A 63845-nucleotide genomic window follows, 5' to 3' on the forward strand; every position below is an offset into this window, starting at 1 on the left:
ATAAAGACATTTTGTCCAAGTCTCTAAATTAGCTATGTGTTTTCTGGAAACATCATTAAGGACCTCTCTGCCAAGTTTTGATGTGTTAAATTTTGGGAATCTGATTTTGTGCGAGTTTAAGTTGCCCTGCTTCTCATTGAATACTCTCATGATATGATTTTCTTTATCCTTAAGCATGATAAAATACTTGTGACACTCGAAAAATTAATTGTATAAATTAAGTAGCCTTCACTGTTTGTTCTAAATTATTTGAAATCGACTAGTTGATTTATTTGAAGTCAAGCCCCCCCTTTTTTTCCCCTAACATGGTTAAATTTTAGAAATCAAATTGTCTATTCTGTTTTGATGTTCATTCTTGTTGTTGTCTAAGTGTTTGACTTCTTAATTGTTTAGTATCCATGTGTTGCTTTCAAGAGGTATGGTAGGATGTATGACTGAATGGTCATTAGCTTTGCTACTAGTATTTTTTTTTATTTTTTTTCATATTAGTGAAATTAGATTTAAATAGTTAGTCTTCAAATTTCCTTTTAGAACTATCAGCTGTTTATTTACTGAGAATACATGTGTATACCATTATTTGTTTATATGCTATGTTATTATGCTCCTTTACAGTGCCATGTGTAAGAATATATTTGTGTTGATAATTAGTATTTTGTCTCTTCTCTTAGGAATAGGTTTAGGCTTTGTGATTAGATTTTGGATATTATGTACCTATTTAAATTGTTGTGATCAAAATGTAAAGTTTAGTATATAATGTCTAATCCATACTTCTTTGAAAGTTTCGTACCTATTCGGAAGTTTATCCGTGATGTTCGGTTTATTATTATAAATAATTTGAGTGTCTATATTTATTATCAAGATGAAAGGATTCATTGTTGCATCCAAATGATTTGTTTAATATTTTTGTGAAGTCTTATCATTTTTCCAAAACATAACAAAAGTTGCCAAAGTTGCGAAATTGGTTTCGAAACCTTAGTTTTCGAAATCGGATCGTAACAGAATGGCGACTCCCCCGGGGATTCATCTAGGTTCTAACCAAAAGGATTTTATTGTTTGGCTAACTATTATTGTATTAACTGTTACTTTATGCAATTATGTGTTTAAATTTTGAATATTAATTGTCATATTGCATTCATGACACTTTCTGATATTTGTATAGTATATTAAAGAACGGTTTCTGCATAATCGCAGCCGGACTTTTTATACTCAACCCTTTTTCGGAATGATCGGCAATTTATTGGTACGTCATGCGTTCAATGGTTGTTGTGAGTTCCAGCCTAAGTTGTCCACTTGGGTTCCCGATCTTTCAAAAGCCACTCTTAGTCAACTAGCGTAGAGCGAAACCAAATCCCGAATTTAGCGCATTTTGAACTAAGTTGACCCAACACCCAAGGCGTGCTGGGCCCATTAGAAGACCACTTTAAGTCTAATTGACCCCCGGTTAATATAAGACGATCATTCAACTATTTGTTAAATTTGAAGGATATGTATGTCGATTTGTGCGTACATGGCCCTTTGGGTTGGGTTTTTATTTACATAGGTAGTTTCTTTATTGAAGTCAAAGGAAGATCATCCTCACCCAGAAGAAATTCAAAAGTACCAAGAAGTTAGAGAATGAAGATTACATATGGAAGCTTAGTTTAGTTTACTATTGTACCCCTGCGTGGGACTGATATTTATTTCCCTATCCTCTAATATGTATCCCCATTTATTTTATTCATAAGGTTTGTATAAAAGATTTTTAGGGCAATAGAACGTTTCACAAATGATATCCACATCCTTCAAACGTTAGGCCCACCTTTGGCTCAAAAAGGTCACATGTATGTTAGGAGGCGTTATATATTGTTTGTGTGTTAAATGTTACAAATTTTGTTTCATTTGTGCTTGCTTGACTTATGTGTTCTATACATATGTTTTGCTTTAAACATGATTGGTCCATTATTCCATTCCAAAGTCTTAGAACATCTTTTAATATATATACTCAATTTTCAAGCTTTCCGAAATATTCTTGACTCCATTATCAAAATACTTTCAAAATCACTAAAGTTCTAGGTTCAATAGAGCTTTACAAATTTATTAGGTCACTACTCAAATTCACGTTGACCTTGTTGTTTCTTGAAAATTATTTTTTACGCTTACCTAGCCGGTATTACTAAATATTCCTTCAGTTTCAAGTCAACTTTAAGACGTCTTTGTTTCTCGAAAGGACTTTTCAATTGAACCTTCCAAAAGGTACATTTGAATCTTTACCCAAATCACATAGTTTGCTTTGGTCAAACTCCTTTCTTTCGTTAAAATTTTAGTTCACAGAACAATCAAGTTTTTCCATTTTGCTCACCCTTTCAGAGTCTTTTGTTCTTCGAATTTTGGACTATTTTGTTTAGAGCAAAACAAACGTTATTTGTTTTATATGTTATTTTGGTTGATTATTATGATTAATGGACTAACTCTCTTATTTTTAAGTTGTTTTTAGAAGAAGAGACTGATTTGTGTTGGTAATCAAACTTGCTCACTTCACCAAAGTACCCGTTGGCAGAACATCCATATTTTACACGGTCTAAGGTCAAGGAAATTTCTACAGACTCTTTATTTCTTACTTGGACTACTAAGCGGACTCGGTCAAAAATGGATCCCACTATCAACACGGTTGCTTCGTCTGAAATGATCCCCACTCCATCTGTCGCGGCCAATCCTAGTGCCTCAGTAACAACAATATCACCCATGGAAGTCATTGCTCGTCTAGAGCGACAAATTGGTGAACTAAATCTCCTAGTAGCTCATTTCCAAGTTGCTTCTCAGAACCTACCACCTGATGCTCGCCAAAAAGGGCCCATGCCACATTCGTTTTCGACTTCGGGTGAGCTCAATCAAGGAGATCATTTTACCACCTTTCAACAAACTCAAAGTGCTTCGCTTACTCATTCGACTCAGGATACTCCTCTTGTGTACACATTTGCTCCCCCAAAAGCTCCAACGATAACACATCATGCTCCGCCAGTGTACACTGATGTCACTGCTCCACCTGTTACCAAGGCTCAAGAGTTTCACCGCCAAGATGTTAATCACTATGTTGAAATTGAAAATAATGCAAAATCAATTGATGCTGAAATGATGAATATGAAGAAAAAAATCTTAGAGGATGCTATGAGAGGTCTCCGTGGGTTCGATAGTAGCTAGAGTGTGAGATATGAAGAGTTGTGCACATTCCCTAAGGTTGAGCTTCCACTCGGTTACAAGATTCCAAAGTTTGAAAAGTTCAGTGGATCAGAAAATCCTTTCTTTCACTTGAAAATTTACTGTGAAAAGTTTATTGGCGTTGGAAACAACGAAGGGATAAGAATCAAGTTTTTCAATCAAAGTCTGACTGGAAAAGCCTTGGAGTAGTACTCAAAGCAAGATGTGACTAAATGGCATACTTGGGATGATCTAGCAAATGCTTTTGTAGATCACTATAAGTTTCATGTTGAAATCGCTCCTGATAGGATCTCTATTACCAAGCTAAAACCAAAGTCGACTGAATGCTTTCGAGAATATGTCAATCGTTGGAGGGAGGAAGCTGCTAGGGTGCACCCATCTATGGAGGAATCAGAAATGATCACCTACTTCATTCAAGCTCAAGACTCAGAATACTATGAGCGTATGGTGACAATGGGTGGAAAGACATTTACAGAAGTTATCAAAACTGGAGAAATGATTGAAGACGGTCTCAAGACTGGCTGAATAACGAGTTACACCTCATCTCAGTTTGCTAACAGGGCCTATCAAACAGGTTCCTTTGGAAGTGGAAAGAAAAATGAGAAAGAGGTTATGCTGTTAACAACTCGATGAGCTACCTCATATAACCGTCAACCATCTCCAGGCTATCCTGGTTCACAATACTATGTTTGCAACAATCAAGCAACATTTCGTCCTCCACGACCAATGCAAAATCATCGAAATGAGGCACCTCGTCCCAATTTTGAGAGAAAGCCTCCCCGAGTCTTCACTCCATTGTGTGAGACACAGACTCAACTTTTTGAGAGATTGAAAGAGGCAGGAATATTGCATCCAGTGGAAGCCAAGACTGTGAATACTGCAGCCGAGTGGTATGACCCAAACAAACGGTGTGCTTATCATTCAGGAGTTGTTGGACATGACACAGAGAAATATATCACCCTCAAACACAAAATTCAAGATCTGATTGACAACGAGGTGGTAAAACTTGCTCAAGCTCCACCGAATGTGAACACTAATCCACTACACAAGCATAAGGAGTAGTTATTGGCATAACCAGTTGAAAGAAGAAGCAAGTTTCCTGAGAGTCGCACTTTTGGCATCTTTTAGTCTTGCATTTGGAGTTTGTTGTTTCATTCCCATGTAATCACATTTTTATCGTTTTGTTTCCTTTGTTATCGTTTGTTGGGATTTTATTTGTAAGCATCTTTCACTTGTAATGAACTACGTATGACCTGAATTCTCAAGAATGAGATACGTAGGCGGCCTATGTCAGCTTCGGTCATCTCTTTATCCCTTTTTAATATTTCCTTGTACTTGAACTACGTTCGACCTGAATTCTCAAGAATGAGATACGTAGGCGGCCTTCGCTGGCTTCGATCACGTTATCAAAGATATTTCAGTTTCTCTTTATGCGTTGGAACTACGTTTGACCTGATTCCTGCTCAACGGGATACGTAGGCGCCACACCGGCTCGGTCATATTCCCCGTAGGATTTCCGTTTTCCTTTATAATGGAAACTGGGGCAGAATTTTGAGAGGATCTCAAAATTCGTTAGAAGCGGAATTTTTCCAACAAGTCAGAATCAAGGATCACTTGAGAGTTACAACTGGGTAGAATTTTTGAGGAGATCCTCAAAAATTCTATCATGCAACAATTCAAGACTTGTAATCTAGAAGGCAAAAGAGCATCAGGATGGCAAGACAAAGCCAACATGAATCAGTCTCTCAAAACTAAGAATTTTTTCTTTGGATGCAGGAACTACAGAGTTACAAGGCATCATTAGACCCACAACGGCCTCATTATAACTCAGATGACTTCTGCTCTTACTCATCTACTAAAATTTTCCTTTCACTCTATTGTGACTTATACATTCTCAATTTTACAGATGGAATAGCTTGACATAATGGCGAAGACCATACGACGTTATTCAGACCAATATAAGCTGAAAAACTTCATCCTTAACTTATCTTTTGTTATATCATTTACTTTGATAATTTTATTTTGTTACTAACTCACGACTGAGTTTTGCAGGTATCATTACCAGAATTGAAGGCAAAATTTCAAAAGATCTTCTGAAATTTTGAATGATCAAATCAAATATTCATCAGAAAAATGACAGGAGCCAACCTTCTTCAAATTTCTTGCCTTTTTGTGGAAAATCTTTCGTTCTCTTTAATTTTCGATAAGCTTCAGGGACGACAAAGTTTTAATGACAACCAGAGATGTTATCGGCTTCACAAACTACAAGGAGCTAATCAAATTGTTACGTTATAACCTTACTCCCTATTTTGAGATTTGTTCTTCATCGTTAAATTATTATTGGAGCGTCACTTTCTTCAATGTGACACGTTAAATTATTATTGGAGCGTCACTTCCTTCAACGTGACATGTTTTATTATTGGAGCGTCACTTCCTTCAACGTGACACGTTAAATTATTATTAGAGCGTCACTTCCTTCAACGTGACATGTTTTATTATTGGAGCGTCACTTCCTTCAACGTGACACGTTAAATTATTATTGGAGCGTCACTTCCTTCAACGTGACATGTTTTATTATTAGAGTGTCACTTCCTTCAACGTGACACGTTAAATTATTATTAGAGCGTCACTTCCTTCAACGTGACACGTTGAATTATTACTATTGGAGAGTCACTTCCTTCAATGTGACACGTTAAATTTTTATTGGAGCGTCACTTCCTTCAACGTGACACATTAAATTATTATTGGAGTGTCACTTCCTTCAACGTGACATGTTATATTATTAGAGTGTCACTTCCTTCAACGTGACACGTTGAATTATTACTATTGGAGAGTCACTTCCTTCAATGTGACACGTTAAATTTTTTATTGGAGAGTCATTTCCTTCAACGTGACACGTTATAATGTTATCAAATTATCACATCGTTCAAATTTTTATTGGAGCATGTCTTCCTTCAACGTGACACGTTAAATATTTTATTAGAGAGTCACTTCCTTCAACGTGACACATTATACAATGTTATCGAATCATCACATCGTTCGAATCGACACGCCATTTTGGATCACCACTTTCTTCAAGAGAAATACACTTGAAATGGGATCGTCATCTCCTTCAGTATGACATGTTAAACCAAGTTTGCACAAATTATATTTGTATTTATATTACATTTTCTACTGATGATTTTCTCCAGATTTTAAAACACACGAAGTGGACTACGCCAAAATAGGATGCAACACAACGTGGAACTTTTCTTAGCAGCGAACTGGGACATAGTCTAAAGAGGAATATCAAACTCCTAGGACGCGAGTTGAGGAACGACTTCCACCACAATCAAACCACATACCTATCTTAAGGCATGAGGGTATTTTCTTGGGCTTAATAGTTTCAGTTTCGCCTTCAGTGAAAATTTCAACTCTCACCGAAGGCAAATTTCCAAATTCTAGTGATAATACACCTAGAGCTTTGGAAGTTATGTCGATGTGAGTTCTTACATATGGGTGTGAAGGGCCCCATATTCATAAGTGAGATGTTTGCAAGCCTCTTTTCCGCGCTCAATTAATTTGTCACTCATCCTAAAGCTAACGGTTATTTCGCATACGAAATTTCCTTTTCAACCGATTGAGTCGAACTACAAACAGTCTGATTACCTAAGTTTAGGGATATGTAGGCGGACTCAATGTTGAGAACTCGACTGTACTCCAACAATTATGTCATTACTCCGTTCTCGAGCTTTTCGGTCTCTCCGTACTTCGACACCAAAATAGCTTTTGTATTCTTTCAAAATTGTGCAATAAATCAAGCGTCTTTCGAACTACTAGTGGCCTGAGTTCTCATGTAACCTGAGATAAATAGGAAACTCAATACCAGAGTCCGGCCATACTTCCTCAGAATCTTTACCATTCATTGTTTCAAAGAGATGAATTAGTGGACGGACAAAATTGGATTCGTCAATTTCATTTGGCTCGGATCTCTTTCATCCATCCCAGTCAAACGAGGGGCAGTTGTTGACACTCAATTTTGCCCCCCCACAATTTAGTTAATTTTCAAGCTTCTTTGATTTCAAACAAATTGAAATAATTATTTACGAATCTTTCGGGACCATTTTCAAGGCAATTGGGTCATTTACCTATAATATATATATATATATATATCTTCATACTTATAATATATGGATTTATGTATTTATTACTTTGAATAAATATTTTTTTTAAAAAAATCGTTTTACTAAAAAATAGAGTTTTAACTAAGTGTACATTTTATTTCCTCAAAGATCAATTAGAGTACATAACTACTCTCTTTATTTCCAAATAATTTTAATTGTTATGATTATTTTACATTGTTAAAGTTGGGAAGCTTAATATTTAACTAAATAATTCAATTTATTTAAGATATATGGTAAAAGGACCAGGTCCTTTAACCAAGGCCTACTTGGATTAAAAGAATGACCTTGTAAATCTTCTTCCTCACCAGCGAAGCCAAACCCAGCAAACCAAGAACGACCCGAACCCCCTTGCCTCCGCTTCAATTTACTCTTCTCCCCTTCAAATCGTACAACACAAGCGTGCTTGGCACGAGACCAAGGACACGCGAAGCTCCTTGGTTTGTTTTCCCAACGGTAATATCTTTCCAATTTCCGATTTTCTTTTTTCTTTTTTCATTTCTTTGATTTCGTTCGAAATCGTACAATTTCGTATAGCTCGCACTTTATCCTTAAAGAATTTCAAAATCTCAGCAGTCCTACATCGAGAATTCATCTATTTTTGGGATTTTTTGGGTTTCTATATAAACCCACTTCATTCACTGTTTAAAGGGGGAATTTTCGGAGACCAAAGAGTACCCTAAAAGGCTTGGGAATTCTTGGTTCCATAGTTTAAAATTTTTAAACATTTTGTGGCTGTTCGAGTGGAAGAGGTGAAGTCGTACGCTCAACTCGTCGTTCTGGTTCGCTGCCCAGAACCAGGTAATTTTCATTCTTTTCTTGGGTAATCTTTAGCTCTGTTTTCTTTCATTTTATCATTCATGTGTGTTGCTTATCTTTGTAATAGTTTAATCACTTTTTATCACCTTAAATGTGAATGTTCCCTCTTTTTTTTTTCTTTTTTTCTTCTTTTGTTTAGTACATTGCAGCTCTTGCCTTACTGTTGTTTTCTTTATTCTCCATTAATGTATGCTGCCTCACTGGGTCATGATTGAAAGTTTAAGTCTCTCTTGAATGTCTTATGGTTTTCTTTTAGTCTTTTAGCTTAAAGTAGATCAGTTTTGAGTAAGTCTTAAGTGCCTAAACCTGTTTACTTTGTAATCTCTTCATGGTTGTTTTCATGTAATTTGGAGTTGTGAATCTAAGTGAGGAAGCGCTGAAATTGCCTCGTCTTTCCATTTGAATTTGTATAATCTATAAAGACATTTTGTCCAAGTCTCTAAATTAGCTATGTGTTTTCTGGAAACATCATTAAGGACCTCTCTGCCAAGTTTTGATGTGTTAAATTTTGGGAATCTGATTTTGTGCGAGTTTAAGTTGCCCTGCTTCTCATTGAATACTCTCATGATATGATTTTCTATATCCTTAAGCATGATAAAATACTTGTGACACTCCAAAAATTAATTGTATAAATTAAGTAGCCTTTACTGTTTGTTCTAAATTATTTGAAATCGACTAGTTGATTTATTTGAAGTCAAGCCCCCCCTTTTTTTTCCCTTACATGGTTAAGTTTTAGAAATCAAATTGTCTATTCTGTTTTGATGTTCATTCTTGTTGTTGTCTAAGTGTTTGACTTCTTAATTGTTTAGTATCCATGTGTTGCTTTCAAGAGGTATGGTAGGATGTATGACTGAATGGTCATTAGCTTTGCTACTAGTATTTTTTTTTATTTTTTTTCATATTAGTGAAATTAGATTTAAATAGTTAGTCTTCAAATTTCCTTTTAGAACTATCAGCTGTTTATTTACTGAGAATACATGTGTATACCATTATTTGTTTATATGCTATGTTATTATGCTCCTTTACAGTGCCATGTGTAAGAATATATTTGAGTTGATAATTAGTATTTTGTCTCTTCTCTTAGGAATAGGTTTAGGCTTTGTGATTAGATTTTGGATATTATGTACCTATTTAAATTGTTGTGATCAAAATGTAAAGTTTAGTATATAATGTCTAATCCATACTTCTTTGAAAGTTTCGTACCTATTCGGAAGTTTACCCGTGAGGTTCGGTTTATTATTATAAATAATTTGAGTGTCTATATTTATTATCAAGATGAAAGGATTCATTGTTGCATCCAAATGATTTGTTTAATATTTTTGTGAAGTCTTATCATGTCAAGTTATTAATTTTATCTCATTTTGCATGAACTCTCTTGTTCGAGTCCAACTGGACCATCTCTTGCATACTCCTCTTCTTGAGTCAACCTCATCCAAGTCGTGAAAGAGAAGCTAGTATTATTGGGTTAAAACCCAAAAGCCAACAGCAACGATAGCTCAAAAAGAGCCAAATTGAAAGTATTTGGGTTCAAATTGACAGAAATGAACATCGACAGGCAGCAGCTTAAGAAAGCTGAAATGAAACATTCTTAGGTTCAAACCCAAATGCATCAGTGGCAGCAACTATCAGCAACAAATTGTGGTGGTCAAATTGGCTAAAAGTTAGGCCTAAGGCCTAGTTTTCTCATTTTGCTTTATTCTCGTACCTCCTAGTTTTAGCTCATCTTATTTCTCTTATTGTATTACTGCGATACTTGACTCTTAATTAACTTAGATGGATCCTTTGGAGGTTTTTAATGGCTTTTATGTGTCGTTACTTGTTTATTCAAGTATTCAAATTTTCAAAATGCAAACTAAGCTTCAAGGTTAACTTGAGAATTATCCATATTCTTTCATAGTTAGTATTTGGCTTTCAAATCCACTCTTAAGTTATAGTGTTGATTTTTCGACTCAAAAACTTGAATTGGATAAAAGGTCAAGTCAAAATTTTATTTTGACGCTATGACATTTGAATTATTTCATTATTTGGGATAATATGAATGTACACTATCCAAAGATTTCTCTATATTTTATTTATTTTATTTTTTAAATAAATAAGATTATTCAAGTAATTTAAGTTTTCTTTAAAAATAGCCAAGCTTTTAAATCCATTGGTCAACCGCGTGTTAGCGGATTCTCTAAGATGCCTAAACCCTTCCTTAGAGAATTATTTGAACCCTTATCCGACTCTGGTTTATTCAAATGTTTTCTTTTAAAAATTATCCTTTTTAATGGTTTTCTTAATTTTTCCTAAAAAATTAAGTGGCGACTTCCAATAACTCATTTTTCCAAAACATAACAAAAGTTGCCAAAGTTGCGAAATTGGTTTCGAAACCTTAGTTTTCGAAATCTGGTCGTAACAGGTGACATGACATCTGTTAGTTTTGAGGGGTAAAAGTGAGCCAATACACTAACGGAAAGGGTATTTTTGACCCCAAAATCAAACGAAGGATACATTTGATCCATTTCCAATTATTCAGGGGCATTTTTGACCCTTTTCCATAAAAATAAAAAGGGATTATATGTTGCCAATTAGTTAAAAGAGAGTACATGCTGTGCCATTTTTTCAATTCGCAGCCACACTTTACATTTGTTCCGCATCCTCATAAGGAAAGTATAAACACCAGAAGTGAGTTTTGAAGAGGAAAAAGTGTCCATGGCTTCTTCCTTGCTTCTCTCTCCTCTTTCTTGCCAGACTCTTGCTAATAATCGCGAACTGGGCTCTCGTATTGTACTCCATAAATCAACTTTCCTTCCCATCCCCAATTTCTTCTTTTCCGTATCTCTTCATCTTCATAGTCGCAGCAGACCGAACGCCGGCGTTCGAGGCTATTCTTACAGGTCTCCAGTAGCCCAGTCTTTAGACCATATACCCACACAGTTCAGACAAGAAAATCTCAAAGATGGACGTAAGTGCCCTTATCCAATTCTCAAAATTCCATTACGCAACCCTAATTTCGCACATCAGTTTGTATTGAAATGAAATGCTTCTGATTATTTACCTGACCCCAACTAGCTTGGGGATTGAGATTTTGTTAATTGAGATTATTTACCTCGGGAACACTTTTTTTTTTTTTTTTTTTGAAGGTTTAGAGTTTATATTTTCCATCTTGTAAATCTTCTTAGGCCTCATTTGTTTTTATCAAGATTAAGAAAATCTCAATATGAATATTTTGAAGTGCATTAAAATTTAAATGTTTTAATCTACAACAATAATATACCAAGTGATATATTTTTTTTTGAGAACGTGGTTTGGTGAGATAGAGTGTATGCTAACCTTACTCCTACCTGTAGAGAGGTCGTTTCCGGAAAACCCTCGGCTCTAGTGAAGAAAAACAAAGTAGTAATGGAAAGGAAGAATGTCAGTGAAGAATAGAAAGGCAACATTTTTGGAAAAGTTTGAGCAGCATAGTAATCACAAAGAAAAAGGGGGAGAGAACTAGAGAATTACTTTATGGGTGTCTTTGGTAGGAAGGAAAATGTGCTCCTACAAAACAAGTGATTTTCTTACTTATTTCTTGTTGTTCGGTTAGTAAGAAGAAAATATTGTTCGAAGAGCATTTGAATATAATTTGGTCAAATACTATGACACCGAACCTGGATCCTCACTATTTAACACGAACTTGGATCCGACCCGAACTGAACCCAACACCGACCCGAAACATGACCCAAGCTTGGGATCCGATCCTAACATCGACCCCGACTTAGAACTTGATCTTTGACCCCACCCTGGCCTAACCTTGCCCCGACAACCAACCCCAACCACGACCTTGACCCCAAATCAAGATCTAAGATTCAACCCCAAGCCAGGACCCGACCTTGACACCAAGTTGGGGTTGGGTAGAGTTTTGAGTTCGGGCTGGGAGTCAAGTCCTAGGTCAAGGTTGGAAGTCGGGTCGGGTGGTAAGGTTGAAAGAGAGTTTTGGAAAATCTTTTCCTTTATGTAGGGAATTCATTTTCCTTAAATTGGAGGAAAATAAGTCCATTTGGAAAACATTCTCTAAACATTTTAAGCGATCCAAACATTTCTGTAAAGTGTTCTCCTTCATATTGAACACGCCCTATGTGTTTTCACGTGGGAAAAGAATGTATGTTTCAGAACTCTATGGTCGTCATTCAAGTGAATGGTATTTGTGGAATGGTCCTTTGCACTCTTACTGCAGTTTCCTTGTTCTTCTCTACTCCAATTTTTCAATTTACTGTGTTCGTTATGTTTATATCTTCTTTTTTACTATTATTTGTGAAGATTCTGCTCTTAATCATGTATACTATCTTTTTGTAGTACTGAACAACTATAAGAATGCCCCTCAGTATCTTTATGGCCTTTCTCCGTCACAGATGGATATGTTCATGACAGAAGATAACCCAGCCCGGCGACAGTCAGGAAGTGTCACTGAAGTAAGTTCTTTTTTATACCATTTCTTAATTGGTTTCCATGTATTTTAATGGCTTTATGATGTCAGGTGTGTTAAATTTGTTTAAATATCCCATTGCCAAGTCTGCCTTCTTACAAAAAAGACATTTAATATATTTTGATTACAGGAGAGTATAGCTTCATCCCATAACTATCTGAAAAATGGTGGAATGTGGAGTATGCCAGGCATGAATAAACGGGGCCCTTCAACATGCAGCATGAGCGTCAGCATGTACGGAGGAGGAGGAGGAGCAAGATCTGATAGACCCCCAACTGCGCCTCCTGATTTGCCATCTTTGCTTTTAGATGCTAGAATTGTCTATCTGGGCATGCCTGTATTAACCTTTTCCTAGATCTTGCCTCCCTTTAAGTGGTTGCATGCATTTTACATATGCACTGTTCTTATTCTAATTCTCATATTGGTTTAGCGTTGGATTGCCACAGATTGTAGAAGCTGTTACAGAGCTTATTGTTGCACAGTTTATGTGGTTGGATTTCGACAATCCAACAAAGCCTGTATACCTATATATAAATTCATCTGGTACCCAGGTAAGACAGTTTGCCTCCAATTTAATTTCTCCGAATAAATTTAGTTTCTGGAACAAGGTAAGATGAGAAGTGTAGAATGATTCATCAAGCTATTCTTTCATTTTGGTAGCGTATATAATTGGAGGATAAGATGAGTTATCAAAGACAGTCATAGGGAGGGTTGGATGATTGATCTTAGGATGACACATGGTGGCAATTGCACGTAGGGATCTGGGAGTCTTATTTGTCTACCAAATGATAATAACCTCACATGCAAATGAATTATGAATAATAACCTTGAAAATGTTTGTATCCATCTGCATTCTTGCATACATTTTATACTCAAAGATGTCCATGCATGATAATATTAATCTCAGAGGAAGATATATGTTGTACGAGTCGTGTCAGTGAAAACTTCAGATATTGATACCATGCATATGTATATGCATTAATACAGTATTCATATACACAAATAATTTATTACTATGTGTAAATGTTGTATGCATCTGCACATTTTGAGACGTGGTTAACATGCAATACGTAATATGTTTTCTTTCTGAAGAAGTTATGTATTGCATAGTCCACATTTCTGTACTAGATATGTACTTGCTGCATCGTATGTCTGCACAAGACGGTACATTCTTCCTGAAGTAAGGATAACATATTTGGTTTTGCTCATTATGATTTATCTGGCTTTCAAATTCCAAACATAAAATGGGATCACTGATTTGCTACTCCAGAGAATTATCTCACACTAGCCAAATGCAATAGAGGATGTGTTCCCTGGGCTGAAGTCATCCAAGAATCATAAAAAATCCATGTCATCCCATTTGTTGACCGAACATACACTTTATACTTAGTTAATATTTCCCTGCTGCTGATGTACTCTTGCTTTTCCCAGAATGAGGAAATGGAGACTGTCGGTTCTGAAACAGAGGCATATGCCATTGCTGACATGATAGGAGTAAGTATCTCTAGACTTTTATGTTTACTTATGTTTGTCGTGATATTGAGTTTAATGTTTGAACTTATGTTTTATGTTTTTCGTGATATTGAGTAAGTATCGCAGTTGAGTTTTAGAACAAATAATGAGAAATTGAACAAAGCCACCCTTAGTCTCCATAACAGTAAAACATCAATGGGTGAACAATTTGATGGATCTTATCTATCTATATGTTTCCCAAGACTGAGATCTTTATTCATCTGACTTATTACTTGTGTGTTTTTAATTGTCACTAGTACTGCAAATCAGATGTATATACAGTAAACTGTGGCATGGCTTTTGGTCAAGCAGCAATGCTTCTGTCACAAGGAAAGAAAGGGTTCCGTGCTATGCAGCCACATTCATCTAGTAAGGCTCAACTTTTCACCCTCAATATCTTGATTCTCAAATTGGCAACTGTATGATCATATGATCTTCTCTGTTTCTAATTCATAATTGGTACCAACGCTAGACGGGAGCCACATATATTTGCTTAAGGGTGTGTATCTATAACAGCACGACGAACTGAATCACTATTTAACTTGACACGTCCATGGTGTGAGGATGGTTTCTAAAAAATTCTTCTCAACTGTACTTTCACACAAGTGCTGTTTATCAAGGGTTTTTGAGCGTAGACAGAAGTTGCTATACTTCACTCACTTTAGGGATAAGACAGAAGTACCCCCTAGACTATGACCGAAATTCCAGAGACACGCCTTAACTAAACTAAGGTCCTATTACCCCATGAACTCATTTTTTTTTGTAATTTTGTACACCTTTTGGCTTACATGGCACACTCCGTGTCTCTGCTCTGTTGAGGCGCGTGGGAGATATTTGGAGGCCACGTAGGCCAAAAAGGTGTCCAAAATTACAACAAAGGAAAATGGGTTTTGTGGGGGGTGGGGGGTTAATAGGGCCTTTAGTTTAGTTAAGGTGTTTCTCTGGAAGTTCGATCATAGTTTAGGGGGTACTTGTGCCTTATCTCTTCATTTTATAATAACTTTCTGTAGTTCATCTATTCTATGCTACTTCCTTCATTTCCTCCATCCTCCTTGTATTTGATTTCCTTTTTTATTTTTGGTTGGTGGGAGGGGTTTAGGTTAGAAGCAGAACAATTATTTTTGGTGACTCATGATAACTATCATCTATGTACATTCAAAGGCCTCCACACTCTCATGCCTGCCAAATTTATTCTAGTATTCAGTTTTTACTGCTTTCGATATTCACACTATTGATGGATTGCAGCCAAATTGTATTTACCTAAGGTCAGCAAATCCAGTGGAGCACCGATAGAGATGTGGATAAAGGTTGTTCTTTCTCTCTAGCTATGTCCATGTGTATATGTGCATCATAAGCACTTACGAAATTGCTCGTTGAAGTATAATTTGCACATATGGATCACATAAGGTTTACAATGTGTATGGTGACATCTGCCTATCCATGTCTGTCATTTGTCACTAAAGTATTCTGCTACTTTGCCTCCACAGGCCAAAGAACTAGAATCAAACTCAGAGTATTACCTTGAACTATTATCACAAGGAACTGGAAAACCAAAGGAAGAAATTAAGAAAGATATCCTACGCCCTAAATATTTCAGGGCACTAGAGGCCATTGACTATGGCCTTGCAGATAAGATTATTAGTTCAAGTGACGATGCATTTGACAAACGGGTAAATTTACTTTGAGATATTTTCCAATTACCATGCTGGCTTTCTTGTTTCATGCTGTTCACATTGATTTTTTGTAATCAGAACTATGAAGAGATGCTCCTTCAATCTAGAGCTATGTCGAGACCAGGTGGACCAGGTGCTCAAGCTGCTCCCTCCGGGTTCAGGTGAATGAAAGAGTGATAATGATCCTGAACTTTCAGAAACAACTGATGTTCCTGTCTAGTTCTGAGGAACAAAGTGGATGGTTACTTGTCTGTGCACCCATGTAATAAAACTGGGTATATGATTTTACGATTATTGTGCACAGGTTTGTGAAAAGTTCTTACAATGCCAATTGTGTGTACCAGTATAGAATCAGATAGTGATAGTGCATGGTATAAATGAATTTAAAGTTGTGTCATTTTTCTTTATCTTGTATCGGATCATTTGTCACTTCATGGTCGATTATCGTATTCGTAGCTTGAAAGTTGCCAATGGTATCTGGTAAGTTTTACCTACTATTGAATTGTAACTTACAAGCTGAGTGTCTTATGGTTTATCTATTGTGGACAAATCATACCAATTTTTGGTCATTGCATAAACCCGACTTTCAAGTTTTTCAAGCATGTACGGTGTAGCATTCTTTAATTTATTTTTTTTAAAAAACGAGGGTAAATACAATCTCTCTAATTCAACCTCAACTATAAGGAGGAAAAATTGCTCACCAATCGTTATCTGCCATGTGTTAAATTCATTTAATTTCATATTTTAATTTATTTTTCTCTACTTATTTCTTTTTAGTTGCATTAAATTACCGTTTTGATTGACTTAAAAAAAATACTAGTTTTTAAGTTCAAAATAAAAAATAAAACTTAAATGACTTTTAAGTTAACAAATAAAAGGGAGACTATTTTCAGTTATTTTTAATCTTGTCAAACATTTCTTAACTTATTTTAAGTCATTTTTTTGACTTATTTTAAGTTATTTTTATATTTATCAAACACTTATAGAAGTCAAAAATTGACTTAAAAATAGATTTGACAAATTTTTAAGCGAATCCAAACATCCTCTTAGATGGTGGCTTATCCATGAAGTAAAAATACCAAATTAAGTACACAAATTATATGAAAGTATAAAACGTTCTATCGAACCATAAACATATGAAAAAGTCAAATAAAATCAACATCAATTACATATACATAGAAAGTCAAATAAAATTCAACATCAATTACATATACATAGAAAATAATTCTAATCATATATAAATAGTGAAACTCGATCTTGTCTGACTCCATCCTTGATTATAACAACAATTTTGTTAAAATAGTTGGCATTTCAATCAGAAATCCAGAGTGGTAACTAATTTGGTTGTATTGTACCGTCGTTAGTATTAATTTTTTGGTTAATCTGTCATTAGTTATTAATTATACAAGGGAGGATAACTCGTTAATACTAATTATTAATTAGAAATCAAGTTAAGTTTGTATATTTCATTAATTAGTACATATAACTAACTTGTTAATACTGATTTTTATCGTATATTTGGTCTCCATTTATTTATTTTTCTGCTCTTTTTGGTTTTATGTACCATCTTAATATATTTTTTCTGAATCAATTATTATTATTTATTTTTTTAATCCACGAAAAAAAATGAGTTAATCTTTTGGAGATAACTTTATAGTTTTGCATCTACAAAAAGTTATAAATGTGAACATTTCTTTTTCTATATTATTGTAACATTTTTTGTTTAATTCTTTTTTAAAATTTTATATTTGTAAAGTTTCACAAGTGGGATATGGGGAAGGATTGAAGGTGAAACATTGAAAACCTTACCTCGTGGAAATAGAGAAACTATTTTTAATATATTTTCGAATTAAAATAAAGTATATCCATGCAGTTTGGAAAGGTGATACCATGTAATTAGTACTTCCTCTGTTTATATTTATTTATCCATGTCTGACTAGACAAATTCTTAAAAAATAATAAATATAAGTATAATTATATTATAGCACTTGTAATTTAAGTCATTAATGTTGGAAGTAATTTGAAGTACTTAATGATAAAGGGCAAAATATGTACTCCCTCCATTTCATACTAATTTAATTTTTAAGACATTTTTTATTTTTCAAATTAACTTAATTGTTCAGTTTTCAAGACTACTTTTAGAGTGTTCTTCCAATTTTACCCTTCATTAGTTAGTATTGGAATTAGTGATTAATTAATATTTAGCTATTTTAATCATACATTTGACAATAATTAATAAGGGTAAAAATGGAAAATTAGGTTCAATTTATGTCTTAAATCTACTTTTCTTAAAGGGTGTGAAACACCTTAAAAATTAAATTAATATGGAATGGAGGGAGTATAAAATAGTAAATTATTTCCTAGTTAGTGAAATCTAGGAACCAGCTTGATTTTGATTTGTCAAAGATTAGTATGACCATGTGTTGACAAACTCAAAAGTTCTTATTCTGGATTCTCTTGATGGTTATTTGAATCTTATATGACATAAATCTTTTTAATCATTTTGGTTCCGTGTCTTACAAAGCTGGAGAATTGCATCTCTATACTCTTTTTAACTCTTCGTATGCATTTAAATTTTTGAATACGTTCTTGTTAAAGACTTTGGAAATCTACTATGAAATGAACTTTTGTATTGCCTTTTCTGGTAAGATTGATGCTTGACAGAACATTATGTATGCTTCTGAATTCTGATGACTTCAAATTATATTTATTATACATGATATGATTGAAGAACATTATGTCAATCAAACTGCGATTTGCCTACTCTCTACTTTCTGTACCACTTGTAAGTGTATACACACACACACTATGATGCGCTGTAAATTTCATTAGCTACTACAAAGCATTGCGAATACATTATCCTCAGATTTCTCATGGTATCAGCTTTTCTTTCGCTATAATTCTTGACTGTTTTAGAAGCCAAATGACATAAGCTTCCAACTCTCTTTCAGCCTCTTCACTTCACCATCTCATTGTTTCAGTCTCCGTTAAACTCAATCCCTCTAGTAACCTGGCTCAAATATTGCAACTAATCCAAGTCACGAGACTTGCCTATCTCGTTCACGATGAAGCAAAACCAGTTGCCACTTCTAACAGTGGCAAATCCAGTTATACAGGTAGTGACAGTGATGATAGGGAGGCCGGTATTAAGCAAAAGCACAAAATAAAAACATTGCCTTTCTCAATTGAATTGAAGCAAAGTATAGAATAAGAACATTGCCTTTCTCAAGAAGAAATATAGGTTTTGTGTGTTACAGGGTAAAATAACAGAACAAAAATTTGCAGGATCTTGCAAGAAAAGCTATCTGAATATGCTCATAATAAAATAAACAATATAACACCATTCAGGCTAAATTTTCTTATTTCTGGCAATTATATATATGTAACAATTTCAATTGCAACAGAACACATCATTAACATTATTACACAATAACAAGTCTAATTAATGGCACATTACGGGGATCACAGAGGAGGGACTAATTTGACAAGTTCAGCCAATTCAGTATATGAAGATATTGAACCTTCCTCCGGTTGGATAGAGGATGCGGAAAATCATTATCTTCTCATTGATCTTCCTGGTATTCATACTTCATTATTTCTTTCGATAAAAATCTGCTTTTCAGTTATCATTTCGATTGTAATTTACAAATTTTCGAGTCAGGGTAATGTGTTTTAACATAAATTTGTTATTCAATCGTTAACATTATTATCTGCAGTGATTGAACTTACCAATTATGAGGTTCATTTATTTTGTTAGAAGGATTCAAAAGGGAGGAGGTGAAGCTTCAAGTTGACACATTTGACAATATAAAGGTAAGTGGAGAAAGGAAGGTAGGCGAATATAAATTTATTCGCTTTCAAAAATCAATGAAAGCACCTGAAAAATCGAAATCTGAGGATACCAGTGCAAGGCTTGAAGACGGGATTTTGTTTGTGATCATCCCAAAAGAATTACCAGAAAACAATGAACGCGACGAGGCAGCAATTGCTAGCTCTGGTCATGAAGAGAATCAACAAGAGGAAATTGAAAGTTCGAAAGGTCATGAAAAAGAAAATGATAAAGAGGGATTGAGTAGGGACGAAGAATTTCATGATGCAAAAATGGCGAAAAAGTGGCACGAGGTTTATCTAGTGGCAGCAGGAAAAGAAATTCTGAAGAACAACAAAACAATTGTAATTACAGCATTGCTAGCATTTTCTTTCGGGGTTTACGTTTCTCAAAAATATCAGTCAACTAAAATCGATTAAGCTTCGTGACTAGTCATTCTCCAATAATCCAATTACTTATGTACAAAACATATTCAACGTGCAATGAACATCAAGTGAACCTACAAATAAGTTTGTTGTTCAAAACTATCATTTAATTTTGCAAAATGATTTCAAAAAATTACATTTCTAAAATGTGGTGCACTTTACAAAAGTAACCAGATATATTGGCATAACAGCTTTATAGGACAAAGCATAAATATCCAAGTCAATTGGAGGTAACTTGGGACTTATTTGATTCTGATTGTAACAAGAGAAAAATACACTAGAATAAGCATAAGTTCAAAGTTGAATTTTATCTTAAAGGGACCTGATTCCTCATGAAATCTATCCATCAATACAGAAAAGGCACAAACTGTTTATACTTATTACTTTATCCCGATTTGTTGAAGGAAAAATTGTTGGGTAAGTAAACAACGTCTCATATTGATAGTTAAAAAAATGATACATAAAAAGTGCGCCTATTGTAGAAAATCGTGCAGACTTTATCTAATATGAATAATATTACACCATGTTAAGAATATCTTTAACTGTTTTAGCACTATCATCGGCTCGTGTGCTAGAACAGTAGGTTGAAGAACCCACAAAGCTATAAAGGGGACAGATTCCCATTTTTGTATAATGTGAACATAATGTAATAATGTGTGTAATCCCCATAAGCATGTTCTTATTTACTACTTTTCAGTTTTCAAGAGACAATTTAGGAGCACTAATTCTGGAAGTTTTGTTGGTTAGTTCCAACATTATGGTGAAATTAGGGCAATTTTCTAAACTTTAGTCTAGTTAAACACAACTATTACAGGTATAATTATTAATACATTAGTATATGGTGGAAACATTACTCATAAAGTGGGATGAAATTCGAAGTTTGAGGATATAATTAGTGGAACTCAAAATTATCTTTTCTAAGCTATAAAGTAGGCCAAGGACAACATAGAGCAACGTCCCTGTTATATTTATTATATATGGCTCATTTAACCATGTAATTTGGATCTAAATTCTGTGTTTGTTTATGACATTTGATCAAAACTTTGACTTCAATTTGAAATATTAATTTCAAATCCTTAATTCACCTAAGAGATAGGATTTTAATTTTCATATTTGTGATTTCATTTTCTTAGAACTCTATTTATAAGTTTGTATTTTGTAAAAAAAAAACCGTAATTTTAAGTTATATAAAAAAGATTCATGCTCGAGCTAAAGAGACTTACAATGTGTAACGATTATATTCTTTTATTAAAGATAAAGGGAAAAAAGTCTGAAATATATCCGAACTTTGATCAAAATTGTTGTAACGATATTAAACTTTGAAAAGGACCTTTTACCCCTGCACTATTTAATAGTGTATTTTAAAGGTATATATGTGTTTACGTGGACATCATAAATATTGCATAATTATAAATAGTAACGTGTCCACGTGGGCATATATATACCTTTAAAATACATTATTAAATAGTTCGGGGGTAAAATGTTCTCCATAAAGTTTGGTATCATAACAACAATTTCGACTAAAATTAGAGTATTTTTCAAACCTTTTTCCCAAAGATAAATAATAATTAGTTACTATTAGTATTGATTTATTGAATCAGTGGGTCTTTGTATAATTAGGTATATTTGAAAGTTTGTAATAATAAAAAATATTTATAAAAGACACATGTGATTTATTAATATTATGACTTAAGATATATATGTTGCTACCTTGTTTCATTTCGTAAGGTTATATAAAGATTGTTTACATAAAAAAGAAAAAAACTTGTGAAATTCGAATTACATGTTCAAGCAAAACTTCAACTGTCGAATTAACTTCAACCCAAATCAATAATTCCAAATTTATGTCCAAACTCCAAAGGTCTACTTGGTATGTTCCATCATAATCACGTTACTGGGGTAACACATTTTTAACTCTTTCATTAGAAAATAATTTTCTTTTTTTTGGTAATGTTCGCGCACATGTCAGTTTATATACAAAATATACATTTCCCTACCTGTTTTATAATCACTTGAATTTTCTACAATTTTAACATAAATTTTTTAATTTTATTAATTTATGAAATATTAAAACTAAATATCCATTAGGATTTAGTCATACACCCCACACCTCTAAAACTTACATATTATGTGTCATACTTAACTAATCTCAATATAACTTATATTCAGATTAAACTTATTCTATCATAATTAATCTCAATATAACTTATAATCAAATCAAACGACCCCAAATAATTAATAGTAAGAAGAATTTGAGAATTTGGGCATGTAATATAAATGAGAATTGAGACAATCTATTTGACAGCTACATTTGTTGACAATAGGTGGTGAAGAAAAAGGGGCCCAGAAGAGAGAAAAAGTGGATTCTTTTTCACTTACCTTTGTTTCAAATTATTTTGGCAAAAAGGAAGGCCGGGCCATCCAATTGTTGGGCAGTGGAATCGTGCGCTATATCAACCATTTTCTTGATTGCATCACTCACCGGTTTAGTCATGGTCAAGCCTTCCACAGTATCATTGGGAGAAAACATGTCTTTGGATTAGTTCAATTGTCAAAGGTTGATGGATTTGTATTGACATAATATGTAAATGTGATCATTAACTTGATTTTATTTGATATTTATGTTCTTTAATATTGGATGTGTACTTAAATTTTTTAAAAATAAAAATATGTATTCTATGTAACGTCCTACGTGACAATTCAGATCTTACATAATGTCCTATATGTATTATTATTATACTACAAAGATGAAAGAACAAATGTATCTGCTTATTCATTTTCATACAAGTTAGTGTTCACTGTACATATCTAAAGCTGGGAGAGTAGATGTCAAATAGGGCCAAGTTAAAAGATACGTTTACATAAGTTCAAGTCATATGTCAGGACAATTTCATCATTTTCGAGTTTAGAATTGCAATTAACTCAAATAGTCGGCTCTAGATGGATATTTTTTTCTAGCTACCACTACAAAAGAATATATACTCTAGAAGGAATCTTAAAAAGTGAAATATTGAATGATAATAAAACATTGGTAAGCAAACCGAGCTAATTAGGTGTTGCTAAGCCCAACACTTTTTGACAACAGAGCCATGACAAACACTATATTGACAGAAACAAGAAGATATTGGAAGAGATATGATATTCATTTTCTTTATCTATTAATGTCAGATGACTTGCATATAAATATTTGAAATGATGCTCATCTGATTGTACCATCACTAAGTATCACTTTCCCCCCGCCTTTTAATCACATATATACCTGTCATGAGTTGCATTAGATTTAGATGATGGCTTATCCCTGAAGTATAAATACCAAATTAAGTCTAGTAGTAAACATACGAAGAAGTCAAATAAAATTTAACATTAATTATATACACATAAAAATTATTTTTAATTATATATAAACAGTATAACTCGATTTTACGTGACTTCACCCTTGATTATAATAACAATTTGCCAAAATAGTTAGTTATCGGTTATAAATAATATACAAGGGAGGATAACTTGAGACAAACTCCATGTCTGCCTCACCTTAGCTCTCCACAAAGCATAAAGCTAATCTCAATTTTAAAAAAAAACTAAACTTAATTAGTTTAATAATCCTTAGTACCTTTTGATATTATTAAAATATATAATTATTGGATGTTTTTCTCATTTAAAAAAACTGAAAAAACTAGGATTATTAATTAATTATTATAATGAAGAACAATAAAGGAGAGAAGCCGAAAAGTGAAAAAATTGAAATAAAGGAAACTTCACGAGAGAGATTGGAATACAATTCTTATCTCTATTTTTTCAACCGTGGAGATCGCATCAACTACGGCATTTGCTGTCACTGTCGTACACCTCCACAAACATTCTTCAAAATTACCATTTTACCATCACCAAACAAGAAAAAGACCAAAAATTGAAAAAACCCAAAACAAAAAACTTGAAAAGAAAAGGGCAAATAACAGACAAAAGAAGCAGAAATTTTTTCAGAAAAAACAAACAAATCTCTTCCGTTTCCTTTTTACTCTCGCGGCCCATGCTCACCGCCATTAATGGCTATTTCTACACTATGAAACAATGAATATGTCATCTGGGCCACCGCCGGAGCAGCAACCGCAACAGCAAGAACCGCCGTCAAGACCACCACAGCTAGTTCGGAAACTTGTGGTGGAAATTCTTGACGCACGGAATCTACTACCAAAGGATGGGCAAGGGAGTTCCAGTCCGTATGTTGTTGTGGATTTTGATGGTCAGAAGAAGCGGACTTCGACTGTGTGTAGAAATCTTAACCCAGAATGGAACGAGGGTCTGGAATTCATCATTTCGGATCCCAGAACGATGGAGTTTGAGGAGCTAGATATTGAGGTTTTCAATGATAAGAAGCTGAGTAATGGGAATGCGAGGAAGAATCATTTTTTAGGGAGAGTGAAGTTGTATGGAAGCCAGTTTGCGAGGAGAGGAGAAGAGGGTTTGATATACTTCCCTTTGGAGAAAAAGAGTGTTTTTAGTTGGATTAGAGGTGAGCTGGGTTTGAAGATTTATTACTATGATGAAATGGTGCAGGAAGAGGAGCCGCCACCGCCGCAGCCGGAGCAACAGCAGCAGCAGCCTCCTCCGCAGGAAGAAATGAAGAAGACCCCTGTTTTCGTTGTCATGGAAGACCCCCGCCAGAGGATGCTAGAAATTCCTATGCCCACGGAGGTTGCTATGGAAGCGCAGGAACAATCTCCACCCATCGTAACGATAGAGGAATCTCCTCCACCGATGAATATGCCGCCGGAACAGCAGCAGCAGTGTAGTCACCGGCATGAGGAGGGTCCACCAATGATGAGTGGTCCACCGATGATGAGTGTTCCTGTTCCACCACCTGAGTACCCACCACAGGAGGTGAAGAGGATGCAGGCAGGGAGAGCTGGAGAAAGAGTGAGAGTTATGAGACGGCCAAACGGAGACTATTCACCTAGGGTGATATCCGGAAAAGTCGGCGGAGAGTCAGAAAGAATTTCGGCGTTCGACCTCGTTGAACCAATGCACTATCTATTTGTTAAAATTGTGAAAGCTAGAGGTCTTGCTCCGAGTGAAAGCCCATTCGTGAAGATCCGTACATCTAACCATTTTCTCCGATCGAAACCCGCCATTATCCGGCCTGGCGAACTGTTGTCGAATCCAGAGTGGCAGCAGGTCTTCTCCCTAGGCCACAACAAGCAAGAGTCTACCAATTCAACACTTGAAATTTCAGTTTGGGATAGCGCGTCGGATCATTTCCTTGGTGGAGTCTGTTTCGACCTCTCCGATGTGCCAGTCAGAGATCCACCGGATAGTCCTCTTGCTCCTCAGTGGTATCATCTCGAAGGTGGCGCCGATGACCAACACAAAGTTTCCGGCGACATTCAACTCTCCGTCTGGATTGGAACTCAAGCAGACGATGCATTTCCTGAATCGTGCAGCTCAGACGCACCGTGCGTGGCTCATACTCGCTCAAAAGTCTATCAATCTCCCAAGCTATGGTATCTTAGAATCACAGTGATTGAAGCTCAGGACCTTCATATAGCTCCAAATCTACCGCCGTTGACGGCACCGGAGGTAAGAGTCAAAGCTCAGCTAGGGTTTCAATCCGTGAGAACTCGGAGAGGGACAATGAATCATCACAGTTCAGTGTTCCACTGGAGCGAAGATTTAATCTTCGTCGCCGGTGAGCCACTTGAAGATAGCCTCATCTTGCTTGTAGAGGACCGTACGACGAAGGATCCAGCCCTTCTAGGGCACATAATAATTCCTGTGAGCTCGATTGAGCAACGGCTCGATGAGCGACTCGTGCCAGCCAAGTGGTTCGGATTGGAAGGTGGACCAGGTGGGGCCTACTGCGGGAGGCTACACTTGAGGATGTGCTTAGAAGGAGGATATCACGTGCTGGATGAAGCAGCTCACGTGTGTAGTGATTTCAGGCCCACGGCTAAGCAGCTATGGAAGCCGGCTGTTGGTATTTTGGAGCTGGGTATTCTTGGAGCTCGCGGGTTGTTACCCTTGAAATCCAAGGGTCCGGGAAAAGGATCCACGGATGCTTACTGTGTTGCCAAATACGGGAAGAAATGGGTCCGGACTCGGACCATAACCGATACCTTTGACCCGCGTTGGAACGAGCAGTACACATGGCAAGTATACGATCCTTGTACAGTTCTTACAATTGGAGTATTCGACAATTGGCGTATGTTTGCTGATAGTGGTGAAGATAAGCCTGATTACCGTATAGGAAAAGTACGTATACGAGTCTCTACATTGGAGAATAACAAAGTGTACACAAATTCCTATCCGTTATTAGTTCTGTTGCGGTCTGGGTTGAAGAAAATGGGCGAAATTGAAGTTGCAATCCGATTTGTTTGTCCATCACTGTTACCAGAAACATGTGCTGTTTATGGGCAGCCAGTATTACCAAAGATGCATTATCTACGCCCACTTGGGGTGGCTCAACAAGAGGCATTGAGAGGAGCAGCTATCAAAATGGTTGCAGCATGGTTAGCTCGATCCGAGCCACCGTTGGGTCCAGAGGTAGTTCGGTATATGTTGGATGCAGATTCTCACACATGGAGCATGAGGAAGAGTAAGGCCAATTGGTTTCGCATAGTAGCCGTGTTAGCTTGGGCTGTTGGATTAGCAAAATGGTTGGATGACATTAGAAGGTGGAGAAACCCAGTAACAACCATACTAGTCCATGTTCTCTACTTGGTGCTAGTTTGGTATCCAGATTTAATCGTCCCCACCGGGTTTCTCTACGTCTTCTTGATCGGTGTATGGTATTATCGGTTCAGGCCTAAAATACCTGCAGGTATGGATACCCGTATCTCCCAATCAGAAACAGTAGACCCGGACGAACTGGACGAGGAATTCGACACAATACCAAGTTCAAAACCACCCGAAATAATTCGGATGCGGTATGACAGGTTGAGAATATTAGCAGCAAGGGTCCAAACAGTTTTAGGTGATTTTGCAACCCAGGGAGAAAGGGTCCAAGCATTGGTAAGCTGGAGGGATCCAAGAGCGACGAAATTGTTCATAATCGTGTGCCTAATTATAACAATAGTGTTATATGCAGTGCCACCAAAAATGGTAGCAGTTGCCCTTGGATTCTACTTCCTGCGCCATCCCATGTTCAGGGACCCAATGCCACCTGCCACTTTGAATTTCTTTAGAAGACTTCCAAGTTTATCTGACCGTTTGATGTAGTAGACACAGTCACTACACTCTGCTGATTAAATAAAAATTAGTCAACAATTCTTTTGAAAAATTGTGAAGAAAAGAGAGCTTGTGTGTGAAAAACTCCCTTTTTTTCCACAATGGTGGGGGGTTTCATTACAAACATGGGAAGAAGTGAAAAGTGTAGGGTGAAGGGGGCAAGTTGGGATGATTGACTTTAACTGTTGGAAAAGTAAAAAAAAAAGGAGAGGAGCCATGGGGGCTAGATTGAAGGGGGTGAGATTTTTGATAGGACAAGATTATTTTTTGATGTAATTTTGTCGTGAAAAGTATTGACATTGGTTTCTATTCCACGAATATAAAAATGGAAGATAATGATATCTTTCTTTTACTGCATTTGCAACATTTAAGACTCAATTCTGTTCCAACTTTGACAAGCGTTTTCTGACTCAACTTTTAATTGATACAAATGAGATATACAGATATATATTATAGACACAACATTTGCTTTCATATAGTTATATGTCATTACTATTTTGTTATCGAGGTAGAGATAAGATCTATGTAAGCTCTATACTCTTCAAACTTCATTATGCTTGAGTATGTTATTGTTGCTTTTATGTCATGATCATTAGGTGCCATTATACACAGTAGTCAAGGCTACTTGATACGTATAAATAAGTCATTTTAGGTGGCATTTGTTTGAAGAATAGGTGAAAGAATGAGAAATACTTTTTAGTTACAAAGACTTGTAAAATTGATTTTTTTAAATTTCTACAAGTGTTTGGGTGAAAAAGAAAAAAAAAACAGAGTTTTGTGGTATACTTCGAGAGTTGAAACCAAAAAGATTTTCCTATCTACCCTATAGAAATCCTTTTGTCTTAATTAATCTTTTATCCAATCAACAATTAACTTTAAATTTGATTTCTACTTTAGTAGTATTAGTCTGAGATATGTTTATTACTATTCTCTCTTTTGTTTCAATTTATGTGACATCATTTGACTTGACACAAAATTCAAGAAAAAAGAAAAAACTTTTAAAATTGGTGGTCTAAAACAAACTTTATATAGTTGTGTAGCTATAAATCATCTTTCTTATTAGGGATAAAAGAATAATTTTAAAGTTAATTTTTTTAATTATTCAAAGATGACATTCTATTTTAGACTGATTAAAAATGAAAATGAAAATGTGCCCCTGACCGAGGGTATCTATCAATTTATCACATGATTCAGAATTATAGCCTACATTAAGCCTACAGGGCGTTCGGATTAAATGTAGCATGATTTGTTGGTTATATGATGAGCCAATCCTGAAAATGCATACACCATTCAATTATGTTACTTCTTTTGTATCCATGCCAGAGAAATTATAGGGCCATGGATGGAGCTTCTCAAATCTTGTTGCCCTATTTATTTTCAACACAAATTGACCATTGTTGAAACTATTTCAGCTCTGATAATTCATCATCAAATAGCACTCGAGTGGTAAATTAAACTAGCAAAGGTAACAAATGCCAGAGTCGGATGATACAGGAAAACATGACGATTCAACGAAAACTAAAAATGAGGAAATTTATGATAAGAAGGAGAAAGAAGATAAGCATTCGGATGAAGATGATAAAGATGAGAAGGAAGATAAAGATAAGAAGAAGAAAAAGAAAGACAAAGACAAGGATGAAAAAGATAACAAGAAGAAGGATAAAAAGGAGAAGAATCCCAATGATGAAAAGGACTTAGAAAAACTCAAACTTATAGTGGAGAAAATTGATGCTAAAATGCAGGATTTGGAAGACCAGAGAGAGGTTATTCTAGAGTTGTTTAATGAAGCTGGGAAGATTGCAGCTAATGCAAATGCGGCTCGCCTTCCATTCGATCCCTTATCGAGCCACTTGACAAAGAAAAAGAAAAAAGCAAAGTGATGCTTCTCTGTTTTTTGTATGTAAATTACACATAGTGTCTATAGAACCCTGCCTAAAGCAGAGCGCATTTTTCAGATAACAAGATTGTAAAGAGGATCAGACAATGAATGAACAAATGATAGGAAAATAAGTATTGTAAATCAGTTGAATTACATTCACATTTTTGTTCTTTCATTGTTTAAGTGCATGACAGTTTGGCACTGATATTTCAAACACGATTGAAGTTTCCGCGGGTGTAGTTTCCATCGAGTCTCCAGTTGTTTCCAGAACTTTGTAACTTGCAGCTCTCGTTTGGCTTGTTTGAAGAACAAATTATCCTAAGTCTGCATTTCGAATGATAATTAAGTATATTATGCATGAGTGATTAACCGTAGAAAGTTGAGTCATCTAGCAATACATCAGTTTGCAAAAAGGGAAAAATGTTCTTCTGTATAACAATGCAACATTACCAAACAAGTGATTGTAGGTACCTATTAATGGATCTGTTAATGGATCTGTTAATCTCTCTTGTACTATATTCTGAAGGGAAGCTTCCTAAGACGTGAAATCTCGATTCATAAGGAAGCTTCATATTTGTCCTGTAATTACCTTGCTTGCAGATATCAACTTCAAGCATCATTTTAAAAAGGAAGGATAAACTAACAGATCAGGACCTCAATCTTGGGGATTAAAAAAAAAAAAGATGAACAAGCAGCCAGGAATATATTCTGATATTGGCAAAAATGCTACAGGTACTTGCTGTCATTTATTTCAGCTGCTAATTCTTCATGTCATGCACATACAAATTCAAAATATTTGCTAATGAAAATTTTAAAAGATGTCCTTCTACTTATGATTTCTGTCGCGCTTCAATGCTGGAGAATCTCTTAATTCGAATGTTTATATGTTACTTGTTTACATTAGATCTTCTGTATGGAGATTATATCAGACAATCACCAATTCACAATCGCGCCAGTTTGCTTGATTGTGGCTTATACTTCAAATGTCAAGGTATTTGTTGTTATTTTTTCCCTTCTTTTTCCTCCTTGTAGTCTGCTTTCTGAAAATTACTGTATGATCATTGTAGTTAATGACATTGTACCTGGATTAAGTACACTAGTGAAGTTGAGTGTACCAGATCAGAGGTCTAATAAGGTTAGAATTTTCTCTTCTTTCTAGATGACAAGTCTATTTTTCCTTTCTTATGCCTATACATGTAATGACTAACAGGTGGAAGTGCAGTACATGAATAATTATTTTGGAGTGGCAACAGGCATTAGTTTGGAAAAAAGCCCACTGTTAAGTCTATCTGGTGTCACAGGAATTGGATTTTTCAGTATTGGAACTGAAATCTCTTTCGATACAGCAACGAAAACACTGGCGGAATGCGGTGGTGGTTTGAGCTTCGATACTGACATTCTCTCTGCTTCACTCACTCTGTAAATCTTCTCTAGTGTGATTCGATATTTCTTCTTTGAATGCCACATTTTTCTCACGCTCAATGTTCTGATGCAAGTAAAATTTGCAGGAGCGATAATGCTGATACTTTGAGAGCTCACTGTTACCGGCCAATTCTACCCTTAACAAGCACTGGGGTTGCAGCTGAGTTAACACATAGATTCGTCAGCAATCAGACGACTCTTGCACTGGGGGCTCAGCATTGCCTGTTTCCTTTCATGCTGATTAAAGCTCGAGTTACAAGTGATGGCAGTTTGGGTGCTCTTGTCCAGAACAATATTTTCTCAGCACTCTCTCTGAGTATTGGAGCAGAGTTGAATGCCATGGATGCAGCGAATACTGCTAAACTGGGGCTTACTCTAGCTTTTAAGCCCTGAGTTGCAACAACAATGGTAGTCTCTCTTAGAGTCGTATTATTCTCGAGTATCTCCTATGACTATTTATGCAAGCTAAGTCCATATCCTAGAATTACTTTGAAGTCCAATGGCGGATCCAGAATTTAATGTTTATTTATGAGTTCCAACAATGACCTCAAAGTTAATGTTACAATAATAATTGGTTTCACAGTCAGTCAAATATTTAGTAGATTGTCCACCTACATTAAACAAGCTTAGCAGACAAATTAACTATGCTGAGTTTATTTAAGAAAAAGTCATCATAATCATCAGTCTGTTGTCGAGCATTCATCCATTTTAAGACCTCCACAATATCGCAACTTTAGACATCACAATTCACACCTGTATATTTCAATCAAAATGCGGGATAAGCAAAATACCTACTTATGTGAGGTTCTTAGAGATAAGCCTTCAAGTACCGTGATATGGAAGCTTTACAAAACAACCTTGCGAAACATAAATTGTGCCAGCATAGCAGATAAAAAATGAGTTACTTCCAAATATATCGGGACATGGTAGTAGCAAAAATACGCAATGCTGTAGAACAATCTTATTGAACTTGAAAATTCTTTACACAATTCTTCTGTAAATATTCAAAACCATAGCAAACCAATTATAAACATAGGTAGTATCGGAATTCACAAATCTCTAACAAAGTTAATTCACCACATATTTCAGATTCTGAAGGAAGAAAGACTAAAACTTGCTTTGATATGAAATCCTTAACATTCATGAGCAATAAAGATTTAATGCCCAACAGAAGCCTGAAGAAGTCCATCACGAATTTGCTGTGCCACATCTTTTACAGCACCAGGCCCATGGGGGATGAAGACAGCAGATGATTTGCTGGAAGCGCCAATTTCTTTCATGGTGTCGAAGTACTGGGTGACGAGGACCATGTCCATAACATCCTTTGCCGTAGTTCCAGGCACATTGACTGAAAATCCTAGCACACTGTCTCTCAGACCATCCACAATTGCTTGACGTTGTCGTGCAATACCTAATCCTGAGAGATACTTAGCCTCGGCCTCTCCTTCAGCCCTCTTAATTTGCAAAATCTTCTCGGCCTCTGCCTTTTCATTAGCAGCCACCCTCAGCCGAGCAGCTGTAGAGTTGAAGATAGTTAGGACATGAAAATACTAAGGAAGACCCAACAAGAGTATCAACATTTTCAATTTGGCAACCAAAAATTCTCATATTTCCACCCTCAAGCCTTTGAGTGCCTGTCTACTCTACAGACCAAAATATTAAGTAGAAAAAAAAAAAGCAGACTGGTCTACAAGGTGCCTGGAAGAAACCGATGTAATTACAATTCCTAAAACTGCAACGTTTTGCATCCACGTTTAAATATCTTTATCCACAAAAAGATCATTATAATGGAAAATCCTTCAACTGGATTGTATATTCCCTTTCTATTAAAACAGTAAGAATGTAAGGCAAGGCTTAATCAGAGTAAAAAAAATTGTTTATACCAGCATTGATTTCATTCATAGCTCTCTTCACATGCTCATCTGGTACTATATCAACGATAAGTGTCTGAACAATTTCATATCCATAAGCTGACATAGCCTGTAAGAGAGCAAGAAACCATTTTTATGGATCAAATTAATGAATAAGATCAATGATTCCAATGAAAAATCATCAAGAATCCACTTACTTTCTCAAGTTCCTCCTCCACAGCCTTAGCAATTTCATTTTTTTGCTCAAAGACATCATCAAGAATGAGTTTCGGAACACTAGCCCTTATGACTGATGAAATAAAGAACAGACAAGTCAAAATCTGTCATATCTTATTAAAAATTGTATCAAATGAGCAATCATTAGTGCAGGAAATAAAGTGAAAATGTAGTTACTGACCATCAAAAACATATGCCTGAATCTGACCCTTAGTGTTACTTAGCTTGTAGAAAGCTTCATTTGCTTTGTCAGCAATGGCACGATACTGAATTGATGCGACAACATTGACAAATACATTATCCTGAATATTATAGCAATCAATGTATTAGCATAACTCATAAATTTGGACAAACTTACACCTACTAAGTTTATGCTATAATTAAATAGTGTATGATGCTACCTCATATATTTCAAGCAAAACTAATTCAGAGACAGGAGTTAAAAAAGTAGACCTTCGTCTTGGTTTCACAGCGCACATCTAGTTGCTGCACCCTGAGGGAGAGATGACCAGCCAACTGGCTTCCGAGGAACCAAGGTACACAGTGGCACCCTGGCTCAAGCACATCCTGATACTTGCCAAACTGTTCCTTAATCGCAACAGTGGATTGATCAACTTGAACACAACAGAACAAATTTCCCATATTCTGAAAGGACAGCATAAAAAACAGATATTAAGAGTGTTTAATCACGAAGATATCCACATATTGATCCAGTAAACCTGCTGAAATAACATCAAAATCAATTGGATCAAGTATACTTGTCTTTATAACACAACCAGCAATATAGGGAAATTTCAGATTCCAGTAGAAAAGTTTAACCTTCCAGAAATTTGTCAGACACAAAATTACACAAAAGAAACACCAGTTTACAGATTCAATTTGAATACCACAAGATCAGTACTTCAGTATATAAAAGGAGTAATTTAGAGGTAATGATTCAGTTTTTCCCTGGCTTTGTCTTCCCTTAGATAAAAGATCAATAGGAGGGCAACCTTTTGAAAAGAAAAAGCGTTTTTTGTCCGGGTACAAACAATCTCTCTAAAGGACGGCCGTTTTTCTCCAGGTACAAGGGTCTATCAGAAACAAACTCTCTAACCCACGAAGGTAGGGTTACGGTAAGGTCTGCATAGTCTGCATACACCCACCCTCCCAGACCCCACTTGTGAGAATGAATATTCAGGGTATTATTGTATAATATGTGGCAGAGGAGGAGGAAGGTTTGTTTGAGAAGTCTAACCTCATAAACTCTTGATAAACCCAACGCAAAATGTCAAAAATATTACTCCTTTATCACTGATATGCCAGCAGAATTGAAGCCACATCCCACAAATCGACATTAAAGTTTAATTTTACCGTCAAATCTCAAAAAAAAAAAAAAAAAAATCAACCTCATCAAAACCCAAGAACCGTCTCTTTCAAACCAAGAAACTCAAAAAAGCCACAACCGTACACAAGTTAAATACCCTTTTCTTTATACAGTTTTTCTCACAAAATGACACACAAAAACGACAGAGAAAAGAAAAGGGGAAACAACAGAAAAACTTAAAAATAACACCAAATCAAGAAAGCCATGAACTACGCATACAAATAAAAAATTGTATTTTTTTTATATATTCATGCAGATGGATAGAGTGGGGTAAAAGGGGAGAAGAGACTTACGAGTTATGAAGCAAAATCAAGAACGGCAGAATAATAAGAATTCACAACTCAGCTTTGGGGTTTTAGCCTGTATATATATACGAAAGAAGATCCCAAGCCAGAAAATGCGTGGAAATTCAGTTATTTCTTTTTTGGGTAAGAATAAGAAAGGGTTTTTTTTTATATAAGTATTCCACTCCAAAGAATTAAGCCAACATTAATTTTATTATTTTTAAGTAAATCCACTGGAGGAGGTGTTTGGGATTAATTTATTATTTATATTAATGATAATGAACTTTTAAAAGAAAAAATAAGTGACTGAGGTATACAATGATCTATTTTCCTTTTTAGTCTGTTTCAAAGAGTAATTTCATTTCCTCTTTTGGTAAGATTTTAATTTCACTTTTTCACGTGACATGTTTAAGATCAAAAAATAAAATAACATTTTAATATAACTTAATTTAGAATGAAGTTTGAAAAATCTTCTTTATTTTCTTAAAACTTCGTCCAAATTAAATAGAACTCTATGAGGCCATGAAAATTATCATTAAAGAGATGAGGGACTGGGTCTTTTTTTTTTTAAAGAGAGAGTAATTCTATTGAGGCCGTGAAAATTATCATTAGCTGTTGAATTATTTGAAATCCGAATGATTATTTTTGTGTGTTTCTTACACTTTAGTCTTTGGTTTTGAGTTTAATTAGGCATAATAAAATATTCTTTCACGGTACCCTTTTATAATTAATATATAAGTATTCCACTCCAAAGAATTAAGCCAACATTAATTTTATTATTTTTAAGTAAATCCACTGGAGGAGGTGTTTAGGATTAATTTATTATTTATATTAATGATAATGAACTTTTAAAAGAAAAAATAAGTGACTGAGGTATACAATGATCTATTTTCCTTTTTAGTCTGTTTCAAAGAGAAATTTCATTTCCTCTTTTGATAAGATTTTAATTTCACTTTTTTATGTGACATGTTTAAGATCAAAAAATAAAATAACATTTTAATATAACTTTAATTTAGAATGAAGTTTGAAAAATCTTCTTTATTTTCTTAAAACTTCGTCCAAATTAAATAGAACTCTATGAGGCCATGAAAATTATCATTAAAGAGATGAGGGACTAGGTCTTTTTGTTTTTTAAAGAGAGAGTAATTCTATTGAGGCCGTGAAAATTATCATTAGTTGTTGAATTATTTGAAATCCGAATGATTATTTTTGTGTGTTTCTTACACTTTAGTCTTTGGTTTTGAGTTTAATTAGGCATAATAAAATATTCTTTCACGGTACCCTTTTATAATTAATCAATAATACGCTTAAGTTATTGATGTGTACAAAATATCTTGATAAAAATATTGTAGTCACTAGTGTGCACTACATAACTCAATCTCCCTTATGGTTAATGGTCACCATTATTATTAGATAAATAGATATTTCTTTTATGAATAGTAAAGTAATAAAGTGAATTTCCTTTTCCTTTTCTCCATTTTTTTTCTTTAATTGGATGAAATATTGTGTAGCACGTCTTAGCTATGGGTCATTCCAGATAAAGACTTTTATTTATGCTACAATTATGCAAAATAATAAAAGTGGTTATCAAACTTGCTATTCTATAGGTCTACATATTAATAGGAAACTGATTGATGCATAAAATGGCATTGACTTTAGATGAACACAAAGACTTCAAAAATTTCCACGATGTATCGTGTATCATACTATACCTTTAAAGTTTTTTTCTATAAAATGGAAAAAATAATTTACGTGTAAACAGAATCAAAATATTAATTGTTTTGCCAATTATATTATAGCTATGAAATTCTTCGTGACTGTCACCATAATATCCACGCAATTACAGCATACATATAACTTAAATCCTATTGCATATGAATGGTATTTTAAAAAATAAATATCCATTTCACTTGTTCAATTTAGAAAATGACTTTAAATCCATTTATTCTTCTTATTAAATGACTTAATAATAATAAAATAAAAAATAGAGCAAAATTATCATTTCATTTATTATTTTTTAAAGAATGTGTTATGATAAGTAAATATGGAGAGAGAAAATAGGGAGTAGTTACTAATCATAGTGCGTACTCTATCCGTCCACTTTTATTTGTCATATGTTTTTCGAAAGTTAATTTAACTAATTTTTAAAGTTAAATTAGATTACATTAATTCGATATTTTAAACAAAAATTTAGATATTAAAAAACTATATGAAAAGTACTATAAATTAAAAAATTTTGTATATCAATATGATGAAAAGATATATCTTAAAATATTAGTCAAAGTTTTTAAGGTTTGACTCTAAATAATGAAACTATGACAATTAAAAGTGGACGGAGATAATTTTGCTTGTCAATAGTGATTTTCGTGATTTGTGCATGTCTGCATGATCAAAACCCAACTAGGCATCTTTGGACATGCGATATGAGCCTAGTATTTCTAATGATATGCGTAAAAAAAAATTCACTAAAGTTGTAGCAAATATTAAATCAGAAGTTACTGATGCAACGGGTTAATTGGGAAAAACCTTAAAAGTTGAATCCAATATAAATATATAATTACTTATTTTGATAACAATAAAATTGCTGATCGGTGAATCCAATGACCTGCCGTAAAAGTAAAACAAACGGATTACCATTATAAAAAATAAAAATAAAATTATCAGCAATAAATATGCACATTAACAAATAGTGCATTAAAACTTTTATCGACACTAATTAATTGACAATAGATCTAATGCCACTATATGCTTTAGAGACATTTATAAAGAGTATTTTAATGTCACAAAAAATATATTTAGAGACAATTAAGTTATTGTCATTAATTAATTACCGCTAAAATTTAGTTTTGATATAACTTAACAATTAAACATTAGGTGATTGTTGATATTAACACTATGTTTGGATCATTGTTATCCATTGTATCATAATGTATTGTATTGTATTGTACTGTATTGTATGGTAGATACAATGTTTGATTAGACTGTATTGTTTGTTGTTGTTTAATAATTTTTTTATTGTTTGGTTTGATTGTATCGTATTGTATTGTAATTTATAAGTTTACTAAAATATCCTTACTTATTCTAGGGTAGGAGGTTCGACTAGAATTAAATAATATAAGGTAAAGAGTAAAATAATATTATGAAATATTATGTAAAGATATAATTGAAAAAAGAAATTAAGTAACAATGAAAACACACCAAATTGGTTGTTTCATAAAATGGGGGTTTTCATTGTTACGTAACAACAGATTTAACAATACAATAAACTATCAAAACAAACATTGTAGGTATAGTAACGATACAATACAATACAATGGGTAACAATGATCCAAACAGAGTGTAATAGATACTCCCTCCATTTCAAATTAATTGAATTGTTGAGATATTTTTCATTTTTCAAATTAACTTAATTGTTCAATTTTAGAGACTACTTTTAGAATGTTCTTCCAATTTTACCCTTCATTAGTTAGTATTGGAATTAGTTATTAATTAATATTTTGTTATTTTAATCATAAATTTGAAATAATTAATAAGGGTAAAAATGAAAAGTTATGCCTAATTTATGTTTTAATCTGCTTTTCTTAAAGGGTGTGAATTCAATTAAATTTGAAATAAAGGTATTATTTAGTTGTATTACCAATGTAGGAGAAATTAATGTAAATATTGGATTGGTATATGTTTGATTTATTCAATTGAATGGTACCTGCCAAATGGAGACCACAAGCTTAGGATGTGACGACAACAATGTTAAATTTCTTCCAAATTGCATCGCAATCGAATATCAACAAAGTCTTAGACGAAATCGAAAGAAACTATGTACAGGTAAATCCCAAAAGCATATTAGTTTTGTCAGACAAGAAAATATATTTTAAAAAAGTGGTCAAAGGATCCACCCTGGTGCTTTATGTCAAATTAATTATGACTAATACAAGTGGAGATTAATCTATTGAAAATTATCTGGTATGAATCATGAATGTGTTTAATAAGATAATCTTAGTATCCTAGTTGACTTGGCCATTTGATATTTTCATTTTTGTGCCAAGAAGAAAGGTTGATATAGGGAGTTGGCATGCCATTATGGCTAAAAATGGAAGACATTAATGGAGGGAAGACAAATTTGAACAACACTTTTGTAACGTCAAAAGACATACATATGGATCGGAAGTATAACATAAAATGCATATAAACAAGTAATTTCCATGAACAGTCACCCATGAGAAATTACTTAGGAACATTACTTTTGTTTATTTTGAGGAAAATAAGAATAGTTAAGTGATAATTGTAATTCTAAACGAAATAAAAGTGAAATTTCAATGTAATTTCTCAAACATGGTAACTGTTTAGGAAAATTACTCATATATAAGTCGGTAGTATAATAGAAGATTATAGTAAATCTTTTTTATAACATAGGGAGATGTGAATCATTCAAAAAAAAAAACTACTACATTAACGTTAGAACCACAATTCATTAACAAACGCTACATGATGAATTTACTCGTAAATCAATTGTAGTGGAAAATTTGAAGGCTAATCGTCACCAATTTATGTCTCCTGATTCTCAAAGGTGAGTTTGAGGAATGTTTAGACCCATAACGATTCCTTGTACATTACTCGTATACGCTTTAGCCTGATCTTCATAACCTGAACGGATATCTATGTCCTCCAATACTATACCCGTACAGGGAATAGACGCGCTGCAACCCAGCTTCACAGCAAATTCCCCTTGGGAGGTTCCATGTACATGTCTAAAAGTAACATTACTAACCTGTACTGCTGAATCCTGCAACAACCATTAAACTAAACGTGTTACAAGTCGATTTTCATCACCAGAAGCAGAACATTGTAAATAAAAGTTACTTACATGTTCTGTACAATGTTCACCATCACAGTAGAATTGATCGATAATAATAGGGTTATATGAATCTTGCGTCCATATTCTCTCGAAAACTATGTTACTGGCATGACCTTTGCCTCCCTGATCAAATATAAACAAAAAATTATCAAATAACAGAGCTTGAAAGTAGCATGTACTCGATTACAGTAAACACTTTACCTGCCACGTCTTTATTCGAGCACCATTTGTAGAATTTACGAACAGGACGTCACTAACAAAAATGTTTTCAACGTTGTCATTAGATCCATGCTTGCCTAGACTTCCAATACTGCATCCAGATCCAGTTTACGTTCAATTACTATTCAATCTTCTCACACAAAAATTAAATTCAAGAGGAGATAAAAACTAACCTTATACCATGCCCTGGTCCGCATATTATGTTGCTGATATTCAAATGGGAACATCCATCAACAATTGAGATACAATCATCTCCTGCATTTTCAGGAAAATTTAACGCGATCTTTACAAAAATCAAAATCACTACTAATAAATATATACATATATGTATGTCCAAAATTACCAGTTCCAATTCGACAATAATCAATGAAAACATCTCTGCTGCCTGAAACATGAATACCGTCAGTATTAGGACTTTCTCCTGGGGAATCAATGGTTATGTTTGTGACTCTGGCAGATTTCGATTTCTCAAAATGAATATGCATGCGAGGGCTATCCATAAAGCTCAGTCCCGTTAGACTAATGTTTTCTGAATGTGAAATTTCTAAAGCCTACAAAAGAATCCTGTTATTAAATGCCAAATATTTGTTATCATAAGTCATTTTTACCAAAAAAAAAGTCATGTTTATGAAAGGTTTCGAGAGCATCACAAACTTACAGTTGGTCTCAGGCGGTCCTGGAAATAGAGGTAATAAAAATGTTAGAAATCTAGAACACAAATAACTTCAAAAGATTTTATTGCATTAACCTAATTAATAAACAAAAATAAAAGTTTACTGAATTGACTTACATTTACATTCCACCATTTGTGTCCACGACCATTAATTGTTCCATTCCCACGTACTGTAAGGCCGTTAGCATGTTTAAAATGGATCCACTTATCACAACGATTGTCGTAACACCTCCATCTTGAAGGTTCTCTTGGTGCAGTTATATTTCCATTTATCTGCAAAATCAGTTAATTAAAAGGTGGGAGGTACTTAAGGCCCGTTTGAACATACTATATAAATTCTTGATTTGAGATCAGAGTTAGTTTTATTTGAACATGCAATTTGAATTTTTTAATTTATATTTTTAGTCGGGATTTCAGAAGCTGGGAAAACTATATAAATTTTCTCAACTCTAATACAATCTAGAATTACCAAATGGACAAACCATAGTTCATAATATGATAAAACATCATATTGATAAATCACATATCTATATGTTTCTTTTATAAATAAAAAGTTTGCTAAGTACAAAATTTCAAATATACATAATTTTATAAAAATCCACTATTATAACTAGTTATTCTTAAACATAACCTTTTCACATCTCTTCAAGTCAAGCAATAGTCTAATTTATTTATTACAAAATTTAAAATGATGAATCTTTTTTTCTCGTTTTTACAAAATATAAAATTATGGATCAAGTTTTACATTTAAAAAAAAAATGAAATCATGATTTGAAATCTCAAATCATGCTTTTTAGAGTATGGAATATGAAATCATGATTTCATATCACATGTCTAAACACCGATTTGAATATACAATATGAAATCATGGTTTAAAACTAAATTGATATGAAGTTGAAGTTTTGTTTGGACATGACATTTGTATTTCTTAAGTTGTATTTGTTCTCATAAATATGAAAACCCCAGAAGTTGTAAAAACAATTCTTATGTAGAGTTTTACCAAATGAACAAATCATAGTTCATAAGCAGAATATCAAAATGGCATTGATACAAATATGTATGTTCCTTTTATAAATAAATGTTTGCATTCACAAACTTTCAAATACACCTATCAACCATAGTAGTAACTAACTACTGGAGTATTACTTAATATAATCTTTTCACATAATACAAACAACTTATTCATGCAGAGCATACATTTTTTCTTTACAAAATATAAACTTATGCATCAAATTTTATATATTTTTTTAAAATTGAAATTATGATCCTACCACGCATGTTCAAAAGCTGAATTGAAATCATGACTTCATAGCAATGTTCAAACACTTAATGAATTACAATTGGCAGTTAATGAAGTACCTCAACAATGACGCCTGATGATACGCAAGGGCCCTCCAATTTTATAGGGTGAAGCAAGAACGTATTTTCAGCAGGAACATACATTGTCGGAGAAGTAAACGATGATGTACATGTTGCTTCCCATGTTTTGATGAAAGCCTATAAAAGAGCACACACAGAAAAAGTCCATAAATACCACCTAATATCTAACATTATGTAATTATTATGGATTGTTTATCTCTAAATTACATTGGTTGCATCGGTTAAGCCATCACCAACTGCACCATAATCAACAACATTAAACACTGGTGCTGAAAATATTAGCGAAGGCAGAAGCAGAGCAACAAAGATTGAGATTAACATCTTCATGGTGACCATCTTATGGAAATTCAGAAAATTAAGGAGTTTTTATAATACAATTTTAGGAATTATAAAGTGTTTTAATCCTACTAAAACTAGTCTAATGTAGTAGTTTAATTCTAACTTGACACAAACTAGGAAGCAATTAAAAATCATGAGTTAATTGAACTAATGTAAAAAAACAAAAAATACCTTAATTTGACCTCAGTTGAACATATGCACTTCAATTGGTCAAATTAAAAGACATGTTAACGTTGAGGAAAATATGAGCAAAACTGAGGGTATATTTGGAATTTGATAATTTTGCAAGGCCACGTCAATGAAGTTTCCCGGTCCTGCAGATAGGATAAGCTGGATTTTGATTGGTGGAATAATTTGGTGCCATAGATTTCTGCGGAGAAGAAAATAATATGGGAAGCAATTAGAGAAGTTATTGAGAGAAGGTGAAACTCTTCTTCAATGGCGGCTACAACAACTTCTTACCTGAGTAACTTGGAGCATGGCTTTAGTACCAAGCCCCGATTTCGCCGCCGCTTATTTCCCTCCAATACCGCCCCGCGAATATTGGCCATGGCTCCTAAAAAGAAGGTATCATACTCTTTCCTTGCAAGCAAATATCATTCTACATCACTATTTTTACTCGCACTTGATATACCCCAAATCATAGATTCTTGACCTAATTATGATTAATTTATATGTATTTCTTTTATCTATTTTAATTATATCCCACGCGATTTGTTATTTTTAAACTACTTTATTTGAATATTTCTCTTTGGCACCGCAAATCGGAAGAACAGTAGAACACAGATACTTTAATTGAATATTTCTCTTTGGCACCACAAATCGGAAGAACAGTAGAACACAGAGGCAGAGCTAATTTATGTTTAACTTAATTAAACATGAACTGATATTAAACTTTTTCTCGGACTTTTGAATTTTGGTAATGATGTCAATTCTTTTGACTCGATATTCTGTGATCTTCCTTTATACACTTCCAACACATGGAGATTAATGGAAAAGTTTGAGTTGAATTCCATCTTCACTCATCAAAAAATACAAAAAATTATCAATCTCTAGCAACATAAATTCTCTTTTTAGATGAGTTGGGACCGTATTTCACACTCACATAAGTTGAGTCATGGAAACAATCATTCTAGCCTCATAGGGGTAAGGTTACATCTTACCCAATCCAGACGGTGTGAGATTAAATTGGCTATGTTGTTGTTATAAGTTGAGTTACAGAGTACCATGATACTACTAACTACTAATAAATCACTAATGCAGGTAAACAAGTTTGATGACAATTGGAAAAAGCAATGGTTCGGGGCGGGACTATTCTACGAGGGCAGCGAACAAGTTGAAGTGGATGTGTTCAAAAAATTGGAGAAGCGAAAAGTTTTGAGCACTGTGGAGAAAGCTGGCCTTCTATCAAAGGCCGAAGAACTAGGATTTACACTGTCATCCATAGAGAAATTAGGGCTATTTTCAAAGGCTGAAGAACTCGGGCTGCTCAGTTTGCTGGAGAAGTCGGCTAGTTTCTCTCCTGCTGCTTTGGCGTCAGCCGCGCTTCCAATTCTAGTGGCAGCTATTTTAACAATCGTGGTCATCCCCGATGATTCCGCGGGTCTTGTGGCGGCTCAGGCCGTTTTGGCCGGAGCATTCGGGTTGACTGCAGTCGGGTTGTTTGTTGGGTCAGTGGTTTTGGATGGGTTGCAGGAGGCTGATTGATCATCGGTTTCATCCAACCTCACTTGAAAAATATCTAATAAGGGGATATTTTTGTAGTTGTCACAGTGAGATTTATATGGTCAATCTCAATTTATTAGTGTAATTATTATTGTTGTACACACTCAACAATTCCTAATGTTATGGTCATGAATTCATTTTATGTAGTTATTGTATGTGAAGCAGTATATATAGTCAAATTACTTTTGAAGATAATGGAGTAGTTACAAAGAAATGATTTTGGCCTGCTATTTTTTATGAAAGTGGAAAACCAAGCCCAAGCTAAGCTACATACAAAATGTAGATTGCAACAATGGCAAAAATAACTTTGGAAAAGTTATTTCAACACGTCTATGATTTTATAATTTTCGTCAAGTATACAAAATATAAAAAGTTTACACACAAAAAAGCTACAGATTAATCAATCTTATTCAAATCCTTCTAGCGACTGCAGACAATGGCCGCAAATGATGGAAAATCCAGAAATTCAACATAATTATTGTGAGCAACATCAAGTGATAGATTTATTAGCCAAGGATAATAAATAGGCCAGGATCCACAGGATGCAGTATAATATTCGGAATCATTTTGATACCGGTGATGCAAAGTTAGCAGAAGTCACAAAATTAAGCAAGAGTAAAAAAAAAAAAAGGAAAATGATTGGAGATGCGGGGTATCGATCCCCGTACCTCTCGCATGCTAAGCGAGCGCTCTACCATCTGAGCTACATCCCCTTGTTGTTACTAAGCCTAATAAAATAGTAATATTCATCAATTCCTGTGACTGAATTGCTAATTCCATTGCCTCTAATTCTCATCGTGAAAGTTGTCCGAATTCAGAACACAACTACACAAGGACGGAGTTCTATATGAAGCAGCATCAATTTGACGGCCTCGAAAGTAGTGCAGCGCAAGGACCGCCAGGTGAACCAAGCAAGGACGAAAAAGATGGAGATTTCCTACTACAGTTGTTAATGAACATTTAATTTGGTTAGGTTATATGCAAATAGCTTATCGTTCTAGTTCTCAATACTCTGATCGACTGCCAATTTTGTTGAAGTACTTCTCACTGTTGTTCTTAGCATTAGTAGCTTAATCTTGAATGCATGACATCTTCCCTTTACTACATTGCCAAATGACCTTTACATCAGTAGCTTACTACTAGTTCAGATGTAATTATATGATAAATTGATAATTACACTGTGTATGAAGAAAAGTACATGCGCTAGATGTCATGGAGCAAATAGAAAATATAGTGTAATAGCCTGCATTTTCTATTAGTAATAATACAAAGTACATAATTGGTATTTATAAAGCTACCAAAACACCTAAGGATAACGAGTGCTCCGGATTTTAGAAACTTCAAATATTGATAATTTAGGTAGATGACCAACAATGTATGCTAGCTACTCAGATCCCTGCCTCTTACTTCTTTTTGTTTTTAGCATTTGAACATCACATATATGAGCAGCTATAATTAGGCTTCTGATGGTGTGTTATCAAGTTGGTCTCTCTCGTCATCAGGCTTTGTTGATCTGTATTTGTAGCGAGTGGCCCATAGGAGATAATGGAAGAAATTTAATCCACTTAATATGCACATTAGCCAATAGAACCTTTCAAGGTGATAATGATTTAAATTACTCCCGTAGAGCCATGGTGTTTGCTGAAACCTGCCAGTTATATGGTTTACTATTGATACAATCACCGAGCTAAGGTAATAACCCATGGCTAGTGATGCCCAAGAGAGTGCTGTTGTCAATGACCTCATGCTTAAAGGGGCCTCTGTGAAGAAGAATTCCATTAGGCCAGCTAAGCTGAAGAGATCAGCTGATCCCAGGAACAGATATTGCAATGCTACCCAAAGAAATGTGATAGGCAGTGGTTCAGTTGAATTCATTAATCCTGATTGTTCGGCAACTCTCTTCCGCTTCATCTCCACCAGAGCTGCAACAGCCATGGCTACAACTGATAGGAATAGCCCGGTTCCGATCCGTTGTAGATGAGTAATGCCCATTTCACTCTTAGTCACTGCCCTGGCAAAGGGGATTATAATATGGTTATATACCGGTGCCAGTATCATGGTGAATATGACTGGAAATATTGGAAGAGAAGCTGGTGGAACTTTTAGAGGACCAATATATGTGTTCATAGTGGCTGCTTGTTGTACAGAAAATGTGGAAAGCTGAGCAAGGCAACAGTTAAGCATAACGGTTGACATAAATATTGGCACGACCTGGACGACTATTTTCACGTCTTGTACTTGTTTGACTGTGCAGTGGAGTGATGGGTAGGCAGTGTTCTCCACTGTTGCTTTACCAATGAATTTGAGGTCCTTCATTTCAGTTTGAATTTCTGTGTTTCGTTCTCCATGTCCTTCTTCCTCACTAATCTCAGTTGTGTTTTGGGGGGTTTCCCTCGTGTCTAACACATTACCAATAGAATTCTTAGGGAAGAGAGAGTTGGAAAATGCTGCCACAAGAACCTGTTCAAATAATTCAATGTGAATTACTCTACCTTAATTTAGTATGTATGTACAGGATACCTACTAATAATAGAACCATACCTTAAAAATGGTTGTCATTGGGCTTCCTGTGGGAACTTTGATCCTGTAAGTCCTAGATCCGAGGAGGAAAATGACGATTGAGCTCAATATTGCTACGGTTGAGATACCGAAGCCCCACTGCCAGCCTTTATTATCTTCTATCCACACTACTAATGTCACTGCAATCAGTGCTCCACAAGCAAGACAAAAGATGTAATAATTGAAAAAGCTAGATCTGTGCTTCCTTCCTTGTGGCGTATTCTCATCGAATTGCTCCGCTCCATGTGACGGAAGTGAACCTTTTATCCCTCCAACACCCAAGGCCACCAGGTAGAGGCCAGAAAATAACATTGCTATGTGGCCACCACCTACTTCTTTGCATGGGGCGTTTCTGTTTACTGATGCACAGATGGGCTGCCTCAGGGAAGGTATGCAAGCTTGCAATGTCAGCATCAATAGTCCCTGTTCCAGTATTTTGATTAGTAACAGTTCATGCGACATGCCATCCTACTTACTGTATGTCTCATGCTATAATCTTCTGAAGGCTAAGTGTCCCGTATTTGTTTCCCAGTCTAACCAAGTGCTAAAGAAGCAGAATGTTCATCATTGTATTAGGAAACTTAGGCACTTCCTTTTGAGATCCTTAAAGTGGTTCCTGAAAAATTAGTAAGCCCATGCACAGTATTTTTTCCGCGACAGGAAAAAATGGATGACTCTGAATAAAAGCCTTGATCACTTGATAATTTTACCTGGTGAAGTCTGATGAAGGGGCTGTGGTCAGGTGGTTAATACCTGTCTTCATTTACTTTTTTGATACAGTATTTGCTATATACTGAGCTTTCCAATATTTCTCCATGAAAGCTGAAGTAACATTTTATTATCGGTGTCTTTTTCATTAAAAAATAACCTGAAAATGAGCTATACTGTTTTTCTGTGCCATTGGTCATCAATCAGGTGATTGCGCTGGGGACCCATTTTTGCATTCCTGATCTCTAATTGGCTAGAAAAATTCAAGGCATGTGGAATTTGGTGTATATCATTTGTTCTTTTAATAATTAATTTTTATTTCTATTATGCTGCTGAACCCATAAGGTAATAAATGGTGTGGATGGAAATATATGTGATGTGGGGTAGATAAAGTTATGGAGTGATTTCATGCTTGCTAGTTTTTAGTGTATGTCTGTTAATATACATGTCCAGGACAACTATTTGAGTGTGGCATCGTTGCTTCTTCCACAGAATACCTCCGAGATCCTTATAACAATATCTTATGGACTGCTTGGAAATTCCATCGGATTCTGTTTTCTCAAGTACAGACCTAAAACAACTGACTGTTTTCTCATAACTGCTGTAATGGTTAATGACACACACCTGCCATTGATATTCTATTCCTTTTGTCCAACTTCCTGTGATTGTTATTAAGGTCCAGATTGACATTCTACTCTATCTACTTGTGTCTTTTGGTATAGCAGACTGTACAAAGCAGGGGGATGGGGGAGGGGGAGGAATTGATCTCAAAAAGGTTAAACTAATGTTATCTGGTTAGTGCTTGTTATCGAAGATAATGTCAAAGAGACAGATATCTTACCATAAATTCAATTGTTGCACTTATGATATAGATGTAATAGGTGGAGAAGAAATCAGATGAGAGCCCGCCAAGTAGAGCAAGGAAGAAAGAAGTTCCCATAAAGTTTGTAACTATGTTGGCTGAAGCAGATGGAGAAAAATTCATGAACTTTGATAGATAAAGGACTAGATTGCTCGCATTTGCCAGGTATGCTAAGTTCTCCAAAATCTCCACCACTACATCCACAATTGAAAACAATCAGATTGATAGTTTGTTACAAACTATATTTTATTATTAATGACTAAGTTCAGACAAATTATAATTACTAATTCATGAATATCAGCTGTATCATTCATGAAAAGAGATGTGGTTTACAGACCCAATACAAAGGAGGCAGCAACAGCTCCACCATGACATCCTTTAATGGCTGCCCTGTTTCTCCAGTCCACATAGCCTTCCCACATGGTGAAACCCTTCTCATGATCCTGCAGTGTAGTGCACATAAATTAAGTAAAGATTTTCTGGATGGAACATAAAATTAAAAAGGAAATGAGAGCTGGAATGTGCACCATCTCTGTGTGTGTGTGTATATATGTAAAGTTTCAGAAATCTTGATATAGAAGTCCCAAGTTAAAATTTTTCCAGTCTAACAAGGAAGCTACACCAGTGTCACCTTTAAATACTGGAAGGACGAGGATGTTCAAATTGTGTGGAAAAATCTGGATCTCTGATTGTGACCCTGCATTAAGGGTGTGTTTGGTAGGACGGAAAATGTTTTCTTAGAAAATAAGTGGGTTTCTTACTTATCTTCTAGTATTTGGTTAGCAAAAGATATTGGCCAAAAACATTTTATATAATCTAGACAAAAACTGATGGCGGGGGTGGGATGTAGGAATGTGGGGATAGGGTCTATGAGGTGGTGTGTTAAAGGTTAGGGAGGAGACGATTAATGTTGAATGAGGGGAGAAAAAAAACAAGAAGTGGCGAGTGCTTGTTCATTAATATTTTCAGAATAGTTTTCGTTACATAATTGACATGGAATAATTTACTGTATATTGAATTTAGTTGCTTGGTTCATTTTAGTTCTTTTACTGCCAACATTTTTTTTCTGTATATGTTTCTGTTAAATTTCTTCCTTCTATCACAAATTGCTCTATCTTTGTCTTGATGCTCTTCTGTAAAATGAGGTTGTTCATTATAGTCACTTGTCTATATAGATCAGTCGGTTTCTACTTCACGTGATTGTTGTCCTTGGCTGTGTCTTAGGAGGGTTTTCAACTCTCTAGTTCCTTCTTTTTGGTACTTGAGTTAACCTATTAATTTTATCTTATCATCTAGTGGAACTCATGTCTGCAAGTTTCCCATGTGGGCCCTCATTATTTATGGGAAGCATACTCCAAAATTCTCCAAATTGAGTGGCTGGAAGTTCTTAAGGTCGTAGCCATTAGCATTTGCTTCCATCTAATGTCCTGTCGAACTCTACTGTGTAAGCAAGCACTTTTAAGTAGACTACAGAAAATTAAGAAAACGTAAAAGTATTAGCATGTCCAGAGTAAAAATAATACTAAATGTTTTTCAGTTTTACTCATTTGAGCGTTATCAAGTTGAAGCGACTAGCCTTTTCAATTGCGCAGAGGCAGAGGGATTGTAATTTCATGGTTCCCTTATAAATTATTGATGTATGCTTGAGATCAATCATGAGATTTTTTCCTAAGTTCCCCGGAAACTGGAACTTATGAAATTCTAGTATGTGACATTCTATAGTCCTCACACCAAATTAACCTTCTCCAAATCTTGTACCATGTGATTTAAGTTTTTTGTTTTTGGAATAAAGACATGATATTCCATTTCTCATTTTGAAGTTTATGTTTTAGCAGCTTTATTTGCATATCTCATAGGAGTCGATAGGCCAAGATTAGATAAATTATCTGAACTTTGTTGATCCAATAGTTTCTAAATTTTTCTTGGATATTTTGGTTAATATGATTGGACAGTAGAATAAATCCATCATTGATTTAAACACATGTTGCAAGGAATGATGAAATACCAAGACACATCATGTCTCCTTTGAATTTTTTTTCTGATTCGCGAATGATTTGTTGTTATCCGCTTTCAGGATGGTTCTTTTTTATTTTTAGACCAGGGGTATGCCTGAGACATTTCCATATGTGATGGTGGAAGTTCCGAAAATCTTAAGATACGTACTTTGTCAGGTCATTCTGGTGATGTTTTTATCGATTGCTATTTCTTTAATAATATTGGTGTCCGGACAAGCTTGCGTGCACCTTGACTAATTCCATGGTACCTGTTTCTTCCTATATTTAATTATGTCAAAAAGCAGTTATTAGAAGTGTTTAGCTTAGGTTCCAATTTTAGTTTTTCTATTGAAGTGTCTTAGTGTCACAAACTTGAGCAGTAACCTGTAAGCAGCCTCCTAAAATGTGCACAAAGAGCATCTTTAGATTCAGGTACACTGTATCACTATTGCATCTGCTTTTCCAAAACCTTGTGTTGGGTGCTTTGAGCACTGCTGCTCTTTTCTAAATCAGACCCGTAAGAACTTAATAACTTCAGCACATCTGAATGTTATTTTGCATTACCACAGCAGAAGTTCGATACTAAACAGGTAATGACTGATGGAGGTGGTGTTATTTTATTGCCATCAAATTGAAGTATTACGATTAGGTTCTGGTTTCATGAAGTAGATTGCAAATTTACAGCCTCCTGAAGTGCATTATTAGTCATATATGGAATGTTGAAACTTCTAGAAAGGTTGGAGTTTGTGAAATTACTGTTAAGTTTTGCAACTGTGTTTCCCTCACTTGTTTTTTGGAAATTCCTCCTTTATTACTTGGTCTTTTCTTTTTTCATTTCTGTTTTCTGGTAATAATCTCCTATAAAACATGTGCGCAAGTTCATCATTATCTGAAGTCAGTTAGCACTGTATCTTGCAAGACTTCAAAATTTTATGCCTATTCTCATCCACCATCCCTTTATTTTGGTTGACTTCAGATGTTAAACATCCTTCTTATGCTCAACTAAAGGAGTTGGAAAGCCTTAATTAAAGGAATGTCTGGTTATGCCAAGTTGACAATGCATCTTTTAAGTGTCTGGAATCTTATCCATAGCCCAGATTATGATAAACTGATAACTCTGCAACTAACCTTAGGCCAAAAGTAGTAATAATAATAACTATGTTTGATGCCTAATGCTATTCTTATTGGGACCTTACCCGAGTATGTTGTGATCACTTCTGAAAGCTCTCATTGTGGCCAGGAAATCTACTAGTTAAGAAATTGGTGTATTTGTTTAAAATTTCATTTCATTCCTTTCCGTGGCTCACAGAAGTGCATCTTTTTTTCTTTGTTTAAACTTCATGGTATTGCATGGCTTAACTTTTTTCTGATTCCTTGATTGTTTACTTCGTTATCTTGGGAAATTTCAAGACAAAAAGCCATTAGCCACATAGTTTTTAACACTATTGTCGTGTGCCAATCATTTTTGTCTTAGGGTTCCTGTATTTGTCCTCTATAGAAAGCCGGTGAATTGGAGTGGGATGTGAAGTTAATCCAATTGTACTCTTTTATTACAGAGACAGGAAGTGTTTGCTATGAAAAGGACATGGAGAGGAAAAGGCTTACCTGATTGGTTGCTTGGTGTCAGCACATGTGCCCTTTTCCTTCTGAAAGAGGGAATTGTACTGGACTAGTGGTGCTATCCTGAAATGTAAGTCGACCATTTGAATGCCTTATCTGGAAGATGTCAGATGCATTTTCTAAAACAAAATGAAAACTAAATTAAATCAGTTTATAGCTATACCACAATCTAAAATATTAGTAGCTTGGTGTAGATGTCAGCAAATGATTCAGTTACTAACAAATTGTTCAGCAAAGTTAGTTCCAAAACACTCTATTGATATGCATGCCTTGTATGAATAAGTTTGATGCTTAGCTCAATTGTGTTCATTCTTTTTTCCTTTATGGCCCGAGAGGCGCAGCTAGGTCACTATTAATTTGTTATAGTCTTCTTGAAAGTTTTTTTTAGGTATAGAAATGATTAGGAACAGTCCCATTCTGAAGAACATAAAGTACTAGGGAGAGCTTGAATGTTACCCCTATAATTAATGACATAGAAAGTATAAGTTCTCATTTATTTGTCACGACTGTTTTACTCTTCCATCAAGGGTTATGTTGGGATAGATAGGATTCCTCCACACTTAATCAGAGATCCTGAGTTCAAGCTCCAGATATAGAAAAAGTCCTGCTCGGAAACACTTCGTACTTTAATGGGTGTTACATAATGCAAATTCGAATTAGTCTAGGCTCCAATGTAGGTATCGAATACCAGCTAAGGAAACGAAGAAAAGACACTTGCACTTTCTTGAGAATGTTGGTAGGTATGTGTTCAAATCATGCATTTTCGTTATATGAGCATACTGTTTATTGAAGTTGAAAAGACACCAAATTAAGGAATTTGTATGGTAGATGACTTACTAAAAATATCTCCAGGACACACTCATTTTGATAGTTTTAAAGGTCCTTTTGACCTTTATGAGACGCAAAGTGCTAATTAATCCTACCGACTGTGAGTGGTACCAACAAACTTGAGGGGTCTCAACCACAAACTAAGCTAGCACTATAGAGTAGTACAGTATTAACTAACTTGTGTTTTATTCATCTTCTTTTGGTTTGGTATATGATCCATCCAACAAATACTTTATTGTTACTCTGGAAAAAAATTAACAATCATAATGTGAAACTGACCCTCAGTAATGCATTTGGGATGCATAGTAGTGCCTAATTTTTACCTTGGTTGTGACATCACTGATGAAAGAAAAACAAAAGGTCACAAAATTGCATAATTTTTACCGCATTCTTCACTTTTTGGCTAGGAACTAGATGGTCTCTATTGCCCATATTTACAATGAGGCTAATTTGATAGCTGATAATTTAGCCAATTTGGTCTTTATTTAAGAATTTTGCTTTGAATGATATTCACATCAGTCTGCTTAGGGGATATTTTTGGGGTCTCATCCCCCCCACCCCTCTCAGTTTTGGACTAATTTCTTATTGTTTTAATTCTGAGATTAAAAAAAGAGTGAAGTGTCAAAAATATATCTAAATTGTCTATTTTGTTTAGTTTCACACCTAAACTATTCCTCGTATAAGTGTGAGAAACATATTTCAATGTTGACTAGATCAAATTTGGACAAATTTTGAGTTGGGCTTGATTTCTGTATTCGGTTCTCTTGGACAAATTCTGAGTTGGGCTTGAAAGTTGGAATCACAGTGGTCACCATGTTTTGGAAGAATTATTATATTAAATTGCCACTTATCAAACTGTTTAAATTGAAAATAGAAAATAGTTGATAAATCTATAATAAATACATCTATTCATGGACAATATATGAATAACCATATAAATAGTAATGTATAATCGTTAACGTCTACTTAGCTTGATAGAAAAAGTAAATGGTAAATTTGGCTGACTATTTGTGAAAAGATTCTAATCTTATATCCACTCCTTAATCATATTACATAGCCTTTGAAATCAATGTGGCAACAATTTTACAAGTTAAAATTAGAAAATAATCATTTTTGGATTTATAATTGAAAAATAATCATAGTCATTAAAAATAACTATTTTTTTCTTATGGATTACAAATTTTAAAGAGTGAAGCTCCACAATACCCCGGACATATTTCAAAATTCATGATAGTATTTTCATTTGTTTAAGTTGAAAATTCATAACATTAAAAGTTCATATTTATCAATCATTTGTTTAAGTTGAAAATTCATAACATTGTAATGGTGTTTTCACATTAAAAGTTCATATTTATCAATCAATTTTCAAACACGAGTTTTTATTTTTATTTTAAATCGATCAGAAAAGTGTCTAAGTCCGTACACTTCTTACATTTTACAATTACAACCAAATAAAAAAGAACTACAATTTATACCACACTTTTAATTTCAAAGGACAGTCGTATAGCTTGCTCATTACTCAGCAGAAGATCATAGGCTTTACTACGTCATATGTAATTAAATAAAAATGAAAAGTAAAACCTTTTTTTTAAAGAAAAAACGAAAGGATGTACAGAGAATTAACTTATACTGAATTTATAACCCTCTTTTTGAGATGTATAAATATTAATATTAATTCCCAATATGTTATTTAACCCGGGGGGAGGGCGGGGGGGGGAGGGGAGTGTAGTAGTTCAAGCTCCAGCTCATACAAAATATTATATATAGCGTGCATTCGATTTTTCGGTTTGGTTATATACTATTCGGTTTGGATTTTCGGTTTTTGGTTTTGAAGAAGTTTAACTCAATCCGAACCAAAATAAATTTGGTTTGGTTTGATTTTTCTCTTTTTGGTTTGGGTTTTTTCGGTTCAGTTAATCGGATATGTCAATAATTGGAAACATAACAAAGTTATATTTGCAATTTGAAAAAATATAATATATATATTAAATTTCTTAAATATACTTTTTAATATAAATCACAAGTAAAACGTAAAACACAATACTTAAAAGTATATCAGTTATAGATGTCCAAACATAAAGGTAACTAAAAAGGGACAAAAGTGGTTAACTCTCCAACTTAATTATCTCTCTATATATATATAATTCGGTTTTTCATAAAGTAAAGGTGAAAAAATAGATCATATTCAGCTCCCATTTCATACTCTTTTCACTTTTCGATCCTATCTTCATAATATATGTAACCTTAAAAGAAGATTGTAATAAAGGTGTATCAGATACTAATTACAGAATCATTATTTTATGTTCTGCCATATCTTTCTATCTTCCTTTAATATATGTCTTCTGTTCCTTTCTCATTTAGGTAAATTCTTTTTTATTCCCTATATATATTGATCCTCAACAGATATATTAAGTCACTGTTATCAACAAGGATTGTGGTGACTGCTCGGGTATTAAGTACTTCGTTATCTTTAGAAGTTTTGAATTTGAGTTCTTCTGAATACAGAATAGCATTTAGTAGCCTCTGTTTTCATTATCCACCAGCTTTCATAGTGTCGTATAGAATAAAACATGTTTTCATTTGTGCGTGCCAACAACTAAAATTCCTGCTCACTTTAGTTACATTCTTAAAAAGGGGAAATATTGTTTTTGAAGTGAGGAATTAAATTTCGTTTTCCATCAAAAAAAAAAAAAAAAGTTTATCAGCACATGATCAAAAGTTTTAGTTGTCTATCATAATTAAGTGATAAATAAAAAAAATAAAATTAGTAATTCATCATAGTAGCATATAAACTCTCTCTCCTTTCTCGATAAAAATTTATATATGTGGTATGTTTACACCAAAACAATAAATATAAATACGTTTTTAATATACTTCAAATCTACCCTCACTAGATATGAATAACATCTACATATAATATACCTTCTCCAAACTTCACATGTGAGATTAGAGTGAATATACGTAATCAAAACTAACCCCCCACCCCCCACCCCTTCCCCGTGTGCCACATTTACTCTCTTTTTCTTGTTTTTCGTTTATCTGGGCCGACTAGATAATCACAATAAATGGAGGATACCTACTTATGAAAGTCAACTCTTGACATATATTTTATGAACATGCCAGTTGTTTCATCAATCTTTTTTTTAATAGTTTCTATCACCTTTGATTTCAACATAATTTTATTACTACATCGCTTAAGTCAAAAGATTAGTACCTGTCTAATACGCAAAGATTAAAAAGTCTAAAGATTGTTTTTTTCCTAATTTTTTCTATCGGTATTTGATATTTTTATTGAAATTCCAATTAATTTAAATTTACGCTATATATAAAATCTATATAAGAGACGTTTTCTAATAAAATTTTCTCTTTTAATAAAGAAATTTTATCAATCTCGACCTCAATAATCTAAAAGTTGGTTAATCAATCACGCACGGAACAAGCTCAGTGAGAAGAAAAACATATAAAATATTTTACAATTAGATGGCTTTATGTCAAGGGATTAGTTCCGAGAGAGAGAGTAATTATTTGTTCCGTCTCTTAACATTTTTGCTTCTCAAAAGTTTATTTAACTAATTTATGAAGTTAAATTGAATTAAATTAATTTAATATTTTAAATTTAAAAATTATACAATAAGTATCGTAGATTAAAATCTCATCATGTTGATTTCATAAAAATGTTAATTCAAGTTCATATAGTTAAGGACATATTTTAAATAGTTACATCGATTGAAACTGTTAAGAAGTCTTTTACATCGGATGAAGGGATGGAAAATGGATCTTCTTATATGGACTTGGACAAACCTTCTCTCATGAGCTAGCTATTGGGGTTGAGGTAGGCCCAGGTATCATACCTTCAACATGTTTTCAGAGAAGACAGAAGTCCAGGGATCGAATCTCACCGCCTGCTCTTCCAATGAAAAAAATTTATCATTAGCTAACAAAAGGTGCGCTCTCTCTAACATCTCATCTTTTACATGAAATTGGCACACACTTCAACATGATATCACAGTCGGGCTCATCACAATTTGTTGTTCACCGATGTTGGGTCCCCCCATTATAAGTGTTCATGCTCCAGTTGAGGTCTGGGCGACTTGGACAAACTAGTGGCGTAGCTACAACTATCCTTTCGTTGGAAATTACGTTGTATATATATGTCAAATTCTACATTTAAAGGATATATATTTAAAGTTGGACACACTTGACAAAAGTTATGTCTTTCGCTTAGTTGTAATGGGTGTCCATTTGAATGACAAAGTTCTAGGTTCAAACCATAAATAGAACGATATTATTTTGTTTTATTCTGACAGTCACACCCAATTATTTTTTGACACCCTTAGTAAAATTTATTTTGACAACCACACACCATTATATTTGGACACCCTTAGTAAAATTTCTAGCTCCTCCACTTGAGACAGAGCAAACTTTTAAGATTGAGTCAGGTCAAGTGTCATATATTTATAGAAACAAATCGTAATTCATATTTTTAATGAAATATACTGATAAATTTAAGGGATTGTTGTAAGCCCAAGTTATAACTAAAAAGTGGTTTCAAATCCTCAAATGACAAGTGGAGCAAGGTGAGTGGAATTGAGATGCTACAGTTACAAGGATGTTGTCGTAGCAACATCTCTTTTTGTATAGCGTAGAAACGTAACGTGTCAAGTAAATAGGAGGGAAATGAGTAACAATTATGCCCATGTAGTCTGCCCCTTCAAATTTTAAAAAGATTTCGACAAATTTGAAAGAAGAAAAAAAAAACACAAAAAGTTGAAAAAGGCAAAGAGAAAGAGCAACAATATACGTCACTCCACCGACTGATTGGGACTTTGTTTTCATCTCTATGTATGTATAGTGTATGTATGTATCTCTCTATTTTTATTTTTACCAATAAATGATAAACTTGAATTCATAAATTCTACAAAAATTGCAATAAGAAATTTTCTATACATCTCTATTTTGAAGAGATACATATGTATTTCAGTATTTGTGTATTTATATATTTATGTATATATGAAATCAAGAAGAGTTAACAGCTTTAAGGATATATATGTGTATTTGTATTTATTTTTCTTCTTCTTATTCTAAGAATATATGTTTATACATAAATACATTGAAAACATAGATATATATATATATATATATTAGCTTTGAACTTGAGAAAGTGTTTGATCTATGATACTTAAATTTAATGCATGTATACTACTATGAAATAGATACACGTTAATATAAAAAGAGTGTAAAACAACGATACACAAATGTATTTATATGTCAAATACATGCATGTATGATACTTAACATTAAAATTGTGAAACTCGGATATAATTTTAAATGTGATTTCTCTAAGGTATATTTAACTTGCACTCAAATATGTGATATGAAGTTACGATTTCAATTTTGCATTCACATACAATTGAAAATCATGATTTAAAAATTCAAATTCTCCATAAAGTATGATTTGCAATTTCAAATCATTTTTTATTTATTTTTTAAATGTAACACTAGACTCATAAGTTTATATAGTTTATAAAAGAAAGAGTAATCTTTTAAACTTTTGCAAGAAAGTCTCATGCTCTGTATGAACATTGTTCGCAAAATATTTATGTTAAAAAATAGTTAGTAATTATTATTGTTGATAAGTAAAGTTTTATAAAATTATGTGTATTGAAAAGTTTATAGTCACAAATATTTATTTATAAAAAAAATGGATATACGCAATTCGTCAATGTAGTATCTTACAATATTTCGATATTTTATTTATGTACTATAATTTACTCTTTTGGTAAAATTATATAAGAATTTATAAATTTTAATAATTTTCATAATTTGAAAACTATTCGTGTTTATTGAAAAAAAAGTACAATTTGAAAAATCCAAAAAATATGTCTAAACAATTTCAACTTTATATCAATTTGATTTGATATCATGATTTCATATAGCACGTTAAAACGGGCCCTTGATTAATTACACTTACTAGGTGACCAAAGCTAAAATTATCTTTGGTTATAAGTAGTCTCTTGGCAAGAGAAATAAATCAGAACACTTTAGTCCACATCTCTTCTCTGCTCCAACACCCTCTTTGCTCTGTTTTATTCCAAAAAAAAAGCTTCTGTTTTTGGTTCTGGAACTTGGCTATCTCTCTTTTTTTGATTTTATAATCATATCCTTGTATTGAATCTGTAAGCAAGGGTGATGATGTTTATGGTGATCGGGAGTAGGTGCTCTCACACTTCCCACATCACTGAAATCATAATCACAAGCTTCTTTCGCCACAAGCTATAGATCTCTATTAATTCCATATAGTATATAGTTTTAATACAAGAAAGCAATATATATTTAAAAGGTGTTATTTATCAAGAACCCAAAATTCTTGATTACATAACGAAACGAGTGGATATGGGTGTTTCTTGAAAAGATCTCTGTTTTATAATTTTAAAAAAATATCTGTAGAATTCGAAGCTATGATGGCTCCGGGGATTCTCTACGGTGGTGCTTCTAATTTCGATGGCGTTTTTACTCAAAAACAGAGGGATGTGTTTTCTTCATCTACTGCGCCAAAAGGGCATCTTGGTTCCCTTTTTGCCCCTGCCTGTTCTTCTAATTTCTTGGGTATATATTTCTTACACCGTTGACTTTGTATATTTTTATTTGGTTAGTATTGGTTTAGATAGAAATCTTATTTGTTTGTATGAATTTGTGATATTTTCCCCTTAAATATTGAATTGAATTACTATTATGATCATTTTTGTTGATTGGCCTAAGATAGTTGTAAGCTCATCCATCTAGTGATGAAATTGAATTTGTATAGCAAATTGTAATAGAAAAAGTTGGGTTTGATGAGATTGAGTTGAGGGTCTTTCGAAAACAAGGTCTCCATCTTGTGTGGAGTGGTAAGATCTATGCACACTCTACACTCCCGAGATTCCATTTAGTGGGACTTCACTAGGGTATGTTGTTGTAAATTGTAATAGAAGGTAGGGATACAAGAGCAACTGATGATGTCTTGATATGAAGAATACTAGAAAGTCTTAGCTAGTTTTAAATGGAACTGAATTTTGGTCAAAATTGATAACTTGGTAGTAATTTGTTCTGTGGGTATTTGTATCTATCAGGATCCAGTTCTATGGTCAGTTTTCGCGGTGTTAATGGAGGGAAAAGGTCATTCTTTGACTCGTTCGATCAGGATGACAATGAAGCTGATGAATTGGGGGAGTATTTTCATCAAGCGGAGAAGAAGAGGCGACTTACTGACAACCAAGTTCAGTTTCTTGAGAAGAGTTTTGGGGAAGAGAACAAACTTGAACCTGAAAGAAAAGTTCAGCTTGCTAAAGAACTTGGTCTGCAGCCTCGCCAAATTGCAATTTGGTTTCAGAATCGTCGTGCACGATGGAAGACTAAGCAGCTTGAGAAAGATTATGATGAACTGAGGAATAGATACGACACTCTGAAATCAAATTACAATAATCTTCTCAAGGAAAAAGAAGATCTTCGAACTGAAGTAAGGACCTTTATTATATTTGCATCATATTTGGTACTTAATTAAATGTAATTTCATTTTCGTGAGCTTGTGGACTATGCTTATGTTTGATGGTTCAATCCTTAATTCAGGTTTTCCATCTCACCGATAAGCTGTTTGTCAAAGAGAAAGGAAATGGGCAATTGGATTTACGCGATGAAAACAAACACTCCGATGCATTGGCAAAAGAAACTGTGGCTGATCCAATTTCAAGAGTAGAAATGTCCAATGTACCAGCTCTGGTTGTTAAGCACCAGCCGGAAGATTTAAGCTCTGCTAAGAGTGATGTTTTTGACTCAGAGAGCCCACGTTACACCGGTAGGGTGCATTCCTCAGTCATAGATCAAGGTGATTCTGCTCGCGTATTTGAAACTGAGCAGTCGGATTTATCTCAGGATGATGATGAAAACTTCAGCAAGACTATGCTTTCAACTGCCAACCTACTTGGCAAAGCCACGGATGATGATTATCCCGCGACATCATCAAATTTGAGTTACTTTGGATTTCCAGTTGAAGACCAAGGTTTTGGTTTCTGGACTTATTAAGTTAATGTTTGTATTTGATTAGTAGTAATGCGGAATACTATTTAATGTGTCCTAGTAATATGTCATATATTTGGAGACATTGTATAGAAGCACATTTCTGTAATAAATAAAGTCCAATGTATGTGTCCAGAACACTAATGAGTTCTGGTCACAAAACAGTTTGGAACTATGGCTATTGCGCTTTGCAAACCTGTTGTGCTTTATGTTGTGAAATCTAACTTTTCTTTTGTCAATTAGCACATCATGTTTTTTATTTTTCTGAAATTACGCCATTGGAGTCGCTATTGGTGATCACAATTCAACTATACCATGAAAAGGTCCAAATTCACGCTGTAACTTGTACTTTGAGAAAATGTCTTAACTTTGCTATCCGTTTGAAGTTTAGCTCATTCATATTCTTGTTGATAAAAGGAACCTTGTGGTTTACGAAAAGGTCTAACCTTGCCCTCCGATGAAATGAATTACACAAAATATTATGTACTATTAAGTTTATGGCTTATAAAGAAAAAACTATTCAGTTCATGGAAACAAGAGGTTGAAAACATAAATCACCAAATTATCTATAATAGAACGGTATTTATCGGGTCAAAATTAGATTTACCATATAAGGTCAAACTTTAGAAATTCGATATTTGTTATCTACTATCAATTATTAATTCCTGAATTTTGAAAATATCGAATCGAATATCAACGTCGACCTTCATTGATAAGTCAGAAGGAATAAGTGCAATGAAACAAGAGTTGGGTGGATATTAGTCATAAGAGAGGATTAATCAATGGAGAAGTTGTCAAACAGTAAGTGTAGGGTCCTTAATTAAATCTTGAAGTCTCTCAAATGAATCATTTATCTTTTGGATGTTAGCACATTAATATACCTAGCTTTAACCTTATTTTTATTCAAACAAAATTGACTTATTCTTCTTTGGACAGACATTCGAAATAAGGGTAAACAATACAAAAAGACGTTTTGGGGGGGTTCAGAATCGCCCTATACCTGGTCGAAAAGTCATAAACTATTTCACCAACAAACAATACAAACCAAGAATATTTAATGCGACATCTAAAAACAAGGCACACGATCCGATCTTACAGATGTGTTTAAACTTGGTATCAACTTGAGATCATTATAGAAATTTATAAATTTCAAATTTTAAATCGGCTCGTGATTCAGTTTAGCTATCTAATATTTAAACATGTAAATCAACCATAGACCTATTCCTTTTGGGAGAATTTGAAATAAAAAAAATTGATGATGCTCAAACTAAAAAATTACAAGCACTTTTAAAAGAATGCTAAGCTAACCAACTATGACAAATACTATACCAAGTCATGAAGGAAAAGTAAATTACTTTGTAGATTTTAATATTTTGAAAGTACGATGCTTATACTTAAATATGTCTTACATGAGTAGGATATCAACACAAGTTAAACCACGTAAACTGATTATCACTTATAAATTAAATAAATTAGTGGCTAATAAGCACTTACCGTAGGTGGTTGAGCAAAAAGGAAGAAGCTTTTATTAATTAAATAAAATCTCAATTCTATTTTTGCTTCTCTGAGGCAGAACGGAACTCATATTAAATTAACCTCAACAATAAATAAAACTATTTTCCAAAATAAATTAGTCAAAAGTACTTAAAATATTAATATCCACAATCGTCTTTCTATTTTGCACCCCAGAGCATTAGAAAAAAAAATACTACGAAGTTGCTGATATCAAAGGTAACGCGTGTAATAACAAGGCATCGATGTCCTTGTCACCAACAGGTGTTAATTGTTATCGCGATGATTGAAATTTCTCCATCCTAAATTGGAGACTTCGAATCAAAGTATGAAAATATTATGAAAAAATTAGCTAAATACACATCTTATTGTATCATAATCTCCAAATTTCCTACAATTTTTTTTTTTTAAAAAAAAATCCTCTCTGATACATCACTCTCCTCTTGCTGATACATCTGTATCTCCCTCTCGGATACATCTATCTCCTCTTTGATACATCCCTTCCCTCTCGAATACATCCCTCCCCTCTATGATACATCCCTCTCCTATGTATCCGGATGTCCTATCCCCTCTTCTGATATATCCCTCCTCTCTCGGATACATCCCTCCCCTCTTTGATACATCCCTTCCCTCTCTGATACATCCCTCTCCTACGTATCCGGATGTCCTATCTTCCCTCTGATACATACCTCCTCCCCCGGGAGACATCCCTCCCCTATGTATCCGGATGTTTGCTGATGTATCCGGACAGTGGCGGAGCCATGCTTTTCAATAAAATGATTCAAAATCTGAAGAAATAGACACATGCAGTAGCCGAAGAGGGTTCAACATATATTATATATACCTAAAAAATTATTTTAACCATGTATAAATAATATAATTTTTCGCCGAAGGGGGTTTGGATGAACCCCTGAGAATAAGGTGGCTCTGCCACTGTATTCGGAGGTCCATTGATGTATTTGAAATCCATAAATTTTAAGGGATTTTTATAATTTGAAAAATAAGAGTGAAATAAAATAATCAACTCTTTTATACGAAGATTATTAATGGGGTAAATCTTAATTAGTCTCACTAGTTGGCTACTAGTCACACTATACTCTAAAAATAAAATATAAAAAAAAGGAGACGTTGTTGTCAAGAAGGTCGTAATTAAAACCGTGCTTAGCACTAAACCACTACGTCAATCAAATATCATGACAACCCCACCAAGCAAAGAAACTCCAATATATACTAATGTGGTCCACCTCTAATTTGTATTTATGCCTTTTATGTGGCAATTGTCATTAATTTAAAAGATTATGCTAATACATGTACGGTCTAAAAGTCCATTGGCCCCGCCCCAAAATTTCTTCTCTTTACTTTTGATGCTGAAATTTCCATTTTAAAAATATTGAGGAAATAAGATTTTTTTTGTCCTTTTACTTAAAATAAAATAAAAATAAGAAAATTTTTAAACTCTGTATAGATAAAGGTATCTAATAAAAAATTTTTTATAAGAGACTAGAAAATTATTTCTCTAAAAAATTTCTGGTGTGAACATTTTAATTTTTTATATAGAATTTCCAAACTTCTCCATTATGAAACTCCCACTTAGAAATTAAAATTGCTTTGAACAATAATGTTTTAGAGATTCTTAAACTTTTCCATTATAAATCATGAATCAATTTATATATTATTTTATGTATGATAAAAGATGAAATAACTAATATATAAATAATCAAATCTTGTATAATTAGTTCATATATTATTAATATTTGTATAGCTCTAACTAGCAATCAAACAACTCCTTATTGTATTATGTGTGCTTGAATTATGGTATTAAATATATTTGATTTATTGAAATAAAAAGCAAACTGCTAATTAGCCCGTCTATCTTTGATCTAAGGTCGTGCATAAAGACGCAAAGTTTTTAACTTTTTTTTAATTATAAATGTTGATTTGAGTTCTCTTTGTTAGTTATATATATAAAAAAAAAAAACCTTTATTATTGTTAATTATAAAGAAATGGCTCTTGATTCACATGCATTCGACACACTAGTCCATAAAGGCCAAAAAGCAAATTTAAACTTTTCATTTATTTATTTTGTTGTAACATCTCCTCCCACCTGGCTGCTCCTGGTCACCATGGGCTGAACTACGTGAGATCAATAGGATTTGAATTTCGTCCCGCAAAAAATTACATTGTATATATATGATTAAA

General features: G+C 34.1%; 10 protein-coding genes and 1 non-coding gene across 12 annotated transcripts; 7 read left to right on the forward strand and 4 right to left on the reverse strand.

Annotated features, from left to right (window-relative positions):
- The first annotated feature begins 10800 nt into the window (after positions 1 to 10800).
- LOC125831677 (ATP-dependent Clp protease proteolytic subunit-related protein 1, chloroplastic-like) lies at positions 10801 to 16223 on the forward strand. The gene is made up of 9 exons (XM_049510856.1): positions 10801 to 11121; positions 12495 to 12610; positions 12755 to 12961; positions 13071 to 13175; positions 14056 to 14118; positions 14394 to 14505; positions 15382 to 15443; positions 15624 to 15806; positions 15888 to 16223. The coding sequence occupies exons 1-9, from the start codon at positions 10869 to 10871 to the stop codon at positions 15972 to 15974; spliced, it is 1188 nt and encodes a 395-aa protein (XP_049366813.1). The 5' UTR covers positions 10801 to 10868; the 3' UTR covers positions 15975 to 16223.
- A 3023-nt stretch (positions 16224 to 19246) lies between these two features.
- Positions 19247 to 20057, forward strand: LOC125831684 (18.1 kDa class I heat shock protein-like). The gene is made up of 2 exons (XM_049510864.1): positions 19247 to 19387; positions 19570 to 20057. The coding sequence occupies exons 1-2, from the start codon at positions 19255 to 19257 to the stop codon at positions 20055 to 20057; spliced, it is 621 nt and encodes a 206-aa protein (XP_049366821.1). The 5' UTR covers positions 19247 to 19254.
- A 3993-nt stretch (positions 20058 to 24050) lies between these two features.
- LOC125831675 (protein QUIRKY) lies at positions 24051 to 27643 on the forward strand. Its single transcript, XM_049510854.1, has one exon. The coding sequence runs from the start codon at positions 24132 to 24134 to the stop codon at positions 27273 to 27275; it is 3144 nt and encodes a 1047-aa protein (XP_049366811.1). The 5' UTR covers positions 24051 to 24131; the 3' UTR covers positions 27276 to 27643.
- Positions 27644 to 28756: 1113 nt separating this feature from the next.
- Positions 28757 to 29164, forward strand: LOC125831094 (nucleolar protein 58-like). Its single transcript, XM_049510282.1, has one exon. The coding sequence runs from the start codon at positions 28757 to 28759 to the stop codon at positions 29162 to 29164; it is 408 nt and encodes a 135-aa protein (XP_049366239.1).
- A 625-nt stretch (positions 29165 to 29789) lies between these two features.
- On the forward strand, positions 29790 to 31177 carry LOC125831682 (mitochondrial outer membrane protein porin of 36 kDa-like). The gene is made up of 5 exons (XM_049510862.1): positions 29790 to 29895; positions 30068 to 30154; positions 30231 to 30298; positions 30374 to 30582; positions 30672 to 31177. Exons 1-5 carry the CDS (start codon positions 29847 to 29849, stop codon positions 30976 to 30978), a joined length of 720 nt encoding a protein of 239 aa, XP_049366819.1. The 5' UTR covers positions 29790 to 29846; the 3' UTR covers positions 30979 to 31177.
- Positions 31178 to 31515: 338 nt separating this feature from the next.
- On the reverse strand, positions 31516 to 34448 carry LOC125831680 (hypersensitive-induced reaction 1 protein). 2 transcript variants are annotated; one of them, XM_049510858.1, is made up of 6 exons: positions 34332 to 34448; positions 33126 to 33317; positions 32854 to 32974; positions 32654 to 32745; positions 32469 to 32565; positions 31516 to 32101 (listed from the first exon to the last, which is right to left on the reverse strand). In XM_049510858.1, the coding sequence occupies exons 2-6, from the start codon at positions 33312 to 33314 to the stop codon at positions 31743 to 31745; spliced, it is 858 nt and encodes a 285-aa protein (XP_049366815.1). In that variant the 5' UTR covers positions 33315 to 33317; positions 34332 to 34448; the 3' UTR covers positions 31516 to 31742. The 2 variants fall into 2 exon arrangements, with proteins under 2 accessions (XP_049366815.1, XP_049366816.1); XM_049510859.1 differs by lacking the exon at positions 34332 to 34448 and adding an exon at positions 33449 to 33568.
- Positions 34449 to 38880: 4432 nt separating this feature from the next.
- LOC125831095 (probable polygalacturonase At3g15720) lies at positions 38881 to 41782 on the reverse strand. The gene is made up of 9 exons (XM_049510283.1): positions 41654 to 41782; positions 41426 to 41563; positions 40184 to 40339; positions 40052 to 40069; positions 39737 to 39944; positions 39567 to 39648; positions 39376 to 39484; positions 39184 to 39297; positions 38881 to 39102 (listed from the first exon to the last, which is right to left on the reverse strand). The coding sequence occupies exons 1-9, from the start codon at positions 41780 to 41782 to the stop codon at positions 38881 to 38883; spliced, it is 1176 nt and encodes a 391-aa protein (XP_049366240.1).
- A 368-nt stretch (positions 41783 to 42150) lies between these two features.
- On the forward strand, positions 42151 to 43656 carry LOC125831685 (uncharacterized). Its single transcript, XM_049510865.1, has 2 exons — positions 42151 to 42352; positions 43049 to 43656. Exons 1-2 carry the CDS (start codon positions 42224 to 42226, stop codon positions 43490 to 43492), a joined length of 573 nt encoding a protein of 190 aa, XP_049366822.1. The 5' UTR covers positions 42151 to 42223; the 3' UTR covers positions 43493 to 43656.
- Positions 43657 to 44150: 494 nt separating this feature from the next.
- Positions 44151 to 44223, reverse strand: TRNAA-AGC (transfer RNA alanine (anticodon AGC)). The gene has a single exon. It is a non-coding gene; the product is annotated as a tRNA-Ala (tRNA).
- Positions 44224 to 44805: 582 nt separating this feature from the next.
- Positions 44806 to 48155, reverse strand: LOC125831676 (protein NRT1/ PTR FAMILY 4.6-like). The gene is made up of 4 exons (XM_049510855.1): positions 47977 to 48155; positions 47619 to 47833; positions 46052 to 46492; positions 44806 to 45970 (listed from the first exon to the last, which is right to left on the reverse strand). The coding sequence occupies exons 1-4, from the start codon at positions 48098 to 48100 to the stop codon at positions 44966 to 44968; spliced, it is 1785 nt and encodes a 594-aa protein (XP_049366812.1). The 5' UTR covers positions 48101 to 48155; the 3' UTR covers positions 44806 to 44965.
- Positions 48156 to 58133: 9978 nt separating this feature from the next.
- LOC125831679 (homeobox-leucine zipper protein HAT5-like) lies at positions 58134 to 60337 on the forward strand. The gene is made up of 3 exons (XM_049510857.1): positions 58134 to 58687; positions 59191 to 59576; positions 59687 to 60337. The coding sequence occupies exons 1-3, from the start codon at positions 58540 to 58542 to the stop codon at positions 60137 to 60139; spliced, it is 987 nt and encodes a 328-aa protein (XP_049366814.1). The 5' UTR covers positions 58134 to 58539; the 3' UTR covers positions 60140 to 60337.
- Positions 60338 to 63845: the final 3508 nt, after the last annotated feature.

Source organism: Solanum verrucosum, unplaced genomic scaffold (assembly GCF_900185275.1).
Source record: "Solanum verrucosum unplaced genomic scaffold, falcon-dt-bn FXZP01000049.1, whole genome shotgun sequence".
NCBI classification, from domain to species: domain Eukaryota; kingdom Viridiplantae; phylum Streptophyta; class Magnoliopsida; order Solanales; family Solanaceae; genus Solanum; species Solanum verrucosum.

What these genes read in the sequence shown, in the direction of transcription:
- LOC125831677 (XM_049510856.1), top strand. Translation starts at nt 10,869, where the DNA reads ATGGCTTCTTCCTTGCTTCTCTCTCCTCTTTCTTGCCAGACTCTTGCT. An exon ending in TATGCAGCCACATTCATCTA is followed by an intron (nt 14,506 to 15,381) that starts GTAAGGCTCAAC and finishes GATGGATTGCAG; the next exon opens with CCAAATTGTATTTACCTAAG. An exon ending in CGATAGAGATGTGGATAAAG is followed by an intron (nt 15,444 to 15,623) that starts GTTGTTCTTTCT and finishes TTGCCTCCACAG; the next exon opens with GCCAAAGAACTAGAATCAAA.
- LOC125831684 (XM_049510864.1), top strand. Translation starts at nt 19,255, where the DNA reads ATGGCACATTACGGGGATCACAGAGGAGGGACTAATTTGACAAGTTCA. An exon ending in TCTTCTCATTGATCTTCCTG is followed by an intron (nt 19,388 to 19,569) that starts GTATTCATACTT and finishes TTTTGTTAGAAG; the next exon opens with GATTCAAAAGGGAGGAGGTG.
- LOC125831675 (XM_049510854.1), top strand. Translation starts at nt 24,132, where the DNA reads ATGAATATGTCATCTGGGCCACCGCCGGAGCAGCAACCGCAACAGCAA.
- LOC125831094 (XM_049510282.1), top strand. Translation starts at nt 28,757, where the DNA reads ATGCCAGAGTCGGATGATACAGGAAAACATGACGATTCAACGAAAACT.
- LOC125831682 (XM_049510862.1), top strand. Translation starts at nt 29,847, where the DNA reads ATGAACAAGCAGCCAGGAATATATTCTGATATTGGCAAAAATGCTACA. An exon ending in TATTGGCAAAAATGCTACAG is followed by an intron (nt 29,896 to 30,067) that starts GTACTTGCTGTC and finishes TGTTTACATTAG; the next exon opens with ATCTTCTGTATGGAGATTAT. An exon ending in CAGATCAGAGGTCTAATAAG is followed by an intron (nt 30,299 to 30,373) that starts GTTAGAATTTTC and finishes AATGACTAACAG; the next exon opens with GTGGAAGTGCAGTACATGAA.
- LOC125831680 (XM_049510858.1), bottom strand. Translation starts at nt 33,314, where the DNA reads ATGGGAAATTTGTTCTGTTGTGTTCAAGTTGATCAATCCACTGTTGCG. An exon ending in TCAGGCATATGTTTTTGATG is followed by an intron (nt 32,746 to 32,853) that starts GTCAGTAACTAC and finishes TTATTTCATCAG; the next exon opens with TCATAAGGGCTAGTGTTCCG. An exon ending in TGGAGGAGGAACTTGAGAAA is followed by an intron (nt 32,566 to 32,653) that starts GTAAGTGGATTC and finishes GCTCTCTTACAG; the next exon opens with GCTATGTCAGCTTATGGATA.
- LOC125831095 (XM_049510283.1), bottom strand. Translation starts at nt 41,782, where the DNA reads ATGGTCACCATGAAGATGTTAATCTCAATCTTTGTTGCTCTGCTTCTG. An exon ending in TTATTGTCGAATTGGAACTG is followed by an intron (nt 39,649 to 39,736) that starts GTAATTTTGGAC and finishes CTGAAAATGCAG; the next exon opens with GAGATGATTGTATCTCAATT. An exon ending in GGACCAGGGCATGGTATAAG is followed by an intron (nt 39,485 to 39,566) that starts GTTAGTTTTTAT and finishes ATCTGGATGCAG; the next exon opens with TATTGGAAGTCTAGGCAAGC.
- LOC125831685 (XM_049510865.1), top strand. Translation starts at nt 42,224, where the DNA reads ATGGCGGCTACAACAACTTCTTACCTGAGTAACTTGGAGCATGGCTTT. An exon ending in CCATGGCTCCTAAAAAGAAG is followed by an intron (nt 42,353 to 43,048) that starts GTATCATACTCT and finishes TCACTAATGCAG; the next exon opens with GTAAACAAGTTTGATGACAA.
- LOC125831676 (XM_049510855.1), bottom strand. Translation starts at nt 48,100, where the DNA reads ATGTGCACTACACTGCAGGATCATGAGAAGGGTTTCACCATGTGGGAA. An exon ending in TGCTGCCTCCTTTGTATTGG is followed by an intron (nt 47,834 to 47,976) that starts GTCTGTAAACCA and finishes TTGTGGATGTAG; the next exon opens with TGGTGGAGATTTTGGAGAAC. An exon ending in GTGCAACAATTGAATTTATG is followed by an intron (nt 46,493 to 47,618) that starts GTAAGATATCTG and finishes ATACTGGAACAG; the next exon opens with GGACTATTGATGCTGACATT.
- LOC125831679 (XM_049510857.1), top strand. Translation starts at nt 58,540, where the DNA reads ATGATGGCTCCGGGGATTCTCTACGGTGGTGCTTCTAATTTCGATGGC. An exon ending in CTGTTCTTCTAATTTCTTGG is followed by an intron (nt 58,688 to 59,190) that starts GTATATATTTCT and finishes TGTATCTATCAG; the next exon opens with GATCCAGTTCTATGGTCAGT. An exon ending in AAGAAGATCTTCGAACTGAA is followed by an intron (nt 59,577 to 59,686) that starts GTAAGGACCTTT and finishes TCCTTAATTCAG; the next exon opens with GTTTTCCATCTCACCGATAA.